The sequence below is a fragment of the Pongo abelii genome, chromosome 22 (genome assembly GCF_028885655.2).
Source record: "Pongo abelii isolate AG06213 chromosome 22, NHGRI_mPonAbe1-v2.0_pri, whole genome shotgun sequence".
NCBI classification, from domain to species: domain Eukaryota; kingdom Metazoa; phylum Chordata; class Mammalia; order Primates; family Hominidae; genus Pongo; species Pongo abelii.
In genome coordinates, this window is record NC_072007.2 from 12,989,249 (window position 1) to 13,061,337 (window position 72,089).

The 72,089-nt window shown below is 36.6% G+C and overlaps 2 protein-coding genes across 3 annotated transcripts; both read right to left on the reverse strand.

The window, feature by feature from the left end:
• Positions 1 to 21,123: 21,123 nt before the first annotated feature.
• On the reverse strand, positions 21,124 to 29,060 carry LOC134759342 (protein FRG1-like). Of its 2 annotated transcripts, none has more exons than XM_063720844.1 (4): positions 28,710 to 29,060; positions 26,167 to 26,258; positions 25,071 to 25,181; positions 21,124 to 23,898 (listed from the first exon to the last, which is right to left on the reverse strand). In XM_063720844.1, the coding sequence occupies exons 1-4, from the start codon at positions 28,770 to 28,772 to the stop codon at positions 23,757 to 23,759; spliced, it is 408 nt and encodes a 135-aa protein (XP_063576914.1). In that variant the 5' UTR covers positions 28,773 to 29,060; the 3' UTR covers positions 21,124 to 23,756. The 2 variants fall into 2 exon arrangements, with proteins under 2 accessions (XP_063576914.1, XP_063576915.1); XM_063720845.1 differs by lacking the exon at positions 28,710 to 29,060 and adding an exon at positions 26,725 to 27,224.
• A 505-nt stretch (positions 29,061 to 29,565) lies between these two features.
• Positions 29,566 to 42,951, reverse strand: LOC103889760 (uncharacterized). The gene is made up of 5 exons (XM_063720950.1): positions 42,788 to 42,951; positions 41,961 to 42,102; positions 41,512 to 41,921; positions 39,292 to 39,362; positions 29,566 to 29,652 (listed from the first exon to the last, which is right to left on the reverse strand). The coding sequence occupies exons 1-5, from the start codon at positions 42,949 to 42,951 to the stop codon at positions 29,612 to 29,614; spliced, it is 828 nt and encodes a 275-aa protein (XP_063577020.1). The 3' UTR covers positions 29,566 to 29,611.
• Between the last annotated feature and the right edge of the window lie 29,138 nt (positions 42,952 to 72,089).

A 72,089-nucleotide genomic window follows, 5' to 3' on the forward strand; every position in this document is an offset into this window, starting at 1 on the left:
GCCTTTGCACACTTGTTGAAGATCATTTTGACCATATATACAAGGCTTTTGTCGAGAGGGGTGTCTCTATTATTTACTATGTCTACATGACTTGATTTAATACATTTCTTTTTAGATTTTCTCCTTTTTAGTTTTTGAGACAGGTTCTCTGTCATCCATGCTGGGGTGCACTAGTGCGACCACGGCTCACTGCAGCCTTGCTCTCCCAGGCTTAAACAATCCTCTTACCTCAGCCTCTGGAATAGCTGAGACTACAGGCTCATGTCACATTGCCAGGTTAATTTTAATTTTTTTTTTTTGTAGCGATGGGTGTTCTCACTATGATGCCCAGTGTGGATTGAACTCCTGGGTTCAAGGAATCCTCCTACCTCAGCCTCACAAAGTGCTGAGGTTGCACGTGTAAGTCATAAAACCTGGCCTCAAAATACCACATTTGAAAAGAGTTCAACCGCACTGCATTTAGTTTTTGATTTTAAAAATATGAGGGCTCCCCACTTGACATTCTTTTACAAGTTTAATTGACTAGTTTCAGTCTTGAGGTTTCATAGGTTTTAGAATTTTGTATTTCTGCAAGTAAATATTGTTATGATTTATATAGCTATTGCATTTAATCTGTTGTTGATTTCATTAGTATAGACTTAAGAATATTGTTTTCTAATTTATGAATATGGGATATCTTTCAATTGTCTAATCTATAAATATAGAATATCTTCACCATTGTTTGTGACTTTTCTTCAGCAACATCTTGCAACTTCTAGTATACTAGTCTTACATCTCTTTGCTTGTTTATTCCAAAGTATATTCTTCTTAATTCTGTTTTCAATGGAATTTTAAAAACTTGGATTGTACATTGTAATGAAGAGAAACACAATTTTGTATTCTGCAATTTTGCTACATGCAACTATTAATTCTAACATGTACTCTTTTCAGCATATAGGATTTTTTGTATATAACATCATATCATAAGTAACAGGTAATTTTACTTCTTCCTTTAGAATGTGGATCTTTTCTGTCTTTCGTTGCCTAGTTGTTTTGCCAGAACCTTCACTGCTATTTTTGAATAGATGTGGCAACAGTGAATATCTTGCCTTATTATTAATCTTAGAGGATAAACTTTCCACACTTCAGGATTCAGTATAATATTAGTGATGATTGTTTCTGTTTTTTTTTGTTGTTGTTGTTGTGTTTTTTTTTTTTGAGATAGGATCTTGCTCTGTCACCCAGGCTGGAGTGCAGTGGCATGATCTGGGCTCACAGCAACCTCCACCTCCCAAGTTCAAGCTACTGTCATGCCTCAGCCTCCCTGATAGCTGGGACTGCAGGCACACACCACAAATTCCAGCTAATGTTAACATTGTTTGTTGAGACAGGGATTCACCATGTTGGTCAGGCTGGTCTGGAACTCCTGACCTAAAATCATCCACCCACCTCAGCCAACCAAACTGCTGGGACTATAGGCATGAGCTGTTTAACCCAGTTGGTGATGAGTTAATTACATATCTTTTGTTATGTTAGTTTCCTTTTATTTCTAGTTTATTGAGTGTTTTTTTTATCTTGAATAGATGACTAATATTGTCAGTTGACTTTTCTGCATCATTTGAGATGATTGTGTGGTTTATATCTTTTACTCTGTTAATATGATATATTAAATTGATTGATTTAAACTCTCATTCCAATATGGCCAAATAGGAAGAGCTATGGTCTGCAGCTCCCAGTGTGATCAATGCAAGATGGGTGATTTCTGCATTTCCAACTGAGGTACCTGATTCATCTCATTGGAACTGGTTGGACAGTGAGTTCATCCCATGGAGGGTGAGCTGAAGCAGGGCAGAGCATCAACTCACCCAGTAAGTGCAAGGGGTTTGGGGGATTTTCTTTTCCTAGCCAAGGGAAGGCATGACAGACTCTACCTGGAAAAACAGGACACTCTCACCCAAATACTGCACTTTTCACACAGTCGTAGCACCTGGAAGACCAGGAGATTCTCTCCTGTGCCTGGTTCATTGAGTCACACAACCATAGAGCCTTGCTCACTGATAGCGCAGAAGTCTGAGATTAACCTTCATGCTGCAGCTGAGCATGTGGAGCTGAATCCACAATTTTTGAGGCTTGAGTAAGTAAACAAAGTGGCCAGGAAACTTTAACAGGGTAGAGCCACTCACAGCTCAGCAAAGCCTACTGCCTTTATAAACTCCACTTCTGAGGGCAGGGCATAGCTGAATAAAAGGCAGCAGAAACTTCTGCAGACTTAAACATCCCATCTGACAGCTCTGAAGAGAGCAGTGGTTCCCCTGGCATGGTGTTTGAGCTCTGAGAATGGAAATACTGCCTCCTCAAGTGGGTCCCTGAACCCCATGTAGCCTAACTGGGAGACACCTCCTAGTAAGGGCCAACAGACACCTCATACAGGTGGGAGACCCTCTTCAATGAAAATTCCAGGGAAGGATCAAGCAGCAATATTTGCTGTTCTGCAGCCTCCTCTGTTGATACCCAGGCAAACAGGGTCTGGAGTGGACCTTCAGTAAACTCCAACATACCTGCAGCTGAGGGATGTGACTGTTAGAAGGAAAACTAACAAACAGAAAGGAATAGCATCAGCATAAACAAAAAGAATTTCCACATCAAAACCCCATCTGTAGGTTACCAACATCAAAGACCAAAGGTATATAAAACCACAAAGATGGGAATAAACCAGAGCAGAATAGCAGAAAATCTTAAAAAACAGAACACCTCTTTTCCTCCAAAGGATTGCAGCTCCTCACCAGCAACGGAACAAAGCTGGAGGGAGAATGACTTTGACGAGTTGACAGAAGGAGGCTTCAGAAGGCTGGTAATAACAAACTTCTCCGAGCTAAAGGAGCATGTTCGAATACATCGCAAGGAAGCTAAAAACCTTGAAAAAAGTTAAGACAATGGCTAACTAGAATAAGCAGTGTAGAGAATACCTTAAATGACCTTATGGAGTTGATAACCATGGTACAAGAACTTTGTGACACATGCACAATCTTCAATAGTTGATTCAATCCAGTGGAAGAAGGGATATCAGTGATTGAAGATCAAATTAATAAAATAAAGTGAGAATAAAAGTTTAGAGTAAAAAGAGTGAAAAGAAACTAACAAAGCCTCCAGGAAAAATGGGACTATGTGAAAACACCAAATCTAAGTTTTCTTGGTGTACCTAAATGTGACAGAGAGAATGGAACTAAGTTGGAAAACACTCCTTAGGATATTATTCAGGAGAATTTTCCCAACGTAGCAAGGCAGGCCAACCTTCAAATTCAGGAAATACAGAGAACACCACAAAGATACTTCTGGATAAGAGCAACCCCAAGATATTAATTGTTAGATTCTCCAGGGTTGAAATGAAGGAAAAAATGTTAAGGGCAGCCAGAGAGAAAGGTCGGGTTCCCCACAAGTGGAAACCCATAAGACTAACAGCAGATCTCTCAGCAGAAACCCTAGAAGCCAGAAGAGAGTGGGGGCCAATATTCAACATTCTTAAAGGAAAGAATTTTCAGCCCAGAATTTCATATCCAGCTAAACTAAGCTTCATAAGTGAAGGAGAAATAAAATCCTTTACAGACAAGCAAGTTCTGAGAGATTTTGACACCACTTGGCCTGCCTTAAAAGAGCTCCTGAAGGAAGCACTAAGCATGGAAAGGAACTACTGGTACCAGCCACTGCAAAAAATATGCCAAATTGTAAAGACCATCGATACTATGAAGAAGCTGCATCAATTAACAGGAAAAACAGTGAGCTACCATAACAAGGACAGGATCAAATTCACAAGTAACATTATTGACCTTAAATGTAAATGGTCTAAATGTCTCAATAAAAAGACATAGACTATCAAATTGGATAAAGAGTCAAGACCCATCAGAGTGCTGTATTCAGGAAACCCATCTCACATGCAGAGACACACATAGGCTCAAAATAAAGGGATGGAGGAAGATCGACCAAGCAAATGGAAAGCAAAACAAATTAAAAATTTTAAAAAAGCAGGGATTGCAATCTCAGTCTCTGATAAAACAGAATTTAAACCAACGAAGATCAAAAGACACAAAGAAGGCCATCACATATGGTAAAAGGATCAATTCATCAAGAAGAACTAACTACCCTAAATATATATGCACCCCACCCAGATTCATAAAGTAAGTCCTTATATACCTACAAACAGACTTAGACTCCCACACAATAATAATAGGAGACTTTAACACTCCACTGTCAATATTAGATAGATCAACAAGACAGAAGGTTAACAAGGATATCCAGGACTTGAACTCAGCTCTGCACCAAGCAGACCTAATAGAAATCTACAGAACTCTCCACCCCATATCAACAGAATAAACATTCTTCTCAGCACCACATCACACTTATTCTAAAATTGATCACATAATTGGAAGTAAGCACTCCTTATCAAATGTAAAAGAATAGATGTCAAAAAAAACTGTCTCTCAGATCACAGTGCAATCAAATTAAAACTTAGGATTAAGAAACTCACTCAAAATGGCAAAAATACATGGAAACAGAACAACCTGCTCCTGAATGGCTACTGGGTAAATAACGAAATGAAGACAAAAATAAAGATGTTCTTTGAAACCAGTGAGAACAAAAACAAAAAACACCAGAATCTCTGGGACACGTCTAAAGCAGTGTGTAGAGGGAAATTTATAGCATTAAATGTCCACAAGAGAAAGGAGTAAAGATCTAAAATCGAAAGCCCCACATCACAAATAAAAGAACTAGAGAAACAAGAGCAAACACACTCAAAAGTAAGCAAAAGGCAAGAAAGATCAGAGCAAAACTAAAGGAGATAGAAACACAAAAAACCCTTAAAAAATCAATGAATTTAGAAGCTGATTTTTTGAAAGATCAACAAAATTGATAGACCACTAGCAAGACTAATAAAGAGGAAAAAAGACAAGAATCAAATAGACACAATAAAAAAAGATAAATGGTATATCATCACTGATCCCACAGAAATACAGACTACCATCAGAGAATTCTATGAACTCTCTATGCAAATAAACTAGAAAATCTAGAAGAAATGGATAAATTCCTGAACACATACACCCTCCCAAGACTAAACCAGGAGGAAGTTGAATCTCTGGATAGACCAACAACAGGCTCTGAAATTGAGGCAATAATTAATAGCATACCTACAAAAAAAAAAATCCAGGACCAGATGGACTCACAGCTGAATCATACCAGAGGTACAAAAAGGAGCAGGTACCATACCATTCCTTCTGAAACTATTCCAATCATTAGAAAATGAGGAAATCCTCCCTAATTCATTTTATGGGACCTGTATCATCCTGATACCAAACCCTGGCAGAGACAAAATAGAAAAAGAGAATTTTAGACCAATATCCTTGATGAACATCATTGTGAAATTCCTCAATAAAATACTGGCAAATGGAATCCAGCAGCACATCAAAAAGTTTATCCACCACGATCAAGTAGTCTTCATCCCTGGAATGCAAGGCTGGTGCATCATACACAAATTAATAAATTTAATCCATCACACAAACAGAATCAATGACAAAAACCACATGACTGTCTCCATAGATATAGAAAAGGCCTTCGACAAAATTCAACAGTCTTTCCTGCTAAAAACTCTCAATAAACTACATATTGATGAAATGTTTCTCAAAATAATAAGCGCTATTTATGACAAACCCACAGCCAATATCATACTAAATCAGTAAAACTGGAACCATTCTCTTTCAAAAAACGACACAAGTCAAGAATGCCCTCTCTCATCTCTCCTATTCAAAATAGTGTTGGAAATTCTGGCCAGGGCAATCAGGCAAGAGAAAGAAACAAAGATATTCAATTAGGAAGTCAAATTATCTCTGTTTGCAGATGACATGATTGTATATGTAGAAAACCTCATCGTCTCAGCCCAAAATCTCCTTAAGCTGATAAGCGACTTTAGTAAAGTCTCAGGATAAGAAATCAATATGCAAAAATCACAAGCATTTCTATACACCAATAACAGACAAACAGAGAGCAAATCATGAGTGAACTCCCATTCACAAATGCTACAAAGAGAATAAAATACCTTGGGATACATCTTACAAGGGATGTGAAGGACCTCTTCAAGGAAAACTGCAAATCACTGCTCAACGAAATAAAAGAGGACACAAACAAACGGAAGAACATTCCATGCTCATGGATAGGAAGAATCAATATTGTGAAAATGGTCATACTGCCCTAGGTAATTTACAGATTCAATGCCATCCCCATCAAGCTACCAATGACTTTTTCACAGAATTAGAAAATACTACTTTAAAGTTCATATGGAACCGAAAAAGAGCCCATATTGCCAAGACAATCTAAGCAAAAAGAACAAAGCTGGAGGCATCACACTACCTGGCTTCAATCTATACTTCAAGGCTACAGTAACCAAATAGCATGGTACTGATATCAAAACAGATCTATAGACCAATGGAACAGAACAGAGGCCTCAGAAATAACACCACACATCTACAACCATCTGATCTTTGACAAACCTGACAAATACAAGCAATGGAGAAGGGATTCCCTATTTAATAAGTGGTGAGGGGAAAACTGGCTAGCCATATGTAGAAAGCTGAAACTGGATTCCTTCCTTACACCTTATACACAAATTAATTCAACAGGGATTAAAGACTTAAGTGTTAGGCCTAAAACCATAAAAACCCTAGAATAAATCCTAGGCTACACCATTCAGGACATAGGCATGGGCAAAGATTTCATGACTAAAACAACAAAAGCAATGGCAACAAAAGCCAGAATAGAGAAATCAGATCTAATTAAACTAAAGCGCTTCTGCACAGCAAGAGAAACTACCAATAGCGTGAACAGACAACCTACGGAATGGGAGAAAATTGTTGGCAATCTATCCATCTGACAAAGGGCTAATATCCAGAATCTTCAAAAAACTTAAACAAATTTACAAGAAAAAAACACCATCAAAAAGTGGGCAAAGGATATGGACAGACACTTCTCAAAAGAAGACATCTATGCAGCCAACAGACACATGAGAAAATGCTCATCATCACTGGTCATCAGAGAAATGCAAATCAAAACCACAATGAGATACAATCTCACGCAAGTTAAAATGGCGATTATTTGAAAGTCAGGAAACAACAGATGCTGGAGAGGGTGTGGAAAAATAGGAAGGCTTTTACACTATTGGTGGGATTGTAAATTAGTTCCATCATTGTGGAAGACAGTGTGGCCATTCCTCCAGTATCTAGAACTAGAAATACCATCTGACCCAGCGATCACATCACTGGGTGTATACCCAAAGGAGTATAAATCATTCCACTATAAAGACACATGCACACGTATGTTTATTGCAGCACTATTCACAATAGCAAAGACTTAGAACCAACCCAAATGTCCATCAATGATAGAACTGATTAAGAAAATGCAGCAAGTATATACCATGGAATAGTATGCAGCCATAAAAACGGATGAGTTTTTGTCCTTTGCGGGGACTTGGATGAAGCCGGAAACCATCATTTTCAGCAAACTATCACAAGGACAGATAACCAAACACCACATGTTCTCACTCATAGGTGGGAATTTACCAATGAGAACACTTGGACACAAGGCAGGTAACATCACACAATGGGGCCTGTCAGGGGCTGGAGGGCTAGAGGAGAGATAGCAGTAGGAGAAATATCTAATGTAAATGATGAGTTGATGGGTGCAGCAAAACAGCATGGCACATGTAAACCTATGTAAAAAACCCGCAGGTTGTCCACATGTACCCTAGAACTTAAAGTATAATAACAAAAAAAAAAAAAAAACCAAATAGATTGATTTACATGTGTTGAGCAATACTTACATTGGAGAGATAACTCCTTCTTCGTCATGGTGCATAATCCTTGCAATATATCATTGAATTTGGTGTTCTAATGTTCCGAGGAGAATTTTTACATCAATAGTCAACAGGAAAATTGATTTGTTGTTGTATTTTTTTTCCTTAGTGTCTTTGTGGGGTTCGGTATTGTGTTAATGCTGGGCTCATAAAATAAGTTGGAAATTGTTTTCTCTTTTTCATTTTTCTGAAGTAGTTTAAGAAGGGTTGGTGTTAACCCTGCTTTAACATTTTGAAAAACAATATTTAATGATGTGATCCGGGCCTGGGCTTTTTGAGGGGAGGTTGTTGTTACTACTTATATGCATATTCAGATCTTTTTATGGTTTATTTTTAGTATAATCTATATTTCTAGACATTTGTGTATTTCTCTTAGCTTATCACATTTTTTGGCACATACTTGGAATTAAAATTTTATAATCTCTTCCTACTTTTGTGGCATCAGTAGTAATAGCTCCTCTTTTATTTCTGAATTTAATTATTTGAGATATCTTCTTTTTTCCTTTAATCTAACTGTCAGTTTTCTTAATCTTTTCAATAAAACCAAAGTTTAATTGATTATTCTGTGGCTTTTAATTGTTATTTATTTATAACTGCTGAAATTTTTATTCTTTACTTATGTTTGGTTACTTTTACTAGTTGATTTATATAGATTTCTTTAATGTACACATTTACTACTACAATTGAATACAAGTTCTAGATGCATTCAATAATTTTCTTATGCTTTGTCTCCAGTTATGTTGAAATTTTCATTGTGATTTCTTCTTCAACCCATAATGTTGTTTAAGAGCATGTTACTTGATTTTTATGTATTTGTAAATTTTTAAATTTTTCTTCTGGTATTCACTTCTAGTTCCATTCCATTTTAGTTGCAAATGATATTTTGTATGATTTTAATTTTCTTGAATTGATTTCTTTGTGGTCCGATTTGTGATATAGTCTCAAGAATGTTCCATGTGCGCACCAGAAGCATGTGCATTCTGTTGTTGAGAAGACCCTTTCTAACAGTCTGTTGGATTTGGTTGAATCACTCCGTGCTCAATCCTCTGTCTTCATTTGGTCTGCCAGGTTGTCCTATCCGTTATTAAAATCTCCTATCATTTTGGTGGTGATCTCTATTCCTCCCTTTATTTTTATTTATAATTTTGTTTTTTACACAGACGAAGTGTTGCTATCTTGTCCAGGTTAGTCTCAACTCCTGGGCTCAAGCCATCCTCCTGCTTCAGCCCCTGCCAAGATGCAGGGATTACAAGCAGGCATGAGCCACTGTACTCAGGCTATTTCTCCTTTTAATTCTGTCATTATTTGTGCTATGTGTTTGGAATACTTGCTGATACATGTGCATATTTCAATTATGATATCTTCTTGGAGATTTATTTTTATTATATAATGTCCTTGTTTGTCTTTATGACAGTTTTTTGCTTAACGTCTAATCATCCCATGTAAGTGTGACCAACTTTTTTCTATTTTGGTTGCCATTTAGGATGATTTGGTTACCATATAGAATATAATTTTCCATCCCTGCATTTTCAATCCATGTTTATGCTTAAATAAACAGAATTTATTTGATTTTATATTTTTAATTTTTCAGTGACCTTGTGTCTGTTATTGGAGAATTTAACATTGTTACTTATAAGGTTATTATTTGCAGTTAAGGAGTTACTACCGCCATTTTTTTAATTGTATCGTGTTTCTTTTGTAGTTCTTTTATTTATTTATTTTATTTCTTGCTGTCTTCCTTTTTGTCTAGTTAATTTTTGTACTAATATATTTTTATTTCTTTTTCTTTTGTATACATTCTACATGTATTATCTTTGTGATTACTATGCAGATTACATGAAACGTCTCAAAGTTATAACAATCTAGTTTAATCTGATGTTATCTCCAGTAGCATATAAAAACTCCAGTCTTTTACATGACTGTCTTTCCCAACACACACATTCTTGATGTCACAAATTAGGCCTTTTTATATGATGTATTCTTTAACATACATATAAAATATTTTTGTGTATTTTGTGTCAAATTCTATAAGGGAATTAAAATTACTTACCAACATCACAATAATACAGGATGCTATATTTCTCTATATATTTGCTTTACAACAGAGCTTTATAGTATTGTATGGCTTTTTTGGTACTCTCATTTTTTAATCTCAAAGGACTTTCTGGCATTTCTTGAAGAACAAACCTAGTGGTCATAAACTCCTTCGGCTTCAGTTTATCTGAAAAAATCTTAATTTCACCTTCATGTTTCAATAAGAGTTTTGCCACATATAATGTTCTTGGTTGGTAATTTTTCTCTTTTTTTTTGAACTTGAATATATCATCCCACACTCTGAACTGCAAAATATCCTTAAATACATCTGTTGATAGTATTAGTGGGTCTAAATTGTATGTGTTTAATCTTTTTTCTCTTGAAATTTTTGAAGTTTTTTCTATGAGGTATTTAACAGTTTTATATTGTGTCTCACTTTGGTTTTCTTTAAATTTATGCTGGTGAAAGTCCACTAAATTTCTTGAGTGTGTTTGTCCATTTCTTTTTTCAAATTTGAGCAGTTTTTGTCCGTTAATTTTGTTTATTTATTTATTTTGAGATGGATTCTCACTCTGTTGCCCAGACTAGAGTGCAGTGGTGTGATCTCAGCTCATTGCAACCTCTGCCACACGGGCTAGAGTGATTCTCTTGCCTCAGCCTCCCAAGTAGCTGGGACCAAAGGTGAGTGCTACCAGGCTTCGCTAATTTTTGTATTTTTGTATTTTTTTTTAGCAGAGATGGGGTTTCACTACATTGCCAGGTGGATTTGAACTCTTGACCTCAAGTGATCCACCTGCCTTGGCCTCCCAAACTGCTGGGATTACAGGTATGAGATACCGTGCATGGCCTGTCTTTTCTTTTTTAATAATACACTTGGGACCTGTTATTTATTTCTTCTTGCCTATTTCTCCCTTTTGAAACAGCAATGTCTGTCCTTTGCCTTTCCCGCCTTTATATTTCAAAAACACATAACATGTTAGATTTCATAGATCCACAGCTAAAGAAAATCTTGCCTTAGAATGAATTATACCTTGACTTTCACACATATGAGGTTTGGAAAAGACTTTGAAGTTAGATTTTAAAGTTGATTCTGGAGTGAGTTTAGAATTATGGAGTCTAGTAGATGGAATGATTGTATTTTGTGTTTAATTAAAAATGAATTGGGGACATGCGGTATGGTTTTCATGTTTTTGTTTCCCTTAAAACTTTATGTTGAAAATTAATCCCCAAAGCAGCAGTATCGGGAGTGTGGTCTTTCGGGATGTGTTTAGGTCAGGAGTCTTCTATCCTCATAAATAGATTACTGCTCTTATTAAAACGTTTGATGAAGAAAGTTTAGTCAATTACACATTACAACATCTCTCCACCTCATATTAATTCATAGAGTCATTCACCTTTTTATAAAACTTAACCTAACACTGTACCAAGTGTGCAGATACAAATGTTCATATGTCATTGTCCATGATCTTGTGTAATTTAACAGAAGATATAAAAATAAACTAAAAACTTCCAGGACACATGGCACTTATAACTGTTCAGGAAATCTGAAGATAATAAAAGCACAAAAGGAGGGGGCTTCAGTGGCATCATTGCATATTTGATGTTTATGGGAAGTGAAGGAAAGAGCAGGCTAGGAGGATGGTTCACATGGGGTTGCTAGGGATGATTCTGGACTTTTTTGTTGAGGTAAGCATGATGGTCGGCACTGAGGAGAGTGGTGGCCTTGGTTGACATAATCACAGAGATTTTCTAAGAAGAGACTTTGTTGTCCTGTTTGTTTTTCCAGATATGCATTTACTTTTCTGATAAAGGACTTATCTTCAAATAATAGTGCCATAAAAGTGCTTTTTATTCCTGTAGAATTGGAATCTCTGTCATGTTCCTTCCTGTCTTCTGGATTTTTGCCTGCTTTTTGGGTTGCAGGCCCAGGTCCTGTGACCAGAGCATCAGTAACTAGGCCTTCATCTACGTATTGATGCTCTTACCATGAGAAACTTGTTCTCTACAGACATAGATTGGCAAGATGTTCTCTAGAGTGGCCTCAAAAAGAAGCCTACTGTCTATCTTAACATGAAAAAGAGCAGCTTCTTCCCATGCACCACATGCTCTTTGAGCATACTACAAGCCACTGCCATTAATCCCAGAACGTACTGGTTGGTGAATTTCAAACTCACTCATTTTAGTTATACACTATGTGTTGTCTTCCTCTCATGAATTCTCAACCTCTGTATTAGTAGTGACTGCCTCTACACCACTAAAGCTAAATCAAATGTAACCTGGGCAAGAATTATTTTTCTTATTTACTAATCTATTACCAAATTTACTCTTTTATTTAATATTACACTTGGGATAACATTTTCTTTTATTCTTCCATAAATGTGCTTCATATGGATATATCACACATTGTGTATAGTTTGACACAGTGTTAATATAGTTTCAATCTATTTGGATGTTTGTACATTTATTTTATCTCAATATTTGTTCTCAGGAAGAGTATTTTTCTTCATAATCTAAATTTTCAGCAAATTTTTAATGTATTTTACTGAGATAAATATACTCAGTTTACATTGCTTTTTTGTATTAAGGCACATTTTTCCTCAATCCTGAAAATAACTTTTGAAATATATGTAATTTTTAATTTATATGTCTTTCCCTCAGAACTTTGAAGACCATAATCTACTGGATTCTTGATCTTATTCACATATTGAGAAATAGGTTTGTTTTCATTGCTTTATAATTTATTCGAATTTTATCTTAGATGGCTTTATGTGATTTTCTCTATTTTGGTATTATGCTTTTAACTATTGTTTTTCTTTTAATAGGTATGCCTTTAAGCTATTATAATTAATTATTTTAATAATTATATATTTTCATTCCCTATTTGACATTCACTCCATTTTATTTATTTAAACTGGGACTTAAACTACATGACTTATTCTAGATTTTTAAGTATATCAATTTTTCATATTGTTTATTTGTTTTAACCCTATTGGGACTTCTAAATATTCGCTTCATCCTACATTCTAATTCATAATTCCTTTTTTCATTTATGTAATTTTTCTATGTATTCTATCCTTTACATTGAAAATTTTTTTTACATCTAACATTTTTTCCTAATTCTTTTCATAATATACTTTATTTTTCTCTTACTTTTAAACTTTTCCTCTACTATATTTAATCATTATAACTACTTATATTATTTCTACACTATATATGCAGTTTGGGGATTTACTAAGAGCTAATTGTACAGCCGTGTTTTGATTAGTATTTTGTTTCTGAATAACTTTGATCTTTATGACTTTTACTTGGTATATTTTAAAAAGAATAGTAGATTTCATTTTATTATAAATGACTGACCTCAAGTGATGGGGTCATTGAAGATTCTTGGTCGAGGTATTTTATTCCAGTGAAAAGATATCTGTAATGTGAACAATTTTCCCTTTGCAGACACCTGAAATGATTAAGTCAATGTATTTATCTAAATTGTCCTGATTAAAACACAGGGTGTACATATGAACCAGAAACTAATATGAGGATTGGTGTTAATTCCCTAATCAACCAAAGAGGAGAAATACCACCACCACTAACTACTCTAACCTATTTTTTCTAAACTTTTGAAAATGTAAAGATTCTACCTTTAGATAGCATAGTGAGATCCAAATACTCCTGCATCTATGCTGATGTGACATTATATTCACCAATCAGACATGTTCAATTCTAACACCTGTGCTTCCATTATTAGCAATTCCGAAAGGTAGCATCAACTTCTAGTCTAATTTTTATTCTACAGCTGTGCTTCTTTATTCTTTCCTGAAAAACTATTTGTGGAGGTACATGCCTTTGAATTTTCTCTGCATATATTGTTATTTCAGGTTGAAAAGATCAGATTATCTAAATTTTTGCCAGAAATTCTGATACCCATATTATATCTTTGAAATCATTGGTTGTCACACTCCTGCTGACATGTGCATTTAGGAGAAGTATATAAATGTCAGTGCTTTGCAGTCTCTGAGTGGTTGAAATAAACAATACCGGACATCTTGGCCACTGAGGCTCGCATGTAGCTTTTCATTCCCAGTCCAGGCATCTAGATTCAGGGGCACCTTGCTGAGGGGCTTTTCGTCAAGGCCTTCTTCAGAAACTTTTGTTCAGATCCCTGTTTCTGGAGAAGAAATGGAACTTTGATAATAATTTTTATACATTCTTATTAATACTCCATGCTTTTTACTCTTGTTCATACATTCTCCTCTCCGCTCTCCTGCCCCCTTTTGTACAAAATTGCAGGCCTGTATTTAATGAGGGGGCCACCTTGGCAGTGAGACAGTGCCCCATGTTTGTGCTGATCCATCTGACCCTTTCCTGGTGCTTTTCCATGAGGAAAAAATGGAACAATGAGGAGTCGGTGCTTCATCTGATTTTGCCTGTTGCTTACCACAATCACAGAAAGGAAGACAAAAAGGCTTAACTATTACTTTGATGTGGGCCTCTTGCTTTAATTTCCAACTCTGATATCAAGCAGTTTAGCTCTTCCCAGCTCAGCTCAACCCTTGAAATTTCAAAGAAGAAATTCTGTTTTTATTGGTCTAAATTTTGTGTCATTTATATAGAAAAAAGGTAATAAAATTCCATCATACATTAAAAATTGAATGCCTTCTGTTTTACCATTTTACTGAGGAGAATATTTGTGTAGCCTATTGGAATTACTAACAGTGAAGCTCCAAGTACTAATATTCAGAAAAATTAAGGAATCAAAATATAACTATTTCTCATAGTATTTCTTTTTTTATAAAATTTATATTTTATTGTTTGTAATTCAAAAACTTTTTAGAAAATAGTTTAAAATTTTCAACGTTAATACAAAATTAATTTTAGAATTTCTGTTTGCATAACTTGTAAGTAGCTAATATTAACTAATTGTAATCAACTATTATCTAAGCTGTACATTAAAAAAGTGTTAATATTTGCTACTGCCTAAAATATAATACATATTTACATAATCTGCTATTAAAAATAATATAATTTTGCATAGTAACATACACACGGATAATCAACATACACAGTTGTTTTTAAAATTTTATTATTATTATACTTTAAGTTTTATGGTACATGTGCACATTGTGCAGGTTAGTTACATATGTATACATGTGCCATTTAGCATCAGGTATATCTCCTAAAGCTAACCCTCCCCCGCACCCCACCCCACAACAGGCCCCAGAGTGTGATGTTCCCCTTCCTGTGTCCATGTGTTCTCATTGTTCAATTCCCACCTATAAGTGAGAATATACGGTGTTTGGTTTTTTGTTCTGGCGATAGTTTACTGAGAATGATGATATCCAATTTCACCCATGTCCTTACAAAGGACATGAACTCATCACATAGTATTCCATGGCGTATATGTGTCACATTTTCTTAATCCAGTCTATCATTGTTGGACATTTGTGTTGGTTCCAAGTCTTTGCTATTGTGGATAGTGCCACAATAAACATAGGTCTGCATGTGTCTTTATAGCAGCATGATTTATAGTCCTTTGGGTATATACCCAGTAATGGGACAGCTGGGTCAAATGGTGTTTCTACTTCTAGATCCCTGAGGAATCGCCACACTGACTTTCACAATGTTTGAACTAGTTTACAGTTCCACCAACAGTGTAAAAGTGTTCCTATTTCTCCACATCCTCTCCAGCACCTGTTGTTTCCTGACATTTTAATGATTGCCATTCTAACTGGTGTGAGATGGTATCTCATTGTGGTTTTGATTTGCATTTCTCTGATGGCCAGTGATGGTGAGCATTTTTTCATGTGTTATTTGGCTACATAAATGTCTTCTTTTGAGAAGTGTCTATTCATGTCTTTTGCTCACTTTTTGATGGGGTTGTTTGCTTTTTCTTGTAAATTTGTTTGAGTTCATTGTAGATTCTTGATATTAGCCCTTTGTCAGATGAGTAGGTTGCGAAAATTATCTCCCATTTTGTAGGTTGCCTGTTCACTCTGATGGTAGTTTCTTTTGCTGTGCAGAAGCTCTTTAGTTTAATTAGATCCCATTTGTCAATTTTGGCTTTTGTTGCCATTGCTTTTGGTGTTTTAGACATGAAGTCCTTGCCCATGCCTATGTCCTGAATGGTAATGCCTAGGTTTTCTTCCAGGTTTTTTATGGTTTTAGATCTAACGTTTAGGTCTTTAATCCATCTTGAATTAATTTTTGTATAAAGTGTATGGAAGCCATCCAGTTTCAGCTTTCTACATATGGCTAGTAGGTGTTCCCAGCACCATTTATTGAATAGGGAATCCTTTCCCCATTGCTTGTTTTTCTCATTTTTGTCAAAGATCAGATAGTTGGAGATATGCAGCATTATATCTGAGGGCTCTGTTCTGTTCCATTGATCTATATCTCTGTTTTGGTACCTGTACCACACTGTTTTGGTTACTGTAGCCTTGTAGTATAGTTTGAAGTCAGGTATCATGATGCCTCCAGCTTCGCTCTTTTGGCTTAGGATTGACTTGGCAATGCAGGCTCTTTTTTGGTGTCATATAAACATTAAAGTAGTTTTTTGCAATTCTGTGAAGAAAGTCGTTGGTAGATTGATGGGGATGGCATTGAATGTATAAATTACCTTGAGCAGTATGGCCATTTTCACGATATTGATTCTTCCTACCCATGAGAATGGAATTTTCTTCCATTTGTTTTTATCCTCTTTTATTTCATTGAACAGTGGTTTGTAGTTCTCCTTGAAAAGGTCCTTCACATCCCTTGTAAGTTGGATTCCTAGGCATTTTATTCTATTTGAAGCAATTGTGAATGGGAGTTCACTCATGATTTGGCTCTCTGTTTGTCTATTATTGGTGTATGAGAATGCTTGTGATTTTTGCACATTGATTTTGTATCCTGAGACTTTGCTGAAGTTGCCTATCAGATTAAGGAGATTTTGGGCTGAGATCGTGGGTTTTCTAGATATACAATTATGTCCTCTGCAAACAGGGACAATTTGACTTCCTCTTTTCCTAATTGAATACCCTTTATTTCCTTCTCCTGCCTAATTGCTCTGGCCAGAATTTCCAACACTATGTTGAATAGGAGTGGTGAGAGAGGGCATCCCTGTCTTGTGCCAGTTTTCAAAGGGAATGCTTCCAGCTTTTGCCCATTCAGTATGATATTGGCTGTGGGTTTGTCATAGATAGCTCTTATTATATTGAGATATGTCCCATCAATACCTAACTTATTGAGAATTTTAGCATGAAGTGCTGTTGAATTTTGTCAAAGGCTTTTTCTGCATCTATTGAAATAGCCATGTGGTTTTTGTCTTTGGTTGTGTTTTTATGCTGTATTACATTTATTGATTTGAGTATATTGAACCATCCTTGCATACCAGGAATGAAGCCTACTTGATCATGGTGGATAAGCTTTTTGATGTGCTTCTGGATTTGGTTTGCCAGTATTTTATTGAGGATTTTTGCATCAATGTTCATCAAGGATATTAGTCTAGACTTCTCTTTTTTTGTTGTGTCTCTGCCCGGCTTTGGTATCAGGATGATGCTGGCCTCATAAAATGAATTAGGGAGGATTCCCTCTTTTTCTATTGATTGGAATAATTTCAGAAGGAAGGGTACCAGTTCCTCCTTGTACCTCTGGTATATTTCGGCTCTGAATCCATCTGGTCCTGGACTTTTTTTGGTTGGTAAGCTATTGATTATTGCCACAATTACAAAGCCTGTTATTTGTCTGTTCAGAGATACAACTTCTTCCTGGTTTAGACTTGGCAGAGGTTATTTGTTGAGGAATTTATCCATTTTTTCTAGATTTTCTAGTTTATTTGCATAGAGCTGTTTGTAGTATTCTCTGATGGTAGTTTGTATTTCTGTGGGATTGGTGGTGATATAACCGTTATCATTTTTTATTGCATCTATTTGATTCTTCTCTGTTTTCTTCTTTTTTAGTCTTGCTAGCGGTCTATCAATTTTGTTGATCCTTTCAGAAAACCAGCTCCTGGATTCATTAATTTTTTGAAGGGTTTTTTGTGTCTCTATTTCCTTCAGTTCTGTTCTGATTTTGTTATTTTTTGCCTTCTGCTAGCTTTTCAATGTGTTTGCTGTTGCTTTTCTAGTTCTTTTAATTTTGACGTTAGGGTGTCAATTTTGGATCTTTCCTGCTTTTTCTTGTAGTCATTTAGTGCTATAAATTTCCCTATACATACCGCTTTGAATGTGTCCCAGAGATTCTGTTATGTTGTATATGTATTTTTTTTAAGGCAGAGTCTTGCTCTGAAGCCCCGGCTTGAGTACAGTGCCTCGATCTCAGTTCACTGCATCCTCCATCTCCCAGGTTCAAGTGAATCTCCTGCCTCAGCCTCCTGCTTAGCTGGGATTACAGGTGCCTGCTACAACACCCAGCTAATTTTTGTATCTTTAGTAGAGATGAGGTTTCACCATGTTGGCCAGGCTTGTCTCAAACTCCTGACCTCAAGTGATCCACCTGCCTCAGCCTCCCAAAGTGCTGGGATTACAGTTGTGAGCCACCGTGCCCTGCCTCTTTCTTGTATTTGATGATGATAATCTGTTATTGACAGGCACCTGGACTGTTTCTTGTATTTTATAATGAAAATCTGTTATTGACAGTAAGAGGATTGTGGCTCAGGTTAACAACAGTGTGTTAGAAAAGCAGCAGCAAAATTTTGGTTCTCGAAACATTTGATGTCTTATTCCTTTATTTGAAGATGGGTTTTGCTAAAAAAGGCCAGCCATTTTGAAACTTTGATTTTATTGTCATGTTTTCATTTTGAAATTCATCTTGTTGTCTGTACGAATTGGCAGCCGTATGTGGGAAATTTCAGTTTTGCATATTTTCAGATTATTTTCATTTTTATATCAGAGATTTTGAACAGATTCTATTCAAATGTATTCATTTATTTATTCAACAAAATTTAGTGTAGGTTATGTTGCAAGCACTTAGTGAACTTCATGCTGTACGTGCCTCAGATACTTTTGTGAATGTAATGGCAACATCAAAAACTTTTCCCTTATACACCTTATAAACCTTTAATTTCAAGACATGTTGATGAGTGGGCATCTGCTATAACATACTTTCATAGACATTTAATTAACCTTTATTTGGGTATACCTTATATTAAAACTGATTTTTAAATACTGGAAAATATTTAACACATCTTCATCTTGACTTTTTCCTTAACATATGTAGATCAAGGGAGTCACTGAGAATCAATTTTAGGGATAGTTATAAAAATCTTAACTTTGCAACTAAAACTTTGTCCTCAATGTTATAACTGGAAAAATAATTTACATTTCAAAGGCTTTAATCTTTGCATTTCTTTGAAAAGGAACCTTGACCGAGATTCTTTAAAAATTCTTGCTCTGTCCTAGAGTAGAGACTGATCGACTCATGGATATCGTCCTCTAATGGATCTGTACCACCTCAGTTCTCTGATTGTCGCCCTCCTGTGGTGAAAATTAAAGCTTATTTTCATTTCATGTCTAGGATATAGTATGTTCTTGTTGAGAAAAAATGATGTTTCTTGAGAAATAAGTGCCTTCAGTATCACTGTGTGTCACTTAATAAATATGACTAATATCTACTTTCACCAATTGCTGCAATTTGATTCTTAAACAGCTATCTTTAAATTATACTTTTTCTATGGTTAAAGTAATTATAATAGACTTTAATTATTTTTACATACTTTTCTTATGTGGACAGCCATTTTTAGAACTAAAACATTCAGATGTTTATATTAGAAGTACAATTATTATTTATTATTATTAATGTCAGTAGCCAAATGTAATCAACTCTCTTCCTTTTACTTCCTTTTTTGAATCAAAATGTTACACTTCTACAAGCAAGAGCAACAACTCTACATCTGTATCACTGCAGTGCCTAGAAGATACAACAGGACAATTTACAAATCCAAATTTCCAGGAAGTCTTTGCACACACCTCTAGTACAAAAGATGCTTCAGAGACTAGAGGGTCAGAGGGCAAAGAGAGGAAATATTCAACTCCCAGTTCAGGTCAAAAGGGAAGAAAGCCTGGTGTTGAAAGAAATCCAAGAATGACTGTGTCTGCAACTCGCTCCTTTCTGTAAAGTTTTCATGGCGTTTTACTTAAAATATTTGCTCTTATGATGGTCAATAATATTAATAGTTATGCTTTGTAAGAGAATTTATTCTTTACTAATAATTAATGGATCATTCTAAGTTATTATATGTTTAGTTGCTAAAGTAAGATGATGTGAAAGATTAGTTGCCTCTTAAATGTTTCTGAGATCTTTGCTTTATTTTTATATTATGATCTGTGTTTCCAAAGTTGAGCTGTCATTTTATTGTTTATTCAAATGTAGAATAAAGCTTAAGTTTGGGGAGAAAAATAAAAGTTAGAGTTTTCCTTTCAGCTCTATAGAACAGTCATTTATTTCTATAAATATTCTTTATGTAGCTTTCCTAGTTCCGTATTTAAAAAGATAAATATGGAGATCTACACAGGTCTCAGTAAATAATAATTCCTGATTAATAATTCATTTATTATAAAGCTTGAAGTTTAAAGTAGAATTTTGCTCAGCCTACATATCTTTTATGGTCAGGCTGCTAGAATTATGTAATGCCCAGTTAAATTTCAATTTCAGATAAACAGGGAATAATATTTTAGTATAAGCATGTCCCAAATATTGCATGGGATATACTTACACTGAGAAGAGTATTGTTTATCTGAAATTTAAAGTTAACTGGGCATGATATATTTTCTGTGGCAAACTGTTTTATAGAGAACAGGGTAAGTCAGCTAAATTTTAGAATATTTAACCCTAACCTGGTGTTCTAAGTCTTTCCTTTTTGAAATTACTATTATTATTTGGAGTCAGTGTCGTGCTCTATCACCCAGGCTGGAGTGCAGAGGCACAATCACAATGCCCTGTAGCCTTGAGCTTCTGTTCTCAAGTGATTCTGGCACCTCGGCCTTTGCCCCCCAAGTAGCTAGTACCACAGGTACGTGGGCCCAGCTAATTTTTTTTTTTTCTCATAGAGACAGGGTCTCAGGCTGGTCTGGAACTCCTGGGCTCAAGCAATCCTCCCACCTCTGCCTTCACTTCCCAAATAGCTGAGACCACAGGCACACGCCACCACCATACCCAGCTTATTTATTTTATCAGGTTGGTGCAAGAGTAATTGGGGTTTTGCCATTGAAAGTAATGCCATTGAAAGTAATGCACCACCCTAATAATTTTTTGTGGGTACAGTGTCTTGCGCTGTTGTCTAGGCTGGTTTCCAACACCTGGGATCCAGTGACCCTCCTGCCTTGGCCTCTAAAAGTTCTGGGATTACAGATGGGAGTCACTGCACCAAGTTACTTTGTATAATTTTTAACATAAACATAAATATTTTGAGAAATAGAAATGTTAAAATCATTGGAGGAAAATATATTGTAAAGTATACAATAGAAAAAAATCAAACAAAATACAACTAATACAACAAAAATTAACAAAATTTTCAGAGAAACAAAACAAAACCTTGTTTTACAATCTTCAGAATTCAATCCCATTATATCAAACATATAAAGAAACATATTCAAAGAAAAAGGCAATCAATAGCGACTGACCTCGAGATGACCAAGATGTTGCAATTAGTGTGCATTTTTAAAGTAGTTATTGTAATTCTTATGAAAATGAAAACCCCAAAAACCCTTAAAATAAATGGATAGGAAATCACAGCAGAATAGAAGAAACTACAATAATAACAAAGGCTCAAGTGGAAATTCTAGAAGTGAGAAAGATTTCAAAATTAAAAAATAATAATCAATTGTGTTCAGGAGCAGCTTGGAGGTGGTAAAGAGTCAATGAACCTTAAAATACAATTGAAATGATTCAATCTGAAAAATGTGAGCAGTCATAGGTTGGGTTGAGGGAGCTTTTCCTTTGGTTAGTGCTTTTAGGTAATCTTGGTTTTGATAAGATTACTAGAGTGATCCGTCAGGGGCTTGCTAAGCCAGAGTTTATCTTGGTTTCAGTAGTGCTTTATACAAAACTCATATCATTTTGTAGAAGATGGAAGAAGAGTGGACCAGATGACAATATTTAGATGCAGTCATTCTTAACCTCCGTTGCTCTCCCAGTGGTCTAGCTGGGGTTTGCATAAAGTTGAATGGGAGGAATAGTGAAGGCGCCCCCACCTACCCTCTCCCCTGGTCCACTTGTCCTCCTTCACTAGTGGATAAAGTCCACGGGAACAGGCAAGTTATTTTAAATCTGTAACTTCTGTTGTCAAGATCTGCAATGAGTTCTGCTCGCTGCACTGGGGACAGGAACCAAAGGAACATAGGGGTGAACGAGTTAACATGGAGTCCAGTAACACCCGTTGCCTACGTGCAGAATGTTTGTGACAGGAAAGCCAGTCAGCAGGCAGATGGTCTCAGATACCAAGCTAGTGTTGGCAAGCAAGTTTCAGTCTCTTGAAGGCGGTTTTCCTCATTGTGTGGTTTGCATCGCTTGCTTCAGAATGACTGGAGTACTTGTTAAAATGCAAATTTTGAGCCCAATCCTAGACCTCCTAAGCCTACATCTCTACGGATGGGTCTCAGTAGTCGATATTGGAAACGTTCAGGTCCCTAGGAGATGCTTATGCATATAGATTTGAACTGTTGTGTTTAAGGGTTAGGGAGCTGAGAGAAGCAAGGAATAGAACAAGCCCCTGGGTGGGAAGGCTCCATAAACTTGGCACTGTTAGCATTCTGGGCAGAACAGGATTCTGCCACATGCTTTGCAGCATCCCTAGCCTCTACCCTCTAACACCGTATTCCAGTTGTGAAAACCAAAAATGTCCCCTGGGAGGCAAAATAGTCACGAGTTGGGAACCGGAACCTCTGCTTTGTGGGATCAGAATGGTTACTTTGTTCCCAATCCAAGGATCAGAACACACGATGAGAGAATGTCCAGCTATTGGAACTGGAGTGCCAAGTTGAAGCTAGACCTACAACAAAAGCTTCAAAAGCTCCTTTATAGGGCTGATCCCATGCCTCAGCTACCTAGCTTGTACAGATGCCATGTAACTCTAGATTTGCTGACAGAAGGAATTTAAAGGCTAGGACTAGATAGGGTCTTTCAGGTTAGGCCAGCACACAACGTGGACTTTTGACATCATCCAGATGCTTGAACCAACCTCAGTCCTGAGGCAGAATTTCCCGTGGCATCTGATACACAGCCTGGATTTGGAGCTCTCACTGGGATTAGATGCCATGGGAATATTGTGTTTAGGAACTCTGAAACAGACAGGCTTCAACAAAGCAGACCTAAGCAACATGTAGCGTCTGAACTTCTTTATCAGCTTCCATTCCAGCCCACGAGGACAAAAGCATCACATACATATCCACTCTGGCAAACCTGTCCTCAGTAGGGAGTTTTCCCAGTACTACTCTCGCCTCTCTTCTGAGCCTACCTGCTTCTTTGTAATGTTTCCACTTTCTGTCCCACTCTCTAATAGATGATTTGTCCTCACTGCCCAGCCCCCTAGTTCTGATATTTGGATTGTCTGTGACCTGGGTAGTACTTAGGAGGTAGAATCAAAGCCTTGTTGATTGGAATGGGAGTTTCTAACTTCCTATTAAAGGCACTGATTAAGCATCTGTTGTATAAAGTAAAGTAAGATTATGATCCAGTAAGAAAGATTCCACAAGTAGCACAGGAAGAATTGGTTTCTAGTACACTTCATGTTTCAGGACAGGAAATCCAGAAAATAATTCTTTGGTACGTTAAGTGTGTACCGTAAGTTTCATTTCCATATGAAAAACGGTAGTTAGCTCAAAAGTACATCCATGAATGATCCTGATTAAACTTGCTTAATCCTAGTTAAACTAGCTACTAGCTAAACAACAATTTCACAACAACTCAAGAACTCTGTAAAAGCATTTCCTCTGAATATTTTATTCAGAAAAAAACACAAAAAGATAAGGCAGAAACAAAAATCCCAGTCATTTGCAGTATCTGTCGGTTTCAACTTCACTCTCCTGTTAAAACAAAGAAAAATAGTAAAATTAATCTATGTAAAACATGCCATATATATTCATCTGCTAATAAATATAAAAGCTTTAAAAATGTGTGCTCAGTTTTGGTTACTGTATTACCACAACACTTATATTAAAATATGTATACTTTTAAATTTGGTTTCTATAAAAAATGGATTCTAATCTTATAAAAGTTTTTTCCTAATATTTAATAAATGTTGTCTAAGGGCTTTTTCAATCCAAATAGCAATTTTAATTATTCCAGAATTTAAGGGTGCTCTAAATTTCCATTTAACAGGGTGAGAATGCTGTATTATTACAAGTGATAAAAGTTACAGGACATAGAGGGTTATTCTGTTTTAGAGTCCACATCCTGATTATATTTTATAACCTCTTCTTGATTTCTTACAACTAGATACATATTCATTTGCAAAGCTGGAAAAAAATTCTTAACATTATTTACTGACTTTAGGTATGAATTCTACCAGCTAGTTAACAGGAAATATGTAATTAAGCATTGCCTTTATCAAGTAATGTAAAAAAAGAGTAAGAGTAAATTTGCAACATAGGACTTGAATGAGCGGCTGGTGATTATCATAATCTGGCACTTAACTGATTTATACTTGTACACTCACAGCTAAACGTCTGTTTTTCTATGTTGTAAATCTAGGACATTACTTATCTACATAGGAAGAGTAATAAATATTAATAATGTGCTATGATAAACATCCTGCACTCTTCCAAATCTTACAATAAAACTGCTTCTATTTCACTTGTTTAGCTTTTATACTTAGTTTTTTAGTTGATCTTTGCTTATTTTAAGGATCCTGAACTACTCTAACAGAATCCACATACTTTTTATATTAGTCAAACTGCTTCTTTCTAACTCTGGTTCTAATAGTTATAAAAAGATAATGATAAATTTATGAAGTAGATACAGTCAAACTTGAATTTCTTTAAGTATATACTTAGAATCGGTTATAATTTTTAGATATTCTTTCTTGGCAGTATTTTCCCAAACTCATGATGTCCTCTCTAGGTAATATTGCCACACTCATAAATTAGAAATAAAGACAAAAATTTGAAAACTACAGTAATTTAAGAGAATATAGGTTTTCTACATGCCATTTCTATTGGCTACTGAAAATAGTGGAAATAAGTAAATAAATAGCTACCTGTCCAGAAGCATCTCATGCAAAAATCCATCTTTCTGAGCCTTTTTAGGAATTTTACTGTCTTCTTTACGTATTTTAACTTTGTGGTCTTGGAAGCTCTGAAATTTCTTTCTGCAAAGAAAATGTCTTCATTGAAAAATACCTGAAACTCTGATTATACATATTTACTATTAAATTTATAAATACTGTTAATTTCTTTTTCACTTATTAAAAAAGTCTAATTATAGGCCAGGCACAGTGGGTCACGCCTGCAATCCCAGCACTTTGGCAGGTCAAGGCAGGCAGATCACTCGAGGTCAGGAGTTCGAGAACAGCCTGGCCAACATGGTGAAACACTGTCTCCACTAAAAATACAAAAATTAGCCGAGCATAGTGGCGTGCGCCTGTAGTCCCAGCTACTCAGGAGGCTGAAAAAGGAGAATCACATGAACCTGGGAGGTGGAGGTTACGATGAGCTGAGATCGTGGCACTGCACTCCAGTCTGGGGGACAGAGCGAGACTCCATCTTGAGGGAGAAAAAAAAGTCTAATTGTATTTTTTTTAATGAGCTGGAGATTTTGAACAACAAAGATGACCTTCGTGACCTCTCAAGAGGAGGGCCACTCATTGACTGGGTAGCACAAGCCCCTACTTCTATTAGGGCATGCTGGCTGGAGTCCCCTCTGTCCTGGCCATAGCACAGCCTTTGACTGGCATCACGCCCATTCTATGAATGAATAGAGAGATTGACTAATGCGAGTGACTAGCTTTGGGAGCTGGTAGGATGATTAGGAAAACTGAACCCTCAATAAAAGAAAAGCATTTAGCTCAGTGCTCTGTCCTAGAGGCTACATTATGTTGCCTCTTCTTGTCCATCAGTTTTCATTTTTTCAGACAGGGTCTTGCTCTGTCACCCAGGCTGGAATGCGGTGATGATCAGAGCTTACTGCAGCCTTGAACTCCTGGGCTCAAACAATCGTCCTGTCTCAGCCTCCCGAGTAGCTGGGCCTACAGGCATGCACCACCATACCCAGCTAGTTAGGTAATTTATTTTGAAAGCACTTTGAGAAGCACTTCACTGTCAAATCTGTAGGTCTAAAAGGAAATGCATACATACACATAATTGATTTCACATTGTTTTACATCTCCTTTGTCTTCTTCTGGAATGTCATCTTTTTTCTTGGTTTCTCTTTCAGCGCAGGATCTAATCTAGATATTGGAAAAGAGAATCCAATGGGTTATATGTTTATCTTCCACCTTCCCCACTTTACATATCACATAAGAACATTCGAGATGATTACTTATGCAGAAGAAAAAATTAACTGAGCAACTATATTCAGAAAAAGACAGGTTCTGGCTATGTGTTTTTACTTCATATATATAATCTATATGAGTAAGTGCTATCACATGCTTCCTTCTCAGCCCTTGTGTCAGAAACACTACAGACAAAATTGTTTCAGAAACATTTTATACATCAGATGCTGCTAGGCAATAAAGCAATCATTAATTTAATTTTGTCGTCCAAGTGAATACACTAGGATCAAATTATCCCTAGTAGACAAGTGTCATTTGATCAGATTGAAAGATCAATAGCTCTTTTACATTGCACAGACTATTACCAAACTATTAAAACTTTTAACATTACACAACTTGTTTTTAATTAATTGGAACCCACCTCTTTTAGTAGCTTCTTATATCCTCCTAAGTTGGATAGATGTTTACTATCACATGTCATAAGTTAATTAATCTGCATTCAACAATTAGGATCACCCACAGAAGAGGCAATGGGCAATGGTAAGGATTCATGTCTCCTAAGGGACCTCTGTGGTCAGAGTCCAGTTCCAGGGCTGCTTAGAAAGTGATGACAAAAAACGTGATTGTGCCACTGAGTTCTTTGTGACAGTTTTGATTAGAGGGGTCCCAGACCTCAAAACATTCCCTGCTAGGGCCTGTAACACAATGCTACCTTTAGTAAGAGGATCTGTGTTCTGGTAGATGAGGCAAGGTCCTAAAGGTGAAGGGCTGACAGAGATTAATTAGGGCAGCCTGCAATTAAATGGTATGAAAAGAGTGCTAAATAATCACTGTTCAGAGCTTCCAAGTACTTGACTAACCAAAGAGACCCAGAAAACTTTGTATTTCATCCGAAAATTGCTTTAAATAGTGAAAAATGCAATCTTTTTGTATCTTTGTGTCTTTGCATAAGTGCAAAGCACTGCACATATATTTGCAATTGTTGCATTCAATAACACTTTTGTGATGATATCCAGATAAAAAAATTTAAACATGATACAATAAAATATAAATAAATTAAATTAAATGTAAGTCACCAACCCATCTGCATTTCCTCAATGACCTGTTTCCTGAGAAGCAATGTGCTATGAAATACTGAGAGTGGCCTCTGGAGTCAACTGAGTCTGGGTACACATACTGTCTTACCACACCTTGAAATCACTGTGATTTCCATGAACTGACTGACAAAAACCACGAGGATGTAAGGAGGGTCAGAGGCTGTCTTCCTGTCTGTAAGGCTGAGCTCACATCCACCTCACAGGGGCATTATGGAAATTCAAGACTACTACGCATGTGCCGGATGCATGCAATGAAAAAATATAGCATTTCACTTTTCTAACTGTAAGAAAATATCTACATTTTATATTGAAATTGTTTGAGCTTTAGATTTGAAATTAACTGAAATCAAGACTATTCTAAAAAGAAAATCAAACATATGACTGGAAATCTAACATGAAGCTCGTACAGAGAATTGAGAGATGGTTTTAAATTACACTGGCAGTAGAGAAAAATGTAACGTAAATTTTTATGCTCTAATTATAAGAATGAAGGGCATTTTAGAAAAGACATTTGCCCCCTCTCTTAGAGCCTTCCACTCTGGCCCCCACAATGCCAGCAAATCTGGGTCACACTGGATGCAACGTGTGATTCCCAACAGAGACAAACAAAGCAAGGTTCACGATGCTCAGTACTGCGTTGGAATGCCAAGACACAGAAAAACCACGTGTCAAGAAGTGGGGAGTTATTCCTTAGACACATCCCGGTATATGTTTATGATTAAAGATCAGTGCCTTGCTCAGTACTGGGATGGAATGCCAAGACACAGAAAAGCCATGTGTCAAGAAGGGGGAGTTATTGTTTAGACACATCCTGGAACATGTTTGTCATTAAGGATCAGTGGCTTTTGTGAGTCTAAGAAATTAAGCCTTAAATGTTTTCATCAAATTCCAGTTAACTACCTGATTTATCTAGGTTATATTAACAGTATTATTTAGAATTTCACCTTGATATGAAGATGTCTGTTTAACTTTTACAATGATGTAAAACAAACAGTAGGATTAGGGAGGGCACAGGCCACTGGTGGAATGGATAACGTGTCTGACTACGGATGAGGGAATTTAGCCTGTAATAAGGAACTTTTATTTCCAGCTTAGTGAGGCAAACACATTTTAAAAATAAAATAAAAATCATGTTTTATGTGATTCATGTTTCTCCTAATGCAAAGAAGACGGGTACTATTAATAAAAATATTATTCAAATGTAAGGGCTAAGGCCCCAGAAGTTCTGCTATGATTTTTTATGTTTCATAGAGTGATTATCATCACAGAAGCTCAAGCATTACATAAATACAAATGCGTATACCCCGACCTGGTAATTCTGCTTCTGGAAATTTATCTTCAGGTCCACCCGCACATCTACAAATTGATGCATATTCAATGTTATGTACTGCAGCACTGTTTATAAGAGCAAAAGAATGGAAACAGCCTAAATTTCCATCTATAAAAGACTACATAAATTAAGGTACATCCCTAAAATGGAATATTATGTGGCTGTTAAAAGAGAGAAAGAGAAGAAAAGCAAGAAAAAGAGAAAATTTTGTGCATTCAAACTAATAGTAGAAAACTCTCCAAGATACAATTTTAAGGAAAAAAAAAGTCAAAAGTTGAGAAGACTAGAGAGGAGGCTGCCTTTAGTGTAAAAAGTTGAAAATTATAAATGTATTCATATGTTTATGAAGAAGTTTTAGGAGGCCATAAAAAAAACAAAGGGAAAGAGGAACAGGAGCTGGGACACAGGTGAGTAAGATGCATGGCAGGCATATGTCTTCATCTTCATATGCTTTTATTTAAAAATGTTGGATCACGTGTACATGTTATCTATTTTAAAAATTAGATTTTAAAATACAAGCAAGAAAACAAGAAAATGAAAGCTTAAAAAGAGCATGTGGAACTACCAGAAAAAGATAGTAATCCTTGGAGATAATGGCAAGGTAGCTCCTAGATGCATTGATTTCTTTACCACATTGTATAAACAAGCCATCAATTATGGGATTTATAATTAAAAATGAGTCTATTTGAAACAACACATTATAAAAAGCTATTAACTAAATCTTTAAAGTGACAGTAAATGATGATTTAACATTTTAAAGAGATACAGTCACATTGCATGTATGAATGCAGTCATCCGTATAAAATGTCATCATTACCTTGATCATTTTTTCTTCTCCTGCTGTTTTACTTTTTGCTTCTATGTCTCCTGCTTCATTGCATCTAATAAAGCAGCTGTCTGAGGCCAATAAAACCATTTTCCCCTAAGTGAAACAAAATAACAGAATAGCCATGAGGATACTTCTTGTAGAAGAAACACTAAGTGTTTAGACTGAATCAATTTTTCCTCCCTGATTTAAAAATCACAGAAAAGAACTTAAGAGAAGAACGTGAAAAATATAATACAAGAACATATAGAAAAGGAAACCAAAATCACCTTTCATTTTACTATTCAAAGATTACTACAATAAATATTTGTAGTGTATCTTCCTAGTAGGACTAAATTCTAATTAGATGAGGTAGGATTGCTTCCTTTCTAAAAGATCTACTGAAGATAAAACTGTTTAGTTCTGTTTGAAAAATTAACTTTAAAGACAAGAACATAATTATGAATGCATACTTTATTCAAATATTAGCATTTTAAGTAAAATTTATTTTCTTCAGAATTAGAAAACATGAAAAGGTATATACAATGCCTTTGGTATTTTGAATTTTAGAACTGATGTCTGAGGGAGTTTTGTGTGTGAAAATAAATATTCATATACATTTTTAGTTGTTTAATGTTTGATTTATTACACTGCTTTCTATTAAACAAAACTTTAAAAACTGATTTTCTTGTGTATCTAAATCTGGGTTATAAATTTGGTTAGCTTATCTCCCATAACAAATAAAATGTTTATTTATAACTTGTATTTGGTTGATTCTTTTGGAAAACTTGGAATACCATAACATTTAGACAAAATATTTATAAATACAATGATTATAAAATATGTTAACCTTATATCACATCCAGTTAAAAACGTGCTGATAACATGGATTTAATATCTTAGTCAAGTCACAAGGGCTGGGTTTTCTTTCATCTGGATGGCTGGTGGTTCACATCGCGTGGTGGTCATAAGAAATACTATGAAGATCTCACATATCCTTTACTCGCTTTGTCTCAATGATGACATCTTGCATAAGTATCATACATTGTTAGAATCAGGAAACTGACATTGATATAATCCATGAAGCTTATTCAGATTTCACCAGTTTTACATGTACTTGTTTGCATGTATGTGCACAGATTCATGCCACTACCAGCACAGTCAGAATTAGGTTTTTAAAATACAAAATAGCAACATACAGCCAGGCATGGGGGTGTATGCCTGTAATCCCAGCTACTCGGGGAGCTGGGAAAGAGAATCACGTGAGCCCAGGAGTTCTAGGTTATAGTGAGCTATGATCATGCCACTGCACTCTAGCCTGAGTGACAGAGCAAGGTCCTGTCTCAAAAAAAGACCAAAACAAAACAAAAGACAACATGTAAGATACAAATTGATATATGGAGAACGGTCTCTCTCATGATAGACCCCAGCCATATATTCATACCTGCTTTCCAGAGGCAATGCCTATCATAATATTTCTTAAAAATACCTCTACAGGAAGACTTTCTAGCATAGTAATCTTTTTTTTTTTTTTTTGAGACGGAGTCTCACTGTTTCACCCAGGCTGGAGTGCAGAGACGCGATCTTGGCTTATTGCGACCTCTGCCTCCCGGGTTCAAACCATTCTCTGCCTCAGCTTCCCGAGTAGCTGCCACCATGCCCGAATAATTTTTTTTTTGTATTTTCAGTAGAGACGGGGTTTTACCATATTGGCCAGGCTGGTCTTGAACTCCTGAGCTCGTGATCCACCCGCCTCTACTTCCCAAAGTGCTGGGATTACAGTTGTGAGCCACGGCGTCCGGCCAGTAATCTTAACTATGATTTTAGATTGAAAGCAAAACGAGCACAATCTGTGTCTATGTATACTAATTTCCAATTTGCCAATAGAAATGTTAGACTCTAGCAAAAATTATTTTAACAGTTGTTATAAAAGTTTATATCTTAATGTTAAAAAATATCCTCAAACCTACTCCTAAATTGTACTTTAACTAGAGTGGAAATAAGTCAATCATCAACTGGATATGACATATTAAGGAATTCTTGTTAATGTTACCAGGTCTGATAATGACATAGAATAACGTATAAAAATAAAGAACAAAACATTTGATGAGAGAAATACATACCACGTTAAGAAATGTACATTTATGTACTTATGGGTAAAATGACATAATATCTGTGATTTTACTTAAAATTTTCTAGGAATTAATGTGTGTGTGGGTGAGTAAGTAAATGAAACGAGATTGGCAAAATATTGATAATTAATGCTGGGGCCTGGGCACATGGGGACTCATTATATTCTTCTATGTATGGATTAGTTTGGATATTTCCATAATGAAAAGGTTTTAAAGATTCAGTTAATTCCACTGCACAAAATTTTCTTTTAACTAAACATTTCATGCTTTTCGTAATCAATTTTAAAATACATAAAATTTTACCTAAAATGAAGTTGGACCCTTATCTAACACCAAATACAAAAAGTAACTTCAAATAGACCAAAGACCTAAATGTAAGAGCTAAAGTTAGAAAACTTTTAGAAGAAAATGGGAAAAGCTGCACGACAATGAATTTGGCAATGATTTGTTATATAGAACATCAAAGGCACAGGCAACAAAAGAAAACATAGACAAACTGGACTTCATCAGAATTAAAAACTTTTGTGCATCAAGAACCACTGTCAACAGAGTAAAAGGCAACCCAGAGAATGGAGAAAATATTTGTAAACTACACACATTATAAGGAATTAATATCCAGACTATATAGAGAACTCCAAAAAGACAAACACCACAATTCAAAACTGGGCAAAGAATATACACGGACATTGCTTCAAAGATGATATACAAATGGCCAATAAGCACTCGAAAAGATGCTCAACATCACTAGTCACTAGGGAAATATAAATCAAAACCATAATACAATACCACTTCACACCCATTATAATGCTATTATCAAAACAAACAAAAAACAAAAAACAGAAACCAAGAAAACCAGAAAAACAAATGTTGGGCAGGATGTGGAGAAACTGAAACCCTGTGCAATGCTGGTAGGAAGGTAAAATGGTGCATTCATTTAAATGCCACTGAAGTATACACGTAAAAATTGAAAAACTGGCAAATTCTATATTCTGTGTATTTTGCCTCCACACACACACAAAACCAATGGAGAAAAAGAAAATTAATCAAAATTAAAATTTCAGCTAAAGACGAGTAGAAAGCAATACAACTAATGACAATTTAGAAGATGGAGTTATAGCTACAATTGTTTTCAGTAAAAGAAATAATGCTTTATTCAGAATCATGAACAGTGTTATGATTAGCAAGTCTTTCTTATAAATGTAATAGTTAATAATTTTAAATTAGTTTTACTTTGTATGTTCTATGCCACGTTCACCAAGTACACTTATTATTAAATAAAATCATTTAAATATAATATCTCATTAATGTTTTGCAAATGAAGAAGAAATTTCTGGCAGACAAGCTCCTCAAAATTTTCACACTCTGTCCAAGTAGGGAAATGATACAATAACATTACTTATAATATTGTCAACAGAAAAAGAAATTACTTTGAGCAGATGCCAGTATTTTTTCTCAATGAGATTTCAAAGAACAAGAAAGCTAAACACAGTATCATCAAGAATTAAATGTGAGCATTCTGCCTACTTTCGGCAAGTGGCCTACATTCAAACTGTGGAGGTATGCTTATATGTTTAACGACTAAAGTAACATAACATAATACTTAACAGTGCCACTCGGGGGTTTTAGCTGTGAAAAAGCAGTGGATCCTAAGAACAGTGGGCACTGAAGTTGCCTGTCTCTACGTCAGGTTACAGCTCAAGCTGTGTATATGCTGCAGACGCCCAAGCTGAATTTAAGAGAATCCGCTCTAAAACATTACTTGCTATTTAGACAAATGCTTAAAGTTATTTCCTTTTAAACCTTAGGCAGATGGTGAAATATTCCCGCTGTGTTGTCTCACAATGCATAATAAAGCTTTTCACATATTTTCACATAGTTTAGAATGTTTACATATGTCTGGCATGCCTGTAATCCAGCATTTTGAGAGGTGGAAGCAGGAGAATCACTTAAGCCCAGGAGTTCAAAGTCAGCCTAGGTAACAAAAGGAGACCCCCATCTTTACAAAAAAAATAAGAAATTAGCTGGGTATGGTGATAGAAGACTGTGGTCCCAGCTACTCGGGAGTCTGAGATGAGAGGATTGCTTGAGCCTACGAGGTCGAGCGTGCACTGTCATGATCATGTCACTGCACTCCAGCCTGAGCAACAAAGCAAGAGCCTGTCTCAAAAAAAAAAAAAAAAAAAAAAAAAAAAAAAGGCCTGATGCACCAGTGTCATGGCTGATAAGATACTACCAGGGCACCCTCATTCTAGCATCAAGGCTGTGTGACAGCTCACCTCACCTTCTGACTAACCCAGTGCTTCTGTGCTAAGGGCCCCTTTAAATCTCTGCCTTCATTATTTGCTTGGCACAAAGGAATGATATATTTTAGATTTGGAAATGGAATTTTCTTCCCCAATCTTACTGTAGTCTAAGTACCCTTCACAGACCTTCTATTAACCCATAGCTTACTTAGCTTTAGTTCCTGGGTAAATCAAATCTGTGTTTTGCAAACTACGATGTTGTAAGTTCAATTGCTTCTGAATCTAGCAGAGCTCAGTGAAACTCTTTGCTTACAGACATGCTCATTTTTATTAATGTCACACATGGTATTCTCCATGTGTAAGACAGAATTTCTTTCTTCCTATTTACCAATCCCTTCAGATCCTTGTGAGGAACGAACAGAACAGCTTTAAAAAATTAAAAGTTTTTTTTCTTTCCCTTCACAAATAGACACATGCTTACTTACACGGCAAATTTAGAAAATCTACAATGCAAAAGAAGGTGGAAGGGCAAAGAGAAAAAGACACAGAAGGACTTCCTCTTCCAGCCGATCTGGACTTGCCCTCCCAGGATGACCAATGAGAAAACTGAAACTGGATAGAATATTTGAGAAAACTGTTTTCGGGGATTGGAACACAGGCAGAACAGGACTGTGATATTTGAGAACAGGAAAACACAGGAAGCAAATCTCACACAAACTTCTGTTTTCTGCCGAATGGCAGTTTCTTGACCACACAGAGAGAGGTAGAGACCTCCAAAAACGAGGCAATGTCACTGTCACTAAGCTGAGAGTCTTGCAGTGCTAACATGTTTGGAGTTTATAGAATAAGGTACAGGAGAAGAGGCAACTACATACAGATGAGGCCTCAAAAGTGTATGCAAAAGTTCTCTGCAGGTCTGGGGTCAAGGGCTGGGGGTAGTGCATACAGCAAGCAGGCTCCACAAGGCCTCTGCAGAGTGGCTGGCACTTCTGAGGGCTGACTGGAGATGCCAGAGATCACACAAATTTGGGACATAGCACAGTCGCAAGAATTTACCAAGTATACCTAGAACATGTGGCTGAGGCCCATGAGGATGAGACTTTCCTAGAGTAAGAGTCACTGTCTAAGTCTACAGGCAAAAACCTAATAAATAAGCACAAACTAAAAAAGGCCCAGGCTTGACAGGTGAAAAAGGGTGGTCAAATAATTTAACTAGGCATCAAGACATTTAACAGAAATAAAGGTTAAAATGTTATGAAAATGAAAGACTGAATTTATAAGGAAGACTTAACAATCCTAAATGTGTACACATGACAGCTTCAAAATACTTTAAGCAAAAACTGCTCAAGTAGACAGATCTAGAATTACAGCTGGAGGTTTTAACATAACTCTCAATACATTGTAGGATGAGTAAAAAATCAGTAAGGACACAGAAGATGTGCATAGTCACAAGCTCCACCAGTTGATCTAAGTGACATCTAAAGAACACTGAACCACCGGGCGCCACGGCTCACGTCCATAATCCCAGCACTTTGGGAGGCCGAGGCGGGCGGATCGCCTGAGGTCAGGAGTTTGAGACCAGCTTGGCCAACGTGGTGAAACCCCGCCTCTATTAAAAATATTAAAAAAAATTAGCCAGGCGTGGTGGCAGGTGCCTGTAATTCCAGCTCCTCTGGAGGCTGAAGCAGGAGAATCACTTGAAACTGGGAGGCGAAGGCTACAGTGAGCCGAGATCCTGCCACTGCACTCCAGCCTGCTGGGCAACAGAGCGCGACTTCATCTCCAAAAAAAAACAAAAAAACAAAAAAAGGCCTGAACCAACATCTGCAGAATACACATTCTTTTCAAGTGTACATGGAAATTCACTAAGAAAGTATGTTCTCCAACTATACTATAAATGAATTAGAAATCAGCAAAAATAACATACCTATAATATCTCTATGTAGTAGAAATTAAAAGCAATACACTTTTAAATAACTCAAGTGTCCATGAAAAGAAAAATCACAAGGAAAACTACATGATATTTTGAATGGAATGAAAATGAAAGCAAAATGTGTTGACTATAACTAAAACTAAAGTGGAATGAAGAGATCTAACTTCCTTCTTAAGAAGCAATAAAACAAGAGCAAAGTAAACTGAAAATAGTTAAAGGAAGGAAAAAAAAGACCGAAAATAAATGAAATAGAAAATGAAAAAAAGAGAAAATAAGTAATACTGAAAGAGGCTTGTCCAACCTGAGGGCTGCATGTGGCCCAGGCCAGCTTTGAATGCAGCCCAACACAAATTCATAAACTTTCTTGAAACATTATGAGATTTTTTTCTTTTTCTTTTTTTTGGCTTATCAGCTTATCGTTAATGTATTCTATGTGTGGCTTAAGACAGTTCTTCTCCTTCCATTGTGGTCCAGGGAAGCTAAAAGTTTGAATACCCCTGTACTAAAAGATCATCAATGATCTAAAATAAGTGATCTTATAAAGAATTGATAAACCTCCAGTTACACTGAGTGATCCAGGAAAAAATAGAAAAAACACAAATTACAAATATGAAGAGACTGCAATACAGATTAGATTGTACAGGCATTAAAAGGATATTAAAGGAATATTCTGAACAATTTTATGTCAATAAATCCAACAACGTGGATTAAAGGAAATTTTCCTAAAAGACACAAATTACTAAAACTGACAACAGAAAAATCTGAAAATATCTCTTAAAAAACCTTAATTCTCCCACAAAGAACTGAAACCAAACCAAACAGAACCCTCTAGGTTCAGATGACTTCACTGGTAAATCCTATCAAACATGTAAAGAAGAAATCATACCCATCTTACACAGCTATTTCCAAAAACAGGGAAGGAGACAGCACTTCCCATCTAATTTTATGACACCCAATATCACCTTGACACCAAAATCAAATAAAGACATTACAAGAAAAGGATACAAAAGTCCAATATCTCCCATCAACACCAATATAGAAATCTTAAAAAAAAAAAAAAAAAACCTAGAAATGAAATCTAGCAATATCCCAAAGGACAACGCACCACAACCAAGTGGGGTTTATCTCAGGCATGTAAAGTTAGTTTAAAAGTTGAAAATGAAACCAATGTAATTCATAGGCAGAATGAAGAAAGTTGTATAATCGTCTCAACAGATACAGAAAGAGGCATTTGACAGCATTAAACATCGTTATGATAAAAACTCCCAAGAAACAATGTTTAAAAGGGATGTCCTCATCTTGATAAAGGTTTTCTCTGTAGATCCTACAGACATCATACCATATGGTGGACTACTGAAAGCTTTCTGCCTAAACCTGGAAACAATGCATTTATGCCCATTCTCGCGACTTCTGTTCAACACTATGGAAGTCCTGGACAGAATAATAAACCAATAAAAAGCACGACAAGACATAAGGATTAGAAAGAAGAAGTAAAACGATAGTCACAGGAAACAATTGCAAATTTCTTAGTTTTCTATATAAACAAACCACTAGAAGTAATAAGTGAAACAGACTTATGAGACTACAAAATCACTATAAAAAAATAAATTGTAGATCTACGTACTAACAGCAAAAAACTGGAAAATCAAATTCAAAACTTCTATTGACAGTAGTGTAAAATTATAAAATACTTAAGAATAAATTTTTAAACAGGCATGCAAGACCGCTACATTGAAAATTATGAAATATTGAGGCCCAATATTAAGTTGTTGATTCTCCCTCAAATGATCTGGACTCAATACAATTCTCTGAGAAAATCCAACAGACTTCACTGTAGAAATTAATAAACTAATAGTAAGTACAAAGTTGGAGGTCTCACACTACCTGATCTCAAGACTTCATGAAATTATAGCAATCAAGAGAACTATACCAACAGAAATACAGACAATCGATAGAACAGAGTTCAGAAATAGACCAATACATAGAAAGTTAATTGATTTTTTATGAAGATACGAAACTAGATTAATGGAAAAAGGAAACACAAATGGTGCTGGCATAAATGGTTATCAAGATGTTAAAAAAAAAAAGTAAATCTTGAAACCAAACTCACACCATGCCAAAAATTAATTTGAGATTAATGACAGATTTAATGTGAAAACTAAAACTATGATTCCTCTAAAAGACAATGTACGATATTTTCCTGACTTTGGGGTAAGCAAAGATCTCTTAGATCAGAGATAAGGCAGTAACCATAAAGGAAAAAAAAATAAACTAAGCTTTATAAAAATTAAAAGCTTCTGACCATCCTGGCTAACATGGTGAAACCCCGTCGCTATTAAATACACAAAAAATTAGCTGGGCGTGGTGGCAGGTGCCTGTAGTCCCAGCTACTTGGGAGGCTGAGGCAGGAGAATGGCGTGAACCTGGGAGGTGGAGCTTGCAGTGAACCGAGATCGCGCCACTGGCCTCCAGCCTGGGCGACAGAGCGAGATTCCATCTAAAAAAAAAAAAAAAAAAAAAGCTGTCCATCCGAAAACCACCATTAAGAAACTGAAAAGGTAAAACTCAGACTGGGAGAAAAGACTGATAACACCATCGACTCTTGGCAAGGATGTAACTGGAACACTAATTCATTCTTGGTGGGAGGGTAAAATGGCACAACCACTTTAGAAAATTTTTGGCAGTTTCTTACTTAGTTAAACATTCACCTATCCTTTGACACAGCAATTCCACATCTACATATCTACCCTAGATATTTATCCTAATTTTAGTATTGTTGATTTGCCATTTCAAAAGCAATGATTCTTCCAGAACATTAGCTTTATACCATTCCATATTTTATATATTTTTTAAGCTACCATAATTTATGAAGATTCAAAATGCAACTTGCCAAGTTTTAAAAGAGAAAAAAAAAGTATGGAAACAACTAAATGGAAAATAGGCTGGTTAAGTGTGTTTTTGTCAGTTTATTTCTAGTATCATTTACAGGCTACTCTGACATTGTATTTAAAATTTTCATTCATTTCAGAGTTCACAAAATAATGATTTTTCCTGTGAAGATACTTCGTTTAAGAGACAACTGATTTCTATAACTAAAATGTATACATGTTCAAAGAAAAGAACTTGTAAAATATATTTGGTTGAATAACATTTACATTAAACCTTTAAAATTATGTATCAGAATCTCTGGCTACTAAGCAGTCTAATGGTGCCTACTAAGTCAGAGAGTTGTAATTCTTCTCTCCTGTGCTCTGTTCTGACAATGAAGTAAAGGCATCAGTAGCATCTACTGTGCTAAAGAATAAATGGAATTTACAACTGTAGGTAATATTTAAGCACTTTAAGACAAATATGAATACATCATAAATTTCCAACTAGGAAAATATTTTCAACGAGATCTCAAGAAATGTTAACTTTTTTCAGAATACAGCACTGAAAACTCACTCACCAACATCATCAAGCTGGGTTTCTTCATATTCTTCTCTTTTTCTCTTCTTACCTTTGCTCTTTTTCTTCTTACTACAGGACATAATTTATATAGATGAGTTTAGGTATATTGATTTGTGTGATAAATAATTATCGTAAGATTGAGACTTGGAAGTCTTTTAAGCTGTTTCATTTATAAATTATTTATTTGGGAAGACTTACATTGCTATGCCCTCTTAAATACAGTACTGAGAATTTGCTTCAGGCTTTGTACATATTATGTTAAAGTTCAAAGCAGATTGTAGAGCCACACTGCCAGATTTTAAATCCTGATTCTGTCACTTCTTAGCTCTGCGATTTTTGGAAAAGGTACTGAATCTCTCTGTGGGTCAGTTTCCCCACTTAAAAGATTAGGATAATAACTTAACTCTCAAGGCTATTGTGAGAATTAAGAGGTAATATGCATCTTCACACATTGCTGGAGGAAATTTAAAATGGTGCAGCTTCTACAGGAAACAGTTTGTGGTTCCTCAAAAAGTTAAAGAGTTACCATATGACCCAGCAATTTTACTCCTAAGTATGTATACCCAAGGGAAATGAAAACATACACACACAAAAATATTACGTAAGAATATTCATATTAGCATTAGTCACAACAGTCAAAAAGGGGAAACAACCTAAATGTTCATCAACTGATGAATGGATGAACAAAATGATACATCCATACAATGGAATACTACACAGCCATAAAAAGGAACAAGTGTCACAACAATGATGGACCTCAAGAACGTTATAAGTGAAAAAAGCCATACACAAAAGGCCACATGTTGCATGATTTCTTAGGAAATATTCAGAATAGGCAATTTCACAAAGATAGCAGACTAGTGGTTGCCAAGGACTAGGAGAGGGAGAGGATGGGATGTGACTGCTTTAATGGGTAGGAAGAGATTTCCTTCTGAGATGACGAAAATGCTGAGCAACTAGACAGTGCTGAACCTCTTGAATATATACTAAAATCCACTGACTGTACAAAAGGGTGAATTTTATAATTATGAATTACATCGCAATAAAAAAATAAAAAAACAAGAGCGATTTGAAAAAAGTTAATGTGCAAAGTGCCTACAACAATTTCTTGGCACATTGAAAGTGCTACATAAGCATTAATTATGATCATTACGATAATCTTAAGACACTCTTGTCTGCATTTTCATCATAAAGTTTTCAGAAAATAACTCACCACTCCTCACAGGAAATTCACAGAGTAAAAATCTCACATTCATTCAGGATATACCTGCGACTTATTCTGGCATCTTCGTGAGCCCAGACTCCTCAAGAGGGTTCTCAAGGGCAGTAGCTTCAGCTCACTCCTTGATACTTTCTTTCCATCTCACCTAACAATATCAAAACCTCTGTTTATCACGGAGACCAGGAGGAAATGCTCAATATTTCTATGTACAGAAAACCTCGGGCAAATCTGCCAGATAAAAAAGAAGCGGTGATATGAGTTCACAGGTATTTTTCTCCTAAAGAGCTAATAAATTACCACTACGACTTCCTCCTGACATTTGGCTCAATTTATTTACTGCATATATGTTCTCTCATTTAATCCTCACAGTCTTCTAAAGGTATAAAAAATGGTCTGAAAGTATAAATGTGTAAACGGAGGTTCAAAGATATTTGATCTCTTAATGAGTACATGGAAGTTCAGACATATTAACCAATTTGCCAAAAATTACAAAATTAGCAAATGACAGAGTGTAGTTTCGAGCCCACATCACAATCAAAGCCCATATACACCTCAACCACTGTGTGATTCATCCTGGTTTCACTCTACATATTAGCTTAGAAAAAATTAATCAATAATTTTTCCAGGAAGAGACAATGGAGAAAAGAATAATCCCTAACAAAGGAAGTTAGTATCATGAACTACGAGATCAGACTAACGCAGACCACCAGGCAGAGGCCTGGAGAGATGCCTCGGGGGACCCAAACTCGTGGGTACGGGGCCAAGGGTCACCCGCCCTTCTATCCTGTTTCCAGGGTCGTACGCGCGGGAGGCTGCTCCTCTCTGCACAGGCTCGGGAAACCGCGGTCCGGCCTCCGTCCTGCCTGGACAGTGGCCAGGGCGAAGCCTGTGAGGCCACAAAACCGGGTCTCTGCGCCACGACTTCTACCGGATTCGCGGGGGTGGAGTGCATCCGAAAAGAACTGAGGAGGCTCCCGCCGGAGCTGCAGGGCCCACCTCTTCGCCTTGGTTCCCTTGAGCACAAGCTTGGTAGACTTCACGTAAGAGTACTCTGCCATGGCTCCGGGGACTCCTGCGCTGAGAGGCTGAAGCCGGCTCAGGACGAGTATATGACCCAGAGCAGCACGAGGGCGGGGAGGAACAGAAGTGCAGGCGAAGTAAACACTCCCTGACAGCGTACGTCTGTCCAGAACCCACATTCGTCTTGATTCAAAACCTGAATGGCTGAGATTTCCACATCCGCGTTTCTGCCGGAGAGCTACGGCGGCCGCAGAGGGCCGAAAGGTGTCCGCACACAGCTGCTCCCTGGCTCTCTCTCGAGGAGCCCCTGAGGATTGGCGCCTCCCCGAGGGGAGGAAAGCCCGCCGGAGGCGCTGGTGCTGGCTGTGGCGGGGCTGCCGGGCGCGCTGTGGAACCGCCTCCCGCTAGAGCTGCAGGTTGGCTACAGTCCCCGCGGGGGCGGGAAGCGGCTCAGGCTGCCCTCGCTGGCCTGTGGCGGTGCGGCTGGAAGCGCGGGCCACTGGTGCGCGGGTCACTCGGGGCTGTGCCTCGCGCGAATGTTTGTGCAGGAAACAAACAGGAAATACCCTAAAATAGAATGAAGCGCCATGTTGAGGGCCCCGGACGTCGCGAGTGCTGTGGGAATGTGGGCTGAGGTGGAGAGTTATGGTGGCGCGTGTTACAGGTTCAGGGGTCAGGAAGAAGCCTAATCGTGGAGGTGGCATCTGAGGAGGGTCTTGAACGCTGGGCAGGCTTTTGCCCGATACAGATGGAGGAAGCTAGTTCTGCCTGATGGAGGAGACAGGGCAGAGGCGTGGAGGGAGCCGTGCAGCGCTGGTGTGAGGAGCCGCGAGCAGGCCAGGCCTGTAAAGCAGAGTGATAGGAACCAGGATAGATAAGGCAAGTCGGGGTCCTGTGGTCGCTGAAGAATTTGAATGAAATCAGTAAACAGGTGAGAGGGATCCATCGCAAGAGCATGGGATGTAACGAGGAGTAGTCCACAGTGATTCCTCTGCACAGGTGGGTATTATTCATCGTGTATGTGACACCAAAACGGTGGTTATTATTGATAGCATATGTGACACCAAAACCACCCCACTCAAGCTGTGGCTCTTTACCTAAAGTAGAAAACAGAGACCAGTTGGGTTCCAAGCATCCACGAAGATCTTATTAAATTCGTGATCCCTGGTGGCACCATGGAGTCAGGATTGGCTCATCTCAAACCTGACTCAGAAACAAAACCATCTCAATGTGCAGAGATGAGAGGCCTTACCCGCTATCATAACGTATTTTCTGGTGTTTCAACAGTGCTGCGCTTCCTAATCCCCATTCCACGGCAATCCACATGCCATGATGCCCAGAGGCATTAACAAAGGAGACACACAGGGGCTCCTCACGTTTGCTTTCCATGGTTTTGATGAAAATCTGTTTCGTCATCTCATACAATTTGGTTAGTAATAGTATCATTTAGGTTTGAAGAATTAAATGGCACAAATTATATAGGGTGCTTATTATAACCTACAAGGAAAATGACTAGGATATGTTAGCTATGCTCATCACCAACATCGTTATATGATGGTAATAATCAGATAGTCAAGAAGGCCGACACCAAGAAAATGGTTACATGCTCTGAGGGAATGAATGTGGAGAGATCAGAAGGTCAAGAACAAAGCCGTGCAACATTTCTGCAGTAAAGGGATAGAGAAAAGAAAGGCTATAAAAGAAGGAATGAAACAGAGTTAGAGTAAAATTATAAAATCAAAGCTAAGGAGAATTTCCAGAAAGGGTAATATCATTTAATATCATAGAAATTTAGGAGCACAAGATGGAAAAAGGCCTCTGGGTAACTGACATTGAGGTAGTCTTTAGGGAAGCTCCATTTCCAACAGAGAAGTAGACAGAAAGTCAGCTTGAAACGGGGACTAGGTGAAGAAGCTGTTGGCTGGTCGCATGGGGAAATAAATAAGGGATGACATATGCCATATTTCTGTATTTCTTTCTTTCTTGCCCAGCCTCTATATATGCCTAGAGTTTGGCGAAAACATACAAAAAATAAAAATGAAACCAATTTCGTTTGTAGACTCAAATACAATGATATGTGTTAGAATCAAGATAAATTCATGCCTCTCCCTTCTATTGTCACCATCAGTTTTGAAATTAAACATCAGCTTTTCTTCTTCATTAAAATCATTTTCAACTCCTCCCAGGTGTTGGTGGTTTGGGGGAGTTACATAAGCTGTCAGGTCTTGACGAGTAGAGGAGGGAACAAACACTTTCAGCAAAGGCAGAATTATGAAATTCTGCTCATATTTTTCTCAGTAACTTTCCTATGTTTGTGAGGTTATTCAGTCATAAAATCCTAGTGAAATTTTTTTCAAGCTTGACTAATCGTAGTCACTGTGGACGTTTGTTTAAAATATGTATTCCCAGGCCTCTAAACTACTGATTCTGATTCAGGAGATCACGGGTGGGACTCAGAATACATGTGTTTGACAAGTATCACAAGTGGGTCTTATGGCCAGGCAAATTTGGGAATCTAACCAGGAATTTATGTTTTTATGACTGGCAGCTAGAAAAGATTCCTAGAGTCTTTGCTTTTTGAAAATAAAACATTTCTTTTTTAAAAGGAAAATTGTATGACTAGATACAACATTTATACATGTGGCACATGTACTATACTGTGTACTTTTGTCATATTTACAGTTAAAGATGTGTAAGAACACTCTGAGAAAAATTATATATTAAATGCAAAGACGGGTAAGTCAGGGTGGGCGAGAAATGGGAAGGGTGTGCTTATTGTTGCTAAAAGGTAGAAAAGCCAGAATGATAGCCATCTAAGGTTGCAAATAGCATATTGTAAGTTGAGGGAGCTTCATAATCATGTCTGAAAGCTTCTTTGATATACTGAGTTGAAAATAGTGGCTTTGGACAAGATTTGAGGGACAAACCAACTATGCTTTAAAGTGTTTATTTAAAAGACTTTAATTAAAGGAAAGTCTTTGCATTTACTTGAGCTAATTTAACTTCAGGACTTGAACAAATTTCTAGCCCTTAACCTCTTAAAAATTGTCTTTCATTTCAAATGAAAGTTTAAGGTGGCCTTTATGTTCGATAGGTATACATGTGCGAAGACTTAACAGCAAGGTACTGTACATTTCTAAATGTTTACTTCTTAATTTTGCTGGAAGAAATATACACTCAATTGATTATTTTTAAAGCAAAGTAAAACAATTTGTTTTGACAAGCAACACTGTATTTTCCCAGTTTTCTGATGGCATAGATTAGGCTTAACATCACTAATCATCAGAGAAATGCAAATGAAAACCAAAACGAGATACCATCCTACACCAGTCAGAATAGCTACTATTAAAAAATCGAAAAACAACAGATCTTGGGAGGCTGTGGAGAAAAGGGAACATTTACACATAATTGGTGTGAATGTAAATTCATTCAGCCACTGTTGAAAGCAGTTTGGAAATTTCTCAAAGAATTTAAAATAGAATTACTATTCAAGCCAACAATTGAATGACTGGTATATGACCCAAAGAAAATCAGTTATTCTACCAAAAAGACACATGCACTTGCATGTTCATCGCAGCACTATTCACAATAGCAAAGACATGGAGTCAGACCAGGTGCCCATCAACAGTGGATTGCATCAATAAAATGTGGGACATCTACACTGTATTATTAGGCCGTTCTTGCATTGCTATGAAGAAATAACTGAGGCTGGGTAATTTATAAGGAAAAGAGATTTAATGGGCTTATAGCTCTGCAGTCTGTACAGGAAGCATGGTGACGGCATCTGCATGGTGCCTGTGGAGTCTCCAGGGAGGTTTTACTCATGATGGAAGGTGAAGAGGGAGTAGGCACATCACATGGCCAGAGCAGGAGCAAGAGAGAATGGTATTGGGGGTATATACCACACACCCTTACACAACCAGATCTTGAAAGAATTCACTATCACAAAGACGGCATCAGGCCATGAGAGATCCACCCCCATGACACAAGCACCTCCTTCCAGGCCCCACCTCCAATACTGAGGATCACATTTCACTATGAGATTTATAGGGGCCAACTTCCAAACCATTTCACACACCATGGAATACTATGCCACCATAAAAATAATAAAATCATGTCCTTTGAAGCAACATGGATGTAGCTGAAGGCCATTATCCTAAACGAATTAATGCCAGAATACAAAATGAAATACCACATGATCTCACTTATAAGTGGGAGCTAAACACTGGGTACTCATGGACATAAAGATGGAAAGAATAAACACCGGGACTACTAGAGGGGAGAAGGAGGAAGGCAATGTTTGACAAGGTAACTATTGGGTACTATGCTCATGTATTAATCTGTTCTCACACTGCTATATAGAACTACGCGAGACTGGGTATTTTATAAAGAAAAGAGGTTTAACTGACTCACAGTTCCACAGGCTGTACAGGAAGCATGGCTGGGAGGCTTCAGGAAACTTATAATCATGGCAGAAGTTGAAGGGGGAAGCAAGACACGTTCTACCATGGCGGCAGGAGAGCAAGTGAGCCAGGGTGGATGTGCCATATGTTTAAACCATCAGATCTCATGAGAACTCACTTACCATCTAAAAACAGCAAGGGGGAAATCTGCCCTCATGAGCTAATCACCTCCCACCAGGTCATTCCCCCTACATTAGGAATTACAATTCAACATGAGATTTGGGTGGGGACACAGAGTCAAACCATACCAAATCAGCATCTGGATGATGGGATCATTCATACCCGAAAACTCAGCATTATGAGATATACCCATGCAACAAACTGGCACATGTACCCCTGAATGTAAAATACAAGTTAAAATTATTTTCAAAATAAATTAATGAATGAATAAATATGATTAAATTAAATTAAAATATTGAAAAAAAAAATTTGAGAGTGATTTTAGCTTGACAGTTATGTAAGTTATGTAAATGGAAACAGTGAGTTCTGTAGGGTTCGGATCAATTGCACTATCTGTACTAAGTTGATGTCCAGTTGTTTGGATGAAAAGAAAACAGGAGAAACATATAATTCTAACGGGAAAAAAATGGACAAGTTTTTGTCATAGCAAAAAGAAGAATTGAGGAAATAGGCCTGAGGTTATAGTGATTGATAGATATTAATAGACGACTAAGTCAAAAGCCACTGGTTGCAGAAAATATTGATTAATTTTGTTTTATTCCAGTCAGACAAAAAAATACTATAACCTGCCTCTAGAGAAATCCCTTTTAGCCCTGTAATTATCTTTATTCCAAGCACCATTCCATTCATTCAGTAGTGTATAGGGTGATAAATAAGTGAATTATTCACAGAATTAAGACAGAAGTTTTGAGTATTTCAGGATATTAATAGTATAGTCAATGAACTAAAATAAAATTTGACTAGAGGTGTGATCACCATGAATGCCATGTTGGTATCTTGTTAGATTTGGCAACCTAAAGTTGACAAATTTATTAATAAAATAAACATTCCTTGATGATTAATTTACATTTAGTAGACACGCTCTTTCTTCTTCCTTTCCTTTCTTATTCATTCATTCATTCATTCCTACAGAGCAGTGACTTTCATTCTAAGATTCCCAGAATCCTAAGGAATTCTTGAATGTCATCATAGGGAGCCAGGTGTGAGGATTCCAAAAAGTTGTATTTAATACTTGAAAAATCTCGAAAAGTTATATATTTACACCAGAAAATGCTATACAGATTTTAAGTTATATATATATATATATATATATATATATGGTTGAATACTTTTTATTTCTATCCAGAACTGAGTCATTAGGGTTAATAATGTTGATTATTTCATACTGACCTAATGGGTAGCCTTTATATATCATTGATTACTTATTAGTAAAATAAGAACCCCCCAAAATTACAAAGTAAACATATTTTGTGGGTTTCTCTTAAGGCTTTTGAAACGTAAAATCAGAGGAGAGGATTAAAAGTAATCCTTTATTGTTAAAAAGGCAGGAAACTACTAACTTAGAAATTTGTATGAAAACAGCAAGATATATACATGGCCCTCAGACCAGCTGCCTGTTTTAATAAAATTTTATTGCAGCACATCCGTGGATCTATGGTGTTTCCTGCTACAATGGTAGAGTTGAATGTTTGCTATAGACACCGTATGGTTTGCAAAGCCTAAAATATTTATTATCTGGTCTTTATAGAAAAAGTGAACCCAGTTTTAGAACATTCGCTTTACAAATTAAGATACAGTGGATGCTGCCTTAACTGACCTCCACTTAACTGATTTGCAATCAGCACTTTCTGGCACCCCTGTACAACCTATTGACTGATGTCCACTGCAAACTGAAAGTGTTTGAGCTACTTTTAATGCCTGTACATTTCTCCTTCCATCGCAGAAATTGTATAGTTTCTAAGAAGAAGCTGTGTAAATTCCTAAATATGTTTAAGCCATTTGTTCTTGCTCTTGTAGTTATGCAATTTAATTAAATATTATGTTGAGAGGCTGAGACGGGTGCATCACTAGGTCACGAGATCGAGACCATCCTGGCTAACGCGGTGAAACCCCGTCTCTACTGAAAATACAAAAAAATTAGCTGTGCGTGGTGGCGGGTGCCTGTACTCCCAGCTACTGGGGAGGCTGAGGCGGGAGAATGGCATGAACCCGGGAGGCGGAGCTGGCAGTGAGCAGAGATCGCACCACTGCACTCCAGCCTGGGTGACAGAGCGAGACTCCGTCTCAAAATAAATAAATAAATAAATAAATAAATGGATAAATAAATATTATGTAAACTGAGAAAATGAGTACAACAAGAGTAGTATTGTTGTTTCTCTGAGAAATAAACTAAATGTGTTGGAAAAATGAAAAACTCAAACAGTTTCTGTCAGCTTAACTGTTGGCAAGACAACTAGAAACAAATGGGAAAAATAGTATAATCTAGGATTTCAGATTGTTTACCCCAGTTGTCTTCACAGAAAGTGAACAAGAAATCAATGACAACATATCATTGGCATAGTTTCCAAAAGAAACTCCACTCTGAATCCGTGCAAGGCTTTGACCTTGTCATCAAAATTCTGGCAAATTTATTTACACATGTCTTTTAAATTAAAGTTAAGTTTTAAGGACTTACATCTAATACTTCTTATGATTCCTCCATCTATCTTAAATTTGTGATTAATCTGTTTATTACTGGTCCAAATCTGATTGAATAAGGGGGTTTCTACCGTTTTTGCTAACCAAAAGTTTACTTTGATGGAGATGGAATTATAAATACAATAATTCAAGTTTAAAAATTAGAATGGTAATGGTTCGTATAATTTAGTATGCCTAAAAATCACTTGAAAAGCTTACTAACAATGTAATTTCTTTTACCTTAGGCCTGAGATTTTGATTCAATAGGTCTAGCATGGGGCATAGGAATCTGTATTTTTAGGAATGATAAAGGAAAATTGCTTAAAATAGAGTAAATTATGACTTACAAATATAAAATGAACACTTGTCTAAGATTTTGGGTTAACTCATTTATTTAATGACAGAGCCAGTAAGATGTTATACTGAATTTTATGGAAAATTAAAAGAGCCACACATATCTAGGCACTAAGGAACACTGAAATAAATTCGCTTGATAGGTTCAAAACTGACTTCTTGATGGAAGGTGGAAAAAGGAAAATCAATTATACTTCCATCAAAATCAATCATTTGCCTGTCTATAGACAAGAATATTTGCATTACTATCAGTAATCTACAACTAACAGAATTGCAAATAACAAGGAAAACAAAAGGCACAGAGACCCCATAGAAATAGATAACCCAGTTATTCTAGACAAGGCTGAGATTTCCAATAAAGACACTCAGTGGTAATTTTTTTGGTCCATCTTAAAATCATTCCATGTTCTCCTGAAACAAATTGCTTAAGCAATTCAAATACAATGAATGTGGTCAGTGGGTCACACCTGGAGAAATCATTTTCTAACCTATAATAAAGACTGTTGAATTACTCCCTTTACTGAAAATAATAAAATATTACCACATAAATTCGTATTATGATAATGGCCCACTATGAATGCTTTGGTGTTCTTAATTTTCTTAAGATTTATTAATATTTCTGAAGTAACTACTAAATGCCAAGCAATATATTTTCTAATTTAATCTTTCATTGACTTTTACTTTCACTTTAATTGAGCTACTCACTTTCATGGCTATAAACTTAACTTTTCGATAACTTAAAAATTGATTTCTAATGTTATAAACTTTAATGTTCCACTCTGTTACCTGCTCTTTCAGACTCCCTCTTCCTTACTGCCAACTCACCTTCTTCTCTGTCTCTTCCAGTGCCCCAGTATTTTGACTCTTCCATTTTCTTTTTTCTTTTCTTTTATTAAGTGGATAAATGATAATTTCACATGTTGATGGGGTACAGTGTGGTATTTTGATACATGACACATCGTTAAAAACCTCTCCTCCCTATCTTTCCCAGTCTGGTAACCACTCTTCTACTCTCTATTAGATCAGTGTTTTTAGATTTCACATATGAATCAGATCATGTGATATTTGTCTTTCCGTGGTTAGCTTATTTCACTTACAACAATGTCCTCTACGCTCATTCATGTTGTCACAAGTGACACGATTTTACCGTTTTTTTATGGCCAAATGTGCATATGATATAGTTTGAATATTTGTCCTGACCCATATCTCATGTTATATTGTAATCCCCACTGTTAGAGATGGGGCTTTGTAGGGGGTATTTGGGTCATGGAGGTGGATCCCTCATGGCTTGATGCTATCCTCATGATAGTGAATGAGTTCTCAATCTTCCTGACTAGTCAAGCAGATGTTGGCACTATGCTCCCTGTACAGCCCATGGAACCAATTAAGTATCTTTTCTTATAATTTATCCAATCTCAGGTATTTCTTTATAGCAATGAAAGAATGGCCAAATACAGCATATATGCCACATTTTCTTCATTCATTCATTGATGGACACTTAGGTTGATTCTAGGCTATTGCTAATAGTGCTGTAATAAACATGAGAGTCCAGAAATGTCTTTGACATACTGATTTAATATTCTTTGAATATATACCCAGTGGTGGGATTGCTGGATTATGTGGTAAGTCTATTTTTAATGTTTTTGGAAGTTATATTGTTTTCCATAACAATTGCTCCAATTTACATTTACACCAACAGTGTTTGAACATTCCCCTTTCTTCACATCCTTGCCAGCATTTGTTATTTTTTGACTTTTTCATAAAAAGTATTCTAAACAGGGTGAGATGGTATCTCACTGTGGGTTTGACTTGCATTTCTCTCATTATTAGTGATGGTGAACATTTTTTCATATAACTGTTGGTGATTTTTTTGTCTTATTTGAAGAAATGTCTATTCAGCTCTCTTGAGTATTTTCTAATCCAATTATTTATATTTTTGCAATTGAGTTGTTTGAGTTTTCTATAAATTTGGGATATTTAGCCCTTATCAAGTGAATTGTTTTCAGATATTTTCCTCCATTTTGTAGGTTGTCTCTTCACTCTTGTGATTGTTTCTTATGCAGTGCAGAAGCTTTTATTTGGTGTAATTCCATTTGTTTATTTTTGCTTTTGTTGTGCATGTCTTTTGATGTCTTTTCTAAAAAGTCCTTGCCCAGACCAATGACATATAACATTTGACCTATGTTTTCTTCTGCTAGTTTCATAGTCTGGGATCTTACATTTAAATATTTAATTTATTTTGAGTTGACTTTTGTATATGATGAGAGATAGGGGTCTACTTTTATTCTTTTGTATGTGGATATGCACTTTTCCCAGCACCAGTTGTTGAAAAGATTGTCTTTTCCCCATTGAATGTTTGCAACTTTGTCAAAAATAAGTTACATGTAAATGTGTGGATTTATGCCTGGGTTCTCTATTTTTGTTCCACTGGTCTACATGCCTGTTTTTATGCCAATATCATGCTGTTTTAGTTAGGATAGCTTTGTAATATATTTTGAAATTAGATAGTGTAATACCTCTAGCATTGCTCTTTTTGCTTAAGACTTATTTGGCTATTTGGGGTGTTTTGTAGTTTCACATGGATTTTAAGATCTTTTTTAATATCTGTGAAGAATGAAACTGGAATTTTGATAGAGATTTTATTACATTGATTTGGGTAGTATGGTCATTTCAACAATATTAATTCTTCTAGTCCATGAACAAGGGATATCTTTCTATTTATTTTAATTTTTAATTGCTTTTATCGATGTTTAATAATTTTCATCTTTCCATGGCTTAATTTACTTGTAGGTATTTTGTTTTTTTAATAGCTATTTTAAATGGGATTACTTTCTTGATTCCTTTTTCAGATAGTCTGCTATTGGTGTATAGAGATGTTACTGATTTTTATGTTGCTTTTGTATCCTGAAACCTTATTGTATTCATTGACCATTTCTGATTCTCAGTGGAGTATTTAGGGTTTTTTACATATATGATCATGTCATTGGCAAAGAGGGATAATTTGACTTTTTTTTTGCAATTTGTTTGCCTTTTATTTCTTTATCTTACCTAATTTTTCTGACTAGAACTTCCAGTACTATGTTGAAAAAGTGATTAAAGTGAACATCCTTGTCTTTTTCCAGATCCTAGAGGCAAAGTTTTCAAGTTTTCACCATTCAGTATAATGTTGCCTGTGGGTTATCACATACGTTCTTTATTTTATTAGGTTCTTTTATAACTAATTTGTTAAAAGATTTGATCATAAAAGGATGTCTAATTTTGTCTAATGCTTTTTCTACATCTATTGAAATGAGTATATGTTTTTTATCCTTCATTGTTTAATGTGATATATCACATCTTATTGGTTTACATGTATTAGACTATCTTTACCTCCCTGGGTAAATACCACTTGATTATGGTGAATAACCTTTTTAATGTGCTTTTGAATTATCATTGCTAGAACTGCTGGTTTTGAATGTTTGCATCTATTCTTATCAATGATATTGGCCTGGAGTTTCCTTTTATTTGCTGTTCTTGTCTCATTTTGGAATCAGGAAATGCTGTCTTCATAGAATGAGTTTGGAAGTGTTCAATCCTTTTAATTTTTTTGAAATAGTTTGTAAATAATTTGTATAAGTTTTTTAAATGTTTTGTAGAATTTTTCAGTGAAAACCACCAAGTCGTGAACTTTTCTTTCTTCCTCTATTATTTTAGAGACAGGGTCTCACTCTATCACTGAGGCTGGCATACAGTGATGCAGTCTTAGCTGACAGCAGCCTCAAGCTCTTGGTCTTAAGTGATCCTCCTGCCTCAGCCTCCTGAGTACAATACACACCACTATACCTGGGGAATTTTTATTTTTATTTTTAGAGATGGAGTCTCGTTGTGTTGCCCAGGCTAATCTTGAACTCCTGGCCTCTAGTGATTCTCCTGCCTTGGGCTCCTAAACTGTGAGATTACAGGTGTGAGCTACTGTGTGAAGTCCTTTGGATTTTCCTTGACTGAGAGCCTAAATCATTCCTTCAATCTCATTATATGTCATTGGTGTGTTCACATTTTCTATTTCTCCTTTCTTCAATTTTGATGGGTTATATGTGTCCAGAGCATACGTGTTTGTTCTAAGTTTTTCAATTTATTGGCATATAATTGTGGTATTTACTCATGATTCCTTATATTTCTCTAGAGTCTATCATAGTATATCCTTTTTCATCTCTGATTTTATGTGAATTTTCTCTTTTTTCCTTAGTCTGACAAAACATTTGTCAATTTTACCTTTTCAAAAAAGATTCCTTCATTTAATTAGTCGTTTGTATTTTTTGTCTTCATTTTGTATATTTGCGCTCTGATCTTTATATTCTTTTGCTAATTTGGGTCTTAATTTGTTCTTGATTTTATAGTTCCTTGAAATACATTGTTAGATGGTTTATTCATTATCTTTCTTCTTTATTGATGTAGAAATGTATTGCTATAAGCTTCCCTCTAAGAACGGTTTTGCTGTATTTCATAAGTTTTCATATGTTCTGATTTCATTTTTATTTGTCTTAAGACATTTTTTAAATTAATTTTTTTCATTGACCCATTGGTTGTTTATGGATATGTTGTTTAATTTGTATGTATTTGCACAATTTCTGAAGTTCCTCCTGTTGTTTATTTCTAGCTTTATTCCATATGGTCAAAAAAACACGATATGATTTGATTTTTTGATTAGCTAAGACTTGTTTTGTGGTCTAACGTATCTATCATGGACAGTATTCCATATGCAGGTGAAAACACAGTGAATTATGCAATTGTTGGATGAAATGTTATGTAAATAATTGTTAAATTCTTTTGATCTAGAGTGCAGTTTAAATGTTTCTTTGTTGATATTCTCTCTCAATGATCTGTTCATTGCTGAAAATGGGATGTCGAGGTTTCTTACTATTATTGTACAGTTTTTTGTCTCTCCTTTTAGATTTATTAATGTTTGCTTTATATATTTAAGTTTTTCAATGTTGAATGCATTATATATTTACAATTATTGTATTCTCTTGTTGTACTGAAACCTTTATTATTACATAATGGTCTTGTTTGTCTGTGTTTACAGATTTTTTACTTCAAGTCTATTTTATTTGACATAAATATACCTACTTCTGCATTCTTTTCATTTCCATTGTCATAAAATATATTTTTCCATCGGATCACTTTCAATTTATGTGTGTATTTACAGGTGATGGGAGTCTCTTATAGAAAGAATATAGTTAGGCCTTGTTTTTAATCCATAATCCATTTACCCATTTTCTGTCTTCTTACTGGATAATTTAATCTATTTACATTCAAGGTAATTATTGATAGATAAGGACTTGTACTGCCATATACTGTTTTCTTGTTGTCTTTTATAATTTTTGTACCTTTTTGTCCTTTTATTGTCTTCCTTTGTAGTTAAGTGATTTTCTCTGTGCGTTTTTGTTTCTTGTTCTTTTATTTTTAGTGTATCTATTAAAAATGTTTGCCTTTTTGTTACTATGAGGCATGCAAAGAATGTTGTATAGTTTCAATAGGTAATTTTGAATGGATAACAACTTAATTTTGATAATAAGAAATGGGGAAAAGCAATCGCTCTGCTCTTTAACTCAATCACTCCCCCACATTTTGCATTTCTGATGTCTTAATTTACATATTTTATATCACTTATCCCTTAACAAATTATTGTAGTTGTTATTATTTTTGTTTTGTATTTTAACCTTCTTACTAAAAACATGTAAGTGGTTTACATTCAATTATTACTATATTAGAGCATCCTGAATTTGTCTGAATATTCATTTTTACCTGCAGATTTATACCTTCCAATTTTTTGTATTACATATTAGTGCCCTTTTCTTTCAGTTTGAAGACTGTTCTTTAACATTTCTTTTAAGGCAGGTATGGTTACAATGAATTCCTTCATCTTTTGTTTGTCTTAGAATGTTTTAACCTCTCCTTCATTTCTAAATGAAATCTGTGCAGGATACTGTATTCATGGTTGACAGTTTTGTTCTTCAGCACTTGATTCTATTATCCTACTCTCTCCTGGCCCATATTGTTTCTGCTGAGAAGTCTGCTGCCAGGCACATTGGAATTCTCTTACGTGTTATATGCTTCCCTTTTCTTAGTGCTTTCAGGACGTACTCTTTGTTTTTGACGTTTGAAAGTTTAATTATAATATGTCTTGTGGTTGTCTTATTCACATTAAATCAGATTAGTGAGCTTTGGCCATCCTAAACATATTAATCCTTCTCCAAGTTTAAAAGGTTGTCTGTTATTTCTCTGAATAAGCTTCTAACTCTTTTTCATTCTTAGTTCCACTTTAACACTGTAGATTTGTTTTTTTTTTTTTTGATGGTGTCCCAAGGATCTCATAAATTTTCTTTGTTTCTTCTAATTTGTTTCTCTTTTCTACTCTGACAGTGTATTTTCAAAGAGCCTGTCTTTGAGCTCACTGTTTTTTTTTCTTCTACTTGATCAGTTATGCTCTTGATGCCCTCTAGTGCATTTCTCCGTGTGTTTACTGAACTTTCCACCTCCAGGATTTCCATTTGATTTTTTACCATTATTTTAAATTCTTTGTTGAATTTCTCATAAATTTGCATATTGTTTCTCTGTACTTTGTTGAAGTTCACAAATTTTTTTTTAAAAAGGCAGCTATTTGATTTATTTTGTCTGCCACATCATTCATTTGCATGTCTTTAGGTTCAGTTGCTGACACCTTGTTTTCTCCATTTGGGGAGACAGTTTTTCCTAGGCTATTCTTATTTTTTGTAGATGTACATCTCTGTCTACACATTGATGAATTAAGTATTTCAATCTTCTCAGTCTGGGTTTGTTTTTGACTATTTCTCAGTGGGCTTGTTTAGAAATTCTGTGTGGATTTCCATTATATTCCATTTTAGCATTAGGAGGTTCCAAAAGCAAAGGTTAGACATAAGTCTTGCAATGGGGCTTCACCACTGATGCAATGTAAATGGATGGGCCCATAGGTGATCCACAGAAAGGCTGCTGACTGTGGGGGGAGAACAAATCAGGCCATCAAATATGGACAGTCTGTGTATCATGTTTCCCACAGCGTGGTGCACATAAACAACCTGTCTGGTATAATGTTTCCTCTGGTAGGAATGGCTAGCCACTGTTAAGTTTCATATAGTAAGTATTGCTAACCCAATCCCTTCTCTATGTCCCTAGCATGCCTCTGGTGGTTCGGCTCTGTTGACACTCATGGTGCTGCTTGTGAGCTGATGCAGGAGTAAGTCTACTGTGAAGGTACTCAGTATGGAGGAAAAAAATATTCAACTTCTGCTCACTTTATTCAGTGTAAGAACTGTGAGTTCAGGAGGACTTTCTGCATATGATACCATAATGGCCTGGGGAAGGAGTATCACAGTCACAGAGTACCGGTTCCCATACTGTCCAAGCATGGTTTTACTCCTCTTTGCAGTCCAAAGGGGCTTCATAGACTCACTCACGTATTCAGAGTTCATTAGCTCTTGTAAAGTTAATTTCATATGTGGATAGTTGTTCATATAGATGTGTCCATAGGGGTATGATTACTGGAGAGATCTACTCCACTATCTTGCTCTGCCCAAATCCTTCCCCTTTCCAACAAGAGTTTACCACCTCCTAGTTTTCTTTTTTCTTAACCAAACTAAGTTTAGCCTTTTAATCCTTCGCCCTCCTCCACTTCTAATGCCATTGCTTCTTTGTATGCTTATCGGATTTTCCATGCTATATGACTTTCAGCTGGTTATTTACAGTATGGAAGTTTTAATATCCTTTAAAAGGGGGATAATAATAGCATCCATTTGATAGGGATGTTAAAGATATTAAATGACACTGTCCATGTTAAATAACTTTTTGAGATATATTGAGATGTTTCTGTACTTCCTTGTTCTAGCCTTTTTGTTGAACAAGAGGAATCTATTGCCATGACAAGCAATAAAACTGTGGTAGTAGAAATTAAAAGTGAGTAGGAACTTTTTTAAAAATCATCATTCTCCTTTTCAATGCAAAAATAAGAACTAGAAACTTTTAATAAGGCAATAGTCCAAAGGAATAACTTATGGAAGAGAACATGGGTTTTTTAATCCTAAAGGGTTCTTTTATATATTCAAGGGTCGAGATTGGCTGCCTTGAATCCTACTAAAATTTCAGTGTAAGGTTTAGAGAGGGAGGAAAGAGTCAAAGAAAAAATTGCACTGGAAAAAGTTAAATAAGTAAGGAAGATATCATTCAAGCTATTGCAATACGGGAGAGAGGTCCAACCTAGTCTGAACTCAGCTCCCCTGATACAAAGGGCAGTGGAGTTTTTGAAAGTGAGGGTAAGGGGGCGATCATAGGCCACCTGTCTTTGATAACTGTCTTTTCTCAAAGGAAAAATAAACTTCTTTTTATCTTTATGATATAAGGTATTTTTTACAACTTGGAGCAAGATTAGGCTCTTACTCTCTCATGGAGACTGGGAAATAAGGTATTATCTTTCTGGAGGATTACATTTGAAAGGGATGGCTCCCAGATCCTTGAAAAAGGAAATTTTCTGCTTACAAGTTACACATGCCACTTCTACCTGCATTTCACTGGCCAAACAGGTCACATGTCTAAATCTTACCCTTCCTTCAATAGAACAGAAGTGTATAATCTTCTAGTAGATAGGGCCACTGCAGTAGGAAGACCAGATAATGGGAGAATGGTAATATAATCTACCACAATGACCACAGTGAAAATGTTAGTAATCCTCAGGGTTAAACTAAGTCTTCTTGGACACATAGGTTGATTCTAGGCTTTTGTGAATAGTGGAATAATAAAAAATAAAGAGAATAGCCCATTTATTTTTTGCAGAGAAGCTAGACAATTCGCAGTAACTTATGGCCTAGACAATTTTATTTCTTGATCAACACAACTCTTTATAGATGCCTGTGGTCCAAAACTGCATATTCCTAATCATCCACAAAAAGAAGGGAACCTCTGCAAGGCAACCTGAGAGGGAGTTTAGGATTGTTCTGAGGCAGTGAGAGCCATTGAGATTCACATGTAAGAGGGTAGAGAAAGGGAATCCACATGTTTTGATCCCTCCATGTGCTGGATATAACTTGGTCTTCATTACGTTGCACCACCTTTGGTGTCAGAGAGAACTGGATTTGAATCCCATTTCCATCAATCATTATGATTTGATGGTGAATGTGTTTTTAATTCGTCTGAGCCTCAGTTTGCTCATCTATAAAAGGTGGAATTTTTAAGAGACTTGCATAAGGTAAGTGTGTAAAAATCTGGGAATAATCCCTGTAATTTAAAAGACGGGGTTGTGATAAGGCTTCAATAAGGTAAGTGTGTAAAAATCTGGACACAATGTTACTAATTTTGTAGGTTTTCAATATATAGAAAAGGAGGATTATTTTTCTCTCATTTAATTTTTAGAACAAGTTTATAAAATTGGTATTATTCATATTTTTGAGATAATCAAAAGATCAGTAAGTTTAAATAAATCACTATAGTCACAAAGCAGTTCACAATCTATTGACTGGATAATTGCTAGTGAAAAGTAGCAATGATGATCACATTGAAAATCTTGTGTTAGGTGGTGGTTTTCTCTTGCATAAGCCTCTTCATTTGTTGAAACCATAAATTCTAAGTTTGCTCTATCAAAGTGATCATTAGAAAAATATAATGTACTTAGTGTATAAATTTTAGAAAATTTCCTTTTTAGTCCTGTTAATTTGATGGAATATGTGCATTTTGAATTATGAATATAAATATGAATATGTATGACATATGATATATGACTTGACATCACAGAGTAACCTTACGTCGTGGCAATGTTTTCTTCTGAAAGCACCTGCAGAAATGTATCTTCTTTCTAGTTTCCAGAAAACTCAGAGGCCATGGGGGAAGAGGGGACTTTGGCTGTCAGATAGTGTATGAGGTACATTAGGATACAGCAATTTCATCACAATTCATATTCATAATTCAGAGTGAGGAAGCCTGAAAGTTGCTACTAGCTACCAATAAATGAAAGGTGGGGCGGGGTCGCTGGGTGGCACGGCTTTGTGAGCCAGTGCCTGGATTCCCACATCACAAATGGAAGGCCAGCGCGTGGAGAGAACTCAAGGCCTGATTGGTCCTTTCTAAGCAGGACACGATCTGGTTGGCAGAGCAACCGGCCTTCTGTTGGTAGCCTTCAGTGGGTGCCTTAAGTTGGTGGCATTTGGTTGCCTTTCCTGGGAAGAGGAGGCAGGCGCTCAGCTCTGCAGACGTGGGGACAAGCGAAGGCCCAGGCTGCCTCGAGAAGAGGAGAAGTGCCCAATGGGGACCACGATGACCAGTCGCATGTGCACCAAAGCCAGCCCCCGGCAGGGCCAGTGCAGGGGTTCTGCGGGGCCGTCCTGTGGCTCTGACATCTATGAGTGGGTGGCCAGCAAAGGCACAGGCACCAGCAGAGAGGAGCAGAGACGACCAGAACATGCTGTCCTCCAATGCCAGCCCCAAGCGGGGCCAGCTTAGGGTGCGGTGGGCAGAGCCATCCTGCAGGTCTGGGATCCACGAGGTGGAAGTGGGAGTAGCGCCAGGCTCCACTGCGTTGGAACTCGCACAATTTGAACCCCATTTGATTCTGGAGCCAAGACCTGCAGCACATTGGCAACCTGAAGACGCCCAAAGGTAGGGAGGCGAGAGATACCGCTTGGCCTCAGGAGCTCCTCTGACCGTTGCTGAACCAAGATTCCCCCAGAGACATCCACAGCCTGGGGCTCCTCCCTTCTTCGCCTAGTTCCTTTCCTAGGCCCAGGCCCCAGTCATGAGGACTGGCTCTGCCTGGCTTCTCCATCCCTTCGTCTTTCCCTGTTGCATCCAGCTGGTTTCTTTTCCCCTCCCTACCTATATGCCCAGTTCTGGACCCTCTTCTTCCTCCTAGAGGCTGGCCAAAAACTAAGTTTTCAAAGTACAAAATGGATGCTACAGATTTCGTTGCTGTAGAGGAAATGTCTGACAGTTCTTGTATTTAAACTTAAGTAGCTACACTGGGACTCACAATTTCATATCTTGAGTTCTAGACCAGAGCTCTCTACCCTAAAGCAACGACAAGGGGTTAGAGGTACTTTTCTTGATTCTAATAATAAAAAATGATTTCTTTGTAGGGACAACGTCTCACTGTGCTGCCCAAGCTGGTCTCAAACCCCTGCCCTTAAGTGATTCTCCTACCTTGGCCTCCCACACTGCTGGGATGACAGGCAAGAGCCACCACATCTTGTCATTGGAGGTGCTCTTGCTTTGTGTGTTTCGGCTGGTCTTCAGGCGCAGCTGTCAGTAAGATGCTTCTGCAGTACAGTTCTAAGTCTTTCTGCACAGATTCAGTGGATCCTGTGATTTTTTTACATGGAAGAGCCCCTTTATTTTTTGCAGAGAAGCTAGACAATTCACAGTAACCTATGGCCTAGAAAATTTTATTTCTTGATCAACACAACTCTTTATAGATGCTTGTGGTCCAAAAATGCAGATTCCTAATCATCCCCACGAATAACGGGGCCATTGCAAGGCAACCTGGGAGGGAGTTTAGGATTGCTCTGAGGCAGTGAAAGCTATTGAATTTCCCACATGAGGGGGCAGAAAAGGGATTCCACATGTTTTGATCACTCCATGTTCTGGGTGTAACTTGGTCCTCTTTAAATTGCACCATTTTTGGCATCAGAGAGAACCAGATTTGAATCCCAGTTCCATCCCTCATTATGATTTGATGGTGAATGTGTTTTTAACTCGTCTGAGCCTCAGTTTGCTGATCTATAAAATATGTGGTTGTTATGGGGCTTCCATAACGTACATGTGTAAAAATCATGGCAAAGTTCTTGTAATTTAAAAGAGAGGGTTGTTAGGAGACTTCTATCAGGTAAGTACGTAAAAACCTGGACACAATGTCTATAATTTTGTAAGTGTTCAACATATGGAGAAGGAGGATTATTTTCCTTTCATTTAATTTTTAGAGCAACTTTATAAAATTGGTGATACTCATATATTTGAGATAATCAAACCAAGGATCAGAAAGACTAAATAAATCACCATAGTCACAAAGCAGTTCACAATACATTTAGTGGATAATTTCTAGTTAAATGTAGCAATGATGATCACATTGAAAAGCTTGTATTATCTGGTGGTTTTCTCTCACGTAAGTTTCTTGGAATTTAGTAAGATAAGTTGCAGCTCAAAATGCAGATCTGTAGAATATTTTATTCCAGAGATTGTAGTGGGGACCAAAGTATTGCATGAGTTTTGTTGGGAACAATGTGTAGGCTGAGAATCTAAGCAAGCTTCAGTTGGTGGTTTTCAGTTGGTGGGCAGTGGCAGAAGGAGGAGGAGCTCCGTCTGTGCTCTCTCTTCCCCCAGTCACAGCCCTCAGGCTTGTTGCATCCAGGCCCTTCTAAGTTAAACCAGACAGGTTGACAGGTTTATTTAGCATTTAGCAGACAAGTCAGCTCAGGGTAGGCTGGTGAGGTGGGGTGTGGGCTGATAGTACAGGGACACCCTTTGACACAGGGCTGCCCATGCCCATGGGGCTGTTCCATATATTATATATTATATATATGTAGTAATATTTATATATATATATGTATATAAGCCTGTTGGCTTGTTAAAACCATGGATTCTATGTTGCTCTATCAACGTGATCATTAGAAAAATGTGATGTAGTTAATGTGTAAATTTTAGAACATTTCTTCTGTTAGTCTTGTTAATACTCAATTCTTTTCTAAAACACCTAGCCCAAATCTCCATAGGTTTTAATCAAATTATATTATAATTGGGATTTTCTGGTCTGCCTATATTCTAAATAATAAAATCCTTAAAATTAATTTTCTATTGCTGCCGTAACAAATTACCACAACTTTGTGGCTTAAATCAAAGACTTACGACGCTATAGTTTTGTAGGGCAAACCTCTGACCGTGGTCTTACTGGGCTTAAGTCAAGGTGTTGTCAGGGCTGTATTGCTTTCTGAAGGCTCTATAGAAAATCAATTTCCTTTTCCAACTTTTAGATGCTGTCCCTATTCCTTGGATCATGGGACCATCCGTCCAACTTCAAAGCCAGTAATGTGGGATGTCTGTGACCATTGTTCTGTAGTCATATCACCTTCTGACTGTAGTTAGGAAAGATTCTCTGATTTTATAGACACATGCAATTAGATTGTCCCCCAAGACAATCAAGGATAATCCCCCTAACTCAAGGGTTAATCACCTCACAAAGTCCCTTTTGCCCCATGTAAAGTAATATGGTCCCAGATTCCAGGGACTAAAACATCTTTATGGGGTCATTATTTTGACTGTCACAAAAGTAAAGTCTTGGACTTATGCATATCTAGATTTTCTTTGCATAATTTCAGAGCCTAGAACACATTGGACTCTAAATAAATGTGAATGAGTGATAAATATTATATTTACAGATTGCTGCCACATTGCAATTCTGTCCTACCACTGGTGGTGGAATTCTATGTACTTTTTACCATCTCCATTTTGCATTCAGACTGAACATGGCTATGCTATTCCTTTCACCTGGGTGATTTGAAACCATCTCTCTATTTCTATTTGTAGAGATCTTATCTATCAAGCCCTTCTCAAATGTCACTTCAAAAAACTTTTTCTAATCCCCAATTGTCTTACTCAATTTATGCTCTTACAACAAAATAACACAGACTAGGCAATTTATTAAAACCAGACGTTTATCTGTCACAGTTCTGGAGACTAGGAAGTCCAAGATCAAGGCGTTGGCAGGTCTGATGTCTGGTAAGGGCTGTTCTCTCTGTTTAAGATGGTGTCTTGATGCTGCATCTTCTAGAGACAAGGAACACTGTGTCCTCACATGGTGGAAGGAGGGAGGGCAAGAGGGATGAACTCCCTCCATGGAGCCCTTTCATGAGGGCTCCTAAACCCATTCCTGAGGTAGGAGTCCTGATGGCCTAATCACTTCCTGTAGGCTCCACCTCAACACTATCTCATTGTCAACGCTGAATCTCGGAGGAGGCACAGTGAAACCACAGCACCAGTCAAGTATGATCTTTCTCTCCTCAGAAACCCCCTCATATGTTTAGGCCTCCCATGCATTTTTATACATTTTTTCTCATGGTTTCTTCGTGTACAAATAAGGTGCTATAAATGGATAGCTATAGTTTTGGGTTTCATTTCCACAAAACATCCTTCCTAGGTTTTGAACCCTAAGCGAAATATGAAGACAGGCCCCACCTTCCATTACAAAAGCTGAAAGGGAGTGCATGATCCTTTTTCCAGTTTCTTGGCCACTCACATGTGGGCACATATCTAGACCCAGCCAACTGATGTATCTTTATTAGAACTTAGAACCTGATGAAATGATGCAAAAGACCTGAAAGAATCAGAGTTGATTCTGAGAAATTGATCAGAGATGCAGGTCCAAGAATGTGGCAGCAAGTGCCTAGGTTCTGCAGAGCCCAGCTACATGGTGACAAATGTCAAATGGCAACATCCTAGTGGTGGCATCCCAAGATCTGCTTCCGTCGAATGAACTTGGCTGTGCTGAGATTCCCTCAGTTCTTACCTTGCTTCTCCAGCATCTTCAATGATTTTGTGAACTATTCAATATCTTTTGATTGAATTCCAATTTTGCTTAAGTTGTCTAGAATTTGTTATTTTCAGTGAAAAATGTAAACCAATTATCCCCTCACATTAAAACACACCCCACTTAGGCATCTGCTGTGATCTCACTGGAGAAAAGTGTGGACGTTATTTTTAATTTGACTCAGAATGATAGGATTAGTTTGGTACTAGTAACAATGGAGATAAGTAACTAACTTTTTGTGAACCCTCTTCTTGGGGTGAAACAAAATCTATTGTGGAAACTCTTTCCAGTCATCTCTGGAAATTTATTAAGTGACCTAGTATATAATGATAATTTACCATGATATTTGATAAAATAATGTTGTGTGTTCAGAATAATTTCTTTTTTCTTTACCTTTGAAAATAATGCATCGATAGTTAATTTTCTCCTAAATTGTCTGTTTTATTTCCATAAAAGGTATTTATTGAATGTCTCCTTACTTTTAATATAACTAGGCATTGTGTGATGAAAGTAAAATAAATATGTTCTTGTTTCTGGAATTACTAAAGCTTTAAAAATGGACTTATCGACCTCAAACCAATGGGACATATTCCCATGTGACTTGCTCTCCTGTTAGGGTTCCCAGGGTCAGTGGTGACTCCTTTTCTGTCTTTTTAAAGATTTTAGAAATGCAAATTCTGTTGTGGGCCACTAGGCGGAGTACTTCAGAGCAGGGTTTGTGGGAGTACAAAGCTAACTTCTGCTGCTTATGCTTGATGCTTCTGCAGCTTCCTTGACTACTGTGGATGATAAGTAACCATTTGCTTCCTCTCTTTCTTTTTTCCTCTCACTCTTTGGAGTGAACTTGAAACATTTAGGAAGTTTGTTGATCAACATATACCTTGTTTATGAAAATCCAGCTAAGATAATATGGTAGGACTCCTTTGGTTATAAATAATAGAATTCAAACTCAAACTGCTCTAAGCCAAAAAAATATTAATTTGTGGACTCGTATAATGGAAAAATCCAGGTTATAGCTTCAGAATGGCTGAATGTAGGGACTCAGGACTTGGCTCCTCTCAGCTTCCTTGCTTTTTTCTTCCCCATCGATTTTATTCTGAGAAAAGTTTTCTCTTTGTGCTGCAATGTGGCCATCATCACTCCTCCAGTTTACATTTCCTTAGTTCCACAGCCCCAGAATAAAGCAAAAAGAGAAACACTTCTAATATTTTCAATAAGAGACTGCAGATTGACTTTGGGTGTGAGGATTGGATTTCATGTCCATCTCTAGTTTCATCTGTGCCAGGATTAGAAGTATATTCATTGGCCAGGTCTGTGTCACGAGCTCATACAGGGTTTCCACTGTCCACACAGTGCCTTTGCAAGTATTAGAAAATGGCTCCCCTTTCTCCAGTTAGATGCAGCCCTGTATCGGGGCATGAGGCTTGGAGAAGAGCATGCAGGCTGGATTTCAGCCCTCCTTTCTCCCTCAGCTGGGTTTCTTCCTTGAGTGAACAACATACTTGTTAATAGCTGTCCTGTGCTTATTCCTGAAGCTGGGGGTGAAATCAGCCCCCACCCCAAAACTGAAGGACAGAAGGTGGCTTCATCTGGGGTATCAAATAACGGCAAAGAACAAAGGGAGAAGACAGTGGGTGCTGTGTGGGCAAAAGGAGCAAAAAAGGATCCTAACCTGTCTAGACTTCATCTCAGAAGCCATATGCAACCTTCTTCAATGGAAATATTTAACACTTCAAGAGTGCCAAGAAGGCTATAAGGAGCATATCTCTTAAGGACCTAAGTTGGGGCATTCTAGAATGTATGTTTTATGGATTTACCTTATAAATATATAACATTGACTAACACACACAGAAAATATATTGCAGAGTAACATAGATGACAGAATTTGAAATACATGACATTCTACCACAGTCTATCATTACTTTCTAACTTATCAAAAGACTCAGAGGATCTTTTTTTCGTATTGATATATCTCTAACCAGAGCCCTATTTACTCGTGTCTTGAAAAACAGAGTATTTGCAAATATTTCTGAAGAGGGAAGAGAAAGAAAATGATTCCAAAAAAGCTGATAACATTAAGACAGCTTTTTATAGAAGATGTAAATTTGCAACCACAAATTAAAAACTTATAGGAGATACACAAAATTTGAAGAAAAATAAATGAAACGAAACCACTGCAAGAAATAACCAAACTAAGAAGACAGCAAGAGAGGAAAAAAAGAACTGCAAAACATATGAAAAACAATTAACAAAATGCAAGTTACTCCTTACCTATCAACAATGACTTTAAATGTGAAAGGATTAAACTATCTAATTAAAAGACATAGAGTGTCACAATGTGTAAAGGATACTCATCAGTACATATTTATAAGGGAGTCACTTTAGATATAAAGATTCATAAAGGCTCAAAGTGAAAGGATGGGAAAAGATACTCTACGCAAATGGTAACCAAAAAAGAGCAAGGGTATCTATACTTAGATTAGAAAAAATAGACTTGAAATCAAAAACTGTCCCTAGAGAGTAAGAAGGTCATTATACAATGATAAAAGTTCACTTCAATGGGACGATTGTAAATATATATCCACCCAACATTAGAACACCTAAATATATGTAAAGTTTGGCAACTTCTACCAAACATTCAAAGAACTAACACCAAAACTTCTTAAACTCTTTAGAAAAAATAGAAGGAGAATACTCCCAAACTCATTTCGTGAGGCCAATGTTACCATGACTTAAAAGCTAGACGAAGACAATACAAGAAAAAATAATTACAGACCAGTATCCTTAATGAATATACATGCAAAAATTCTCAATAAAATACTAACTAGCAATCTGAATTCAAAAGCACATTGAAAAGTTCATACACCATGACCAATTAGAATTTATCTATGGGATACAAGGATGGTTCAATGTGTAAAAATTAATAATGTGATATACCACATTAACAGAATGAAAGGCAAAAATAACATTCCAATAGATCCAGAAAACACATTTGACAAAATTCAATATGCATTCATGATAAAACTCTCAACCAAATAAGTATGTAAGAAACTTACCTCAACATTATAAAGGCTGTATATGGAAAACTTATATCTAATATTATAATCAGTGGGGAAAAACCGAAAGGTTTTTCTTTAATATCTGGAACAAGACAAGGATGTCTACTCTCATCACTCCTATTAAACATAATACTGGAAGTCCTAGCCAGAGCAATCAGGCAAGAGAAATAAAAGGCATCAAAATTGAAAGGAAAGATGTAGTTACCTCTATTAACAGAAGACATGATTGTTATTCATTGAAAATTCTAAAGACTCCACAGAAAATGGTTAGAAATAATATAGTCAGTCTTTCACATCTGCTGGGGATTTGTTTTAGGAACCCCTCGGATAATAAATTCTGTGATGATCAACTTCCTCATGTAAAATCGTGTACAGTTGGCCGTATGCATCCATGGGTCCACATCTGTGGATTCAAACCACCGCAGATGGAAAATATGTACAAGTTAGGTTCATGGTTGATTGAGTTCATGGTTGCAGAACCCATGGATAGGAAGGACTGACTATACAATAAATTTACTAAAGTTGTAGGATACACAACTGACATACAGAAATCATTGCTATTTCTAAACACTAACAATGAATTGTCTGAAAGGGAAATTTAAAAAATAGTATCAAATAAACTACTTTGGAACTAACTAACCAAAGAAGTGAAAGACTTAAACACTACAAATTACAAAAGATTGATGACAGAAATTTAAACCAAAGTAGATTGAAAGACAACCCATGGATTGAAAGAGTTAGTACCATATTATTAAAGTGTCCATATTACTCAAAGCAATCTACACATTTAATGTAATCCATATCAAAACCCCAAGGGTATCTCTCACAGAAATAGAAAAAAATAACCCTAAAATTCATATAGAATCACAAAAATCCCTGAGGGGCTGAAGCAATTTTGAGTAAGAAAAAAGCTACAGGTATCACACTTCCTGAATTCAAATTAAATTACAAAGCTGTAGAAAGAAAAACACTGTGGTACTGGCATAAAAACAGACACATAAACCATTGAAACAAAATAGAGAACCTAGGCATAACCCACACATTTGCAGCAATTGATCACCCTGGAAGGTGACGAGGAGACATTATAGGGAGAGGATATGCTCTTGACCAAATGGTGTTAAGAAAGCTGGATGTCTACATGTAAAAGAATGAAATCGGATCCTTAGCTCACACCTTATGTAAAAATTAACTCAAAATGGACTAAACATTTAAATATAATAACTGAAACCATAAAACTCCTTGAAGAAGACAGGAGAAAACATTCTTGACATTGGTCTTGGCAATCATTTGCTTAGATATGATGACAAAAGCACAGGCAACAAAGGCAAAATAGATAAATGAATTACATCGAACTAAAAAGCTTCTGCACAGCAAAGAAAACAACTAATGAAATGATAAGACAACCTATGAAATGGGGAAAATGTTTGTAAAACATATCTCTTATAAGGAGTTCAACAAATAAGAAGGACACATACACAGCAATTCCAAAATTATAAATAACCTAATTTTATTTTAAGGCAAAGAACCTAAATAAATATATCTCAAAAGAAGAAATTCAAACGGCTAACAGGTATATGAAAATGTGCTCAACATCTCTAAACTTCAGAGTAATGCAAATCAAAACCACAATAAGATATCATGTCACACCTGTTAAAATAGCTATTATCAAAAAGAGAAAAGATAAGTGTTGGTAAGAATGTGGAGAAAAGGAAGCCATTATACACTATTGATGGGAATGCAAATTAGTAAAGCACAGAAAACAGTATTGAGGTTCCTCCAAAGAAAATTTAAAATAGCACTTGTCTGGTGTGGTGGCTCACACCTGTAATCCTAGGATTTGGGGAAGCCAAGGCAGGAGGCCAGGAGCTCTGGACCAGCCTGGGTAACATAACAAGACCTCATGTCTGAAGAAAATTAAAATTAGCCAGACATGGTGTTGTACACCTGTAGTCCCAGCTACTCAGGAGGCTGAGGTAGGAGGATCGCTTGAGCCCAGGAGTTCAAGGCTGCAGTGAGCTATGATCGTGCCACTGGACTTTACCCTGGACGACAGAGTGAGAACTGGTTTCAAAAATAAAAAAAAAAGGACTACCACATAAAGCAACAATTTCACTTCTGGATATATGTCCAGTGAAATTGACATAAGAGACTTAGAGAGGTGTCTGTCATCCCCTGTTCATTGCAGCATGACACACAATGACCAAAATATGAAAATAACCTAAATGTCCTTTGGCAGAGGAACAGATGAATGGGTAAAGAAAATGTGGTGTGTATACATAAAATGAAATATTATACAACCTTAAAAAAGAAGGAAATCCTTCTAATTGTGAAAACATGGATGGAGCTGGAAGATATTGCGCCAAGCAAAAATGCAAGACACAGAGACAAATACTTCATGATGTCTCTTACATGTGGAATCTACAACAGTCAAATTCATAAAAACAGAGAATAGGACAGTGGTTGCAGGGGCTCAGGGAGGGGATATGGGGTGATGTTAATTAAATTGTGCAATGTTCAAGTTATAATAATTTTTGGAGATATAATGTACAACATGGAACAACACTGTATCATATTCTTGTGTTCTGCTAAAGGACTAGATCATAAATTAATTACTGTCAACACACACACAATGGTAAATATGTAGAGATAATATGCTAATTGCTTGATTGTGGTGATCATTTCAAAAAGTATAGAAATATCAAAACATTAAGTTACCTTAAATTTATACAATTTGTATATGTGATATTATCATCATAAAGCTGTTAAGAAAGATTTAGTAAATCATGTCTACAACCTGGGAACTTTCTCATGAGAGGGAAGGCTGGAGTAGGAAAATGGAATTTTGCAACAAGGATAGGGTGAGGGACATGAGAAATGATTGATCAAGTATTTCAGAAATGACCTGGGTGGAAGCAAACGTTTTGGTTTCAGGAACACTTTACATTTTTAAAAGTTATCGAGGACCCAAAGAGCTTTCATTTATTTGGATTATATCTATCTATATTTATCATAGTAAACATTAAAACTGAGAAATTACAAAAAATAAAACAATATACTTATATGTTTACATAAATCACATTTTTATTTAAAATTATCATTTTTAAGCAGTAAAGTTGGTGAGAACAGTGACATTGTTTTATATTTTTAGTTATGTCTTTAATGTCTGGTTTAATAGAAGAAAACCTAGTTCTCCTTTCTGCTTCTATGTTTAATTTCTTGTGACATCCCATGTCAGGTAGCCTCTGGGGACTCCAATTATACTTGTGAGAGAATGAAAGTGGAAAAGGTAAATAAAACCTGTGTATTTTTATGAAAAGACTTTTGACCTTGCAGAGACCCTGGAAGGGACTCAGAGCCTTCTCAGCATTCTCTGGCTCATGTGTTCGCAGATTAGAAGGTAAGTCCGCGAGAGAAAGCAGTGATTGGCTGTGGGAGGAGTTGCTGAGAGGTGGTAGAGAAGAGGTTGGAAGTGTAGAAAGTATGGTCGTTGTTTTCATTTCTTTTCCCTTTCCTTTGGCCTCTTGTTGCTGGGATTTCCTCTTTAGATGATCGTATCATAAATTAGAAATGGCATTAATGAACATTCTTGATACTGCCTAATGAAAGTTTTTGTTTTGTCTTCCTGAGTCTTACTTCTATCTCATTTATTTTTCCCACCCAAATTTGGAGTTTAGGAAGGGTCGATATAGCTATATTTAGATGATTTATCTCCCTGAAGACATTTTGGGATCATTTATAAATCTCTATAAACAATGCTCTGATGTCCCTTTATTTTGTTTAGAGACTGGGTCTTGCCGTGTTGTCTGGAGTGGAGTGGCTTGATCGTAGCTCACAATACACAATACAATCAAACTTCTGGGCTCAAAATGATCCTTTCACTCAGCCTCCACAGTAGCTAGGTCTGCAGGTGTGTGCCAGCACGCCTAGCTTTTGATTACTATTATTATTTTTGTAGAAATGGGGGTTTCCTTATGTTGCCTAGGCTGGTCTTCCAACTCCTGGCCTCAAGCGATCCTCCTGCCTTCCACCATCTGAGGAGCTGAGATTACAGGTGTAAGCCACCATGCTGGTCCTGATGTCATTTAAATACAAACATGATACTATATTCCTTGTAGAAAGTGCTACATAAATATAATTTTTTTGAGATAGGGTCTTTTTGTGTCACCCAGGCTGGAATGCAGTGGTATGATCACACTCACTGCAGCCTTGACCTCCTGGGCTTAAGCGATCCTCCCCCCTCAGCCTTCCAAGTAGCTGGGACCTGAGGTATGAGCCACCAAGCCCGGCGAATTTTTCAATTTTTTGTAAAGATCAGCGTGTCGCTGTGTTGCCCAGGCTGGTCTTGAACTCTTGGGATCAAGGTACCCTCCACCCAGGTCTCCCGAAGTGCTGGGATTACAGGCCTGAACCACTGCACCGTGTCCGAAAAATTCATTCACTTTGTTTGTCCACAAGGTGCTGCTGTTTCTCTTCTAATAACATGAGACAGCTCACTCGAGAACATGACATTCTCTAAAAAAAAATCACAGTAGTTCCTTTTCCATAACTATTAAGTTTTCAAGGTGTTATCATGTGTATCTCATAGAAAGAATGTGTAAAATTTTTCATGTAGAAACATAATCTTTTAACAATGAATTAGTTAAAAAAATTTGGCATTCTCAGAATGAAGATTTCCTTTTCCCTATAATTTTATTTATTATAATTGTATTTTTAGTAATATCAATAGTTTTATAAAAACTCATTACATTATATACCCAATGACTGTGAAATCGTCTGCTTTGAGGCACAATGAAATCATCAGTCAGCATACTGGGTCTAACGCGGTTCCTTCCATTTTAAGAAAGCTATTTACACTCCAATTTGCAAGTTGGACTTTACAAAAATTAAAACATTTAGAAAATATGCTAACTATGATTGTTTTAGAAAGTAATTGTTTTTTATGGTAAGGAAATAAATTGAAGCTCTGGGTAGGAAAGTACAGAAAACAAATCAGCATTCTTTATAAATAGATTTTACTGCTGGTTTAGAATTACCTTATGTGGTTTATAGATGATGGAAAATGAAATCAGCTGCAGTTAGCAATGTGCATGGATCGTATTTGCTGTGTCACTTTCAGAAAGATTATGGAATGTTGACAGGTCAGGATTCTCAAAATGATAAGTTCTAAGAAGAGACTAAATGAAAAAGAATTTTAAAAGCAAGCCTAGTTGTTTAATATATACATGGACGGGTTATGGGAAAATTCTGGACTGGGAGCTAGCAGATCTATGTTCTGACTTTTACTAAGTCATTGGCTGCTACAGCGAGCCAAGCAGACATAACTGCCAAGGCTGCCTGGGAGTTGGGTTGATTGGCAATTGGCATAGGGAGAGAGGACAATTGCCAGAGTAATGGCCAAATATTCAGGGTTTCATGTTCAGTGAAGCAGGACGTACATTTGTATCCCAAGGGGAAAACTGACGCTAGAATCTGGGCCTCCTGACTGAA

Excerpts from the sequence above, each read along its gene's own strand:
- LOC103889760 (XM_063720950.1), bottom strand. The coding sequence starts at position 42,951 with ATGACGAAACAGATTTTCATCAAAACCATGGAAAGCAAACGTGAGGAG. Across the intron at positions 41,922-41,960 it reads TTCCCGCCCCCGCGGGGACT|CGCGCCCGGCAGCCCCGCCA; the intron begins GTAGCCAACCTG and ends GCGGTTCCACAG. Across the intron at positions 39,363-41,511 it reads AAGGGAACCAAGGCGAAGAG|TAAGAAGAAAAAGAGCAAAG; the intron begins GTGGGCCCTGCA and ends TATGTCCTGTAG.
- LOC134759342 (XM_063720844.1), bottom strand. The coding sequence starts at position 28,772 with ATGCATCAATTTGTAGATGTGCGGGTGGACCTGAAGATAAATTTCCAG. Across the intron at positions 26,259-28,709 it reads TCCAGAAGCAGAATTACCAG|ATTAGATCCTGCGCTGAAAG; the intron begins GTCGGGGTATAC and ends TCCAATATCTAG. Across the intron at positions 23,899-25,070 it reads CATGAGATGCTTCTGGACAG|GAGAGTGAAGTTGAAACCGA; the intron begins GTAGCTATTTAT and ends TTGTTTTAACAG.